The sequence below is a fragment of the Zea mays genome, chromosome 2, assembly GCF_902167145.1.
Source record: "Zea mays cultivar B73 chromosome 2, Zm-B73-REFERENCE-NAM-5.0, whole genome shotgun sequence".
Lineage (NCBI taxonomy): Eukaryota > Viridiplantae > Streptophyta > Magnoliopsida > Poales > Poaceae > Zea > Zea mays.
The window spans coordinates 4379169-4447999 of record NC_050097.1 but is presented as its reverse complement, the minus strand read 5'-3'; the positions used below and the strand labels follow the sequence as shown (position 1 = coordinate 4447999).

The 68831-nt window shown below is 44.9% G+C and overlaps 8 protein-coding genes, 1 long non-coding RNA gene and 1 other non-coding gene across 11 annotated transcripts; 3 read left to right on the top strand and 7 right to left on the bottom strand.

Annotated features, from left to right (window-relative positions):
• Positions 1 to 5330: 5330 nt before the first annotated feature.
• LOC100274427 (uncharacterized) lies at positions 5331 to 7941 on the bottom strand. Its single transcript, NM_001148786.1, has 4 exons — positions 7616 to 7941; positions 7331 to 7528; positions 6620 to 6785; positions 5331 to 5950 (listed from the first exon to the last, which is right to left on the bottom strand). The coding sequence occupies exons 1-4, from the start codon at positions 7841 to 7843 to the stop codon at positions 5544 to 5546; spliced, it is 999 nt and encodes a 332-aa protein (NP_001142258.1). The 5' UTR covers positions 7844 to 7941; the 3' UTR covers positions 5331 to 5543.
• A 3848-nt stretch (positions 7942 to 11789) lies between these two features.
• On the bottom strand, positions 11790 to 18454 carry LOC103648345 (probable phosphoribosylformylglycinamidine synthase, chloroplastic/mitochondrial). The gene is made up of 4 exons (XM_020548088.2): positions 18008 to 18454; positions 17614 to 17721; positions 13339 to 17534; positions 11790 to 12354 (listed from the first exon to the last, which is right to left on the bottom strand). The coding sequence occupies exons 2-3, from the start codon at positions 17677 to 17679 to the stop codon at positions 13344 to 13346; spliced, it is 4257 nt and encodes a 1418-aa protein (XP_020403677.1). The 5' UTR covers positions 17680 to 17721; positions 18008 to 18454; the 3' UTR covers positions 11790 to 12354; positions 13339 to 13343.
• A 5538-nt stretch (positions 18455 to 23992) lies between these two features.
• On the bottom strand, positions 23993 to 24083 carry LOC111591059 (small nucleolar RNA snoR1). The gene has a single exon (XR_004856822.1). It is a non-coding gene; the product is annotated as a small nucleolar RNA snoR1 (small nucleolar RNA).
• Positions 24084 to 28084: 4001 nt separating this feature from the next.
• On the top strand, positions 28085 to 28781 carry LOC100278025 (uncharacterized). Its single transcript, NM_001364311.1, has 2 exons — positions 28085 to 28279; positions 28420 to 28781. The coding sequence occupies exons 1-2, from the start codon at positions 28181 to 28183 to the stop codon at positions 28525 to 28527; spliced, it is 207 nt and encodes a 68-aa protein (NP_001351240.1). The 5' UTR covers positions 28085 to 28180; the 3' UTR covers positions 28528 to 28781.
• Positions 28782 to 31346: 2565 nt separating this feature from the next.
• lox6 (linoleate 9S-lipoxygenase6) lies at positions 31347 to 34937 on the bottom strand. Its single transcript, NM_001112506.1, has 8 exons — positions 34555 to 34937; positions 34148 to 34431; positions 33790 to 34039; positions 33430 to 33663; positions 33139 to 33332; positions 32640 to 32998; positions 32280 to 32573; positions 31347 to 32196 (listed from the first exon to the last, which is right to left on the bottom strand). The coding sequence occupies exons 1-8, from the start codon at positions 34874 to 34876 to the stop codon at positions 31455 to 31457; spliced, it is 2679 nt and encodes an 892-aa protein (NP_001105976.1). The 5' UTR covers positions 34877 to 34937; the 3' UTR covers positions 31347 to 31454.
• Positions 34938 to 41754: 6817 nt separating this feature from the next.
• LOC100280296 (Galactose mutarotase-like superfamily protein) lies at positions 41755 to 47381 on the top strand. 2 transcript variants are annotated; one of them, XM_008669639.2, is made up of 9 exons: positions 41755 to 43068; positions 44132 to 44206; positions 45215 to 45271; positions 45347 to 45507; positions 45649 to 45789; positions 45990 to 46092; positions 46175 to 46274; positions 46382 to 46640; positions 47081 to 47381. In XM_008669639.2, the coding sequence occupies exons 1-8, from the start codon at positions 42934 to 42936 to the stop codon at positions 46618 to 46620; spliced, it is 1011 nt and encodes a 336-aa protein (XP_008667861.1). In that variant the 5' UTR covers positions 41755 to 42933; the 3' UTR covers positions 46621 to 46640; positions 47081 to 47381. The 2 variants fall into 2 exon arrangements, with proteins under 2 accessions (XP_008667861.1, NP_001146695.1); NM_001153223.2 differs by having other exon boundaries at positions 42632 to 43068; positions 47103 to 47354.
• On the bottom strand, positions 47098 to 50674 carry LOC103645819 (uncharacterized). Its single transcript, XR_561825.4, has 3 exons — positions 50402 to 50674; positions 49424 to 50270; positions 47098 to 48124 (listed from the first exon to the last, which is right to left on the bottom strand). It is a non-coding gene; the product is annotated as an uncharacterized lncRNA (long non-coding RNA).
• A 323-nt stretch (positions 50675 to 50997) lies between these two features.
• LOC103645818 (uncharacterized) lies at positions 50998 to 53750 on the top strand. Its single transcript, XM_008670539.4, has one exon. The coding sequence runs from the start codon at positions 51773 to 51775 to the stop codon at positions 53036 to 53038; it is 1266 nt and encodes a 421-aa protein (XP_008668761.1). The 5' UTR covers positions 50998 to 51772; the 3' UTR covers positions 53039 to 53750.
• Positions 53751 to 54456: 706 nt separating this feature from the next.
• On the bottom strand, positions 54457 to 57663 carry LOC100275046 (uncharacterized). The gene is made up of 2 exons (NM_001159434.2): positions 57462 to 57663; positions 54457 to 54909 (listed from the first exon to the last, which is right to left on the bottom strand). Exons 1-2 carry the CDS (start codon positions 57550 to 57552, stop codon positions 54716 to 54718), a joined length of 285 nt encoding a protein of 94 aa, NP_001152906.1. The 5' UTR covers positions 57553 to 57663; the 3' UTR covers positions 54457 to 54715.
• Positions 57664 to 58462: 799 nt separating this feature from the next.
• Positions 58463 to 65060, bottom strand: LOC103645817 (ribulose bisphosphate carboxylase/oxygenase activase 2, chloroplastic). Its single transcript, NM_001364552.1, has 12 exons — positions 64656 to 65060; positions 64345 to 64430; positions 64227 to 64236; positions 63394 to 63459; positions 63197 to 63310; positions 62503 to 62564; positions 60786 to 60840; positions 60346 to 60547; positions 59980 to 60086; positions 59602 to 59657; positions 59001 to 59093; positions 58463 to 58764 (listed from the first exon to the last, which is right to left on the bottom strand). Exons 1-12 carry the CDS (start codon positions 64993 to 64995, stop codon positions 58660 to 58662), a joined length of 1296 nt encoding a protein of 431 aa, NP_001351481.1. The 5' UTR covers positions 64996 to 65060; the 3' UTR covers positions 58463 to 58659.
• Between the last annotated feature and the right edge of the window lie 3771 nt (positions 65061 to 68831).

Sequence of the window (68831 nt, the reverse complement as noted above, 5' to 3'; positions counted from 1 at the left end):
CTTGTAGTATCTCTTCTTTTCCCTCCTCTTTCCCTTCTTGTCGTCGCCCCTATCACTGTCACTTGATAATGGACATTTTGCAATAAAGTGACCGGGCTTACCACACTTGTAGCACACTTTCTTGGAGCGGGGTTTGTAGTCCTTCCCCCTCCTTTGCTTGAGGATTTGGCGGAAGCTATTGATGATGAGCGCCATCTCCCCATTGTCGAGCTTAGAGGCGTCGATGGGTTGTCTACTTGATGTAGACTCCTCCTTCTTCTCCTCCGTCGCCTTGAATGCGACTGGTTGTGCTTCGGGCGTGGAGGGGCCATCTTGCTCGATGATTTTCTTTGACCCTTTGATCATCAATTCAAAGCTCACAAATTTCCCTATTACTTCCTCGGGAGACATTAGTGTATATCTACGATCACCACGTATTAATTGAACTTGTGTAGGGTTAAGAAAAACGAGTGATCTAAAAATAACCTTGACCATTTCATGGTCATCCCATTTTTTGCTCCTGAGGTTGCGCACTTGGTTCACCAAGGTCTTGAGCCGGTTGTACATCTCTTGTGGCTCCTCCCCTTGGCGAAGCCGGAAGCGACCGAGCTCCCCCTCGATCGTCTCCCGCTTGGTGATCTTGGTCACCTCGTCTCCTTCGTGCGCGGTCTTGAGTACGTCCCAAATCTTCTTGGCATTCTTCAATCCTTGTACATTGTTATACTCCTCTCGACTTAGAGAGGTGAGGAGTATAGTGGTGGCTTGGGAGTTGAAGTGCATGATTTGGGCCACCTCGTCTTCATCATAATCTTCATCCCCTACGGATGGTACCTGTACACCAAACTCAACAACATCCCATATACTTTTGTGGAGTGAGGTTAGGTGATATCGCATCATATCACTCCACCTAGCATAATCGTCACCGTCAAACGTCGGTGGTTTGCCTAATGGGACAAAAAGTAATGGCGTATGTTTGGAAATGCGAGGGTAGCGTAGGGGGATCTTACCAAACTTCTTGCGCTCATGGCGCTTAGAAGTTACAGATGGCGTGTCGGAGCCGGAGGTGGATGGCGACGAAGAGTCGGTCTCGTAGTAGACCACCTTCTTCATCTTCTTCTTCTTGTCACCGCTCCGACGCGACTTGTTGTGTGAAGGGGATCCCTTCACCTTGTTGGCGGACTCCCCGGATGGAGCCTTCCCATGGCTTGTGGCGGGCTTCTCGCCGGTCCCGATCTCCCTCTTGGCGGATGCTCCCGACATCACTTCGAGCGGTTAGGCTCTAATGAAGCACCGAGCTCCGATACCAATTGAAAGTCGCCTAGAGGGGGGGGGTGAATAGGGCGAATCTGAAATTTATAAACTTAAGCACAACTACAAGCCTGGTTAGCGTTAGAAATATGAACGAGTCCGAGAGAGAGGGTGAAAAACAAATCGCGGGCAAATAAAGAGTGAGACACGATGATTTGTGTTATCGAGGTTCGGTTCTTGCAAACCTACTCCCCGTTGAGGTGGTCACAAAGACCGGGTCTCTTTCGACCCTTTAATTTCCCTCTTTCAAACGGTCACTTAGACCGAGTGAGCTTCTCTTCTCAATCAAACGGGACACAAAGTCCCCGCAAGGACCACCACACAATTGGTGTCTCTTGCCTCAGTTACAATTGAGCTTGATCACAAGAATAAAGAAAGAAAAGAAGCAATCCAAGCGCAAGAGCTCAAATGAACACAAATGTCGCTCTCTCTAGTCACTATTTTATTTGGAGTGATTCCGGACTTGGGAGAGGATTTGATCTCTTTGGTTGTGTCTAAAATTGAATGTTATAGCTCTTGTAAGGTGTTGAAGGTGGAAAACTTGGATGCAATGAATGGTGGGGTGGTTGGGATATTTATAGCCCCAACCACCAAAAGTGGTCGTTGGGAGGCTGTCTGTCGCATGGCGCACCGGACAGTCCGGTGCGCCACCGGACACTGTCCGGTGCGCCAGCCACGTTAGCCGGCCGTTGGGTTCTAACCGTTGGAGCTCTGACAGGTGGGGTCTCTGGGCTGTCCGGTGGTGCACCGGACAGGTCCTGTAGACTGTCCAGTGCGCCTTCTGCGCGTGCTCTGTCCTCTGCGCGCGCAGGCGCGCATTAAATGCGTTGCAGTCGACCGTTGCGTGCGAAGTAGCCGTTGCTCCGCTGGCACACCGGACAGTCCGGTGTGACACCGGACAGTCCGATGAATTATAGCGGAGCGGCTTCCCATTTTTCCGAAGGGGAGGAGTTCAGGGTCGAGTTGCCTGGTGCACCGGACACTGTCCGGTGGCACACCGTACAGTCCGGTGCGCCAGACCAGGGTGCCTTTGGGATGTCTTTAGCTCTCTTAGTTTGAACCCATCTTTGGTCTTTTTATTGGCTTGTTGTGAACCTTTGGCACCTGTAAAACTCATAATCTAGAGCAAACTATTTAGTCCAATTATTTGTGTTGGATAATTCAACCACCAAAATTAATTAGGAAAAAGGTGTAAGCCTAATTCCCTTTCAGGCTTCCACACCTTGTAATGGCCGGTTGGGGATGTATTTATAGCCCCAACACAAAACTAGCTGTTGGAGAAAAGATGTGCTCTCTGCAGCACACCGGACAGTCCGGTGGTGCACCGGACAGTGCACTATTCACTTTTCGGTGCGCCTAGCCGTTGGTCTGACACTGCAGGCGACCGTTGGCGCGCAGGCTTTTTACACCGGACACTCCGGACTTTGCACCAGACACTTCGGTGGTCTTCTCTCCATAGTGCCACTTGGAACTAGTCATTGGTGAAAGGAAAATTGGGTTAACTGTTTCCTATAATTAATTTTGGTGATTGATGACCAACGCAAACATGTGGACTAACTAGTTTGCTCTAGAAATCATGTATTAACAGGTGCATAAAGGTTCAACATAAACCAATAAAATATTCAAGTTAGGGACTAAATTGAACCGGAGCAAAGACTTGAGTGGGCTGTGGACTGGCGCACCGGACTGTCCGGTGCACCATATTCGTACGAAGATGAACCAGCCACTCTCGGGAAAACTGAGCCGCGCTCCGCTATAATTCATCGGACTGTCCGGTGTGCCACTGGACTGCCCGGTGAGTCAGCAGGCAACGACTTCCCAGCGCCAACGGTCGACTCTGCAAACTGCTACAGTGCGTGAACAGTGCGCGGCAGAAGTCAGAACAGAAAGTCAGAGGGGCATCGGACTGTCCGGTGCCGCAAGAAGACAAAGCTCCAATGGTCGACCGAGCTCCGAACCCTAACGGTTGGGTGACGTGGCGGCTCACCGGATAGTGAACATGACCTGTCTGGTGGCGCACCGGACTATCCGGTGCGCCCATCAACAGTAGCCTCCCCAATGGCTACTTTGGTGGTTGAGGGCTATAAATACCCCCAACCACCACAACTTCAACCATCCAAGCATTCTGAACATTGCATTCAATACAAGAGCAAAAGACTCAACTCGAAGACACAATCAAAGCGATCGATCCACTCAAAGTCCCTAAATCAACTCTAGTGCATTAGAACTTGTGAGAGGATCTCTTGTGTTCTTTTGTTGCTCTTGTTTGCTTGGCTTGGCCTTCTTTTTTCTTTTCAATTCTTACTCTCAAGTGTTTTGTAAGCAAGGCAAGAGACATCAATCGTGTGGTGGTCCTTGCGGGGTCTAAGTGACCCGTGAGATTAAGGAAGAAGGCTCACTCGGTCTAAGTGACCGTTTGAGAGAGGGAAAGGATTGGAATAGACCCGGTCTTTGTGACCTCCTCAATGGGGACTAGGTTCTTTGGAACGGAACCTCGGTAAAACAAATTACTGTGTTCACTCGCCTTATTTCTTGGTTGATTTGTTTTTCCCCCTCTCTCCCGGACTTGAATTTAATTCTAACGCTAACCCCGGCTTGTAGTGTGTGTTTAAGTTCATAAATTTCATGTTACGCCTATTCACCCCCCCCCCCCTCTAGGCGACTTTCAGTTAGGGCTACTGTTCCTGGTGCACCGGACAATCCGGCGTGTGGCACCGGACAGTCCGCAGGCAACACTTCCTTTATTTCTTGGACTTCACTTAATCTTCATAATGTCTTCTTTTGAGGTGTTGCTTTCCTGAATGTCTTGGTCCAAGTAACTTTAGCATCCTGTGAACTACAAACACTAGCAAACACATTAGTGCACAGGTTATGTTGATCATCAAACCCCAAAACCTATTGAGCCAAATGGTCCGGGTCCATTTTCCTTACATGGTCAAGTGAAGGATGGGTAGTGAGTTGTTTGGCATGGTCCATGCTCGACCCATGTCTAGTGTGGGTCTAGTGTCGAATCAGATCGACCTATTGGACGTGTCGTGTCGGATTTTTTTGGATTGGATCAGGGTTTTTTGGTTTTGGCGAGTTTTTTCGGATTGGGTCGAGTTTTGGATAAAAAACCATGGTCTGTGCCCGGCTCGTGAATTAATGAGGGTCAAAAACTATGGCCAACACTCGCTTGTTGCACGTGTCCGGTCGAACAAACCCTGCTCAGGTCTAGATGTTATAGGTCAAGACACCGAAATATCGCACTGTCGTTGACATAGAAGCTACGACGAACCTAACATGGTGTGACCTCAACGCTATAGATCTTGGCACCAAGGTCGAACCCCTATATTACTCATCGTCTTTCTCTTCTCTCTATGGTAGCCAATGCTGGCAAGTACTTTAGGAGTCGAAGCTAGAGCTAGAGTACGACCTCGAAGCCGCACGCACGAAACAGGGTTGAGTAATCCCTTTAGGTTTGATTTGGTGACAAGAGAATCACGGGAGGATTGGAGGGGGAAATAAACTAATTTCCCCCTCAATCCCCTCCAATCCTCCCGAGTCACCAAATCAGCCCTTAAGTTGTTAGAGTGGGCAACCACTCTAGCTAGTCCTAAGTTCATCAGAATCAAGGGACATAGCTCTTTCCTACTGTATCCAACCTTTTATCTTTCAACATGTGGAACATTAGAAATAAGATGGTGTTAGAAAAGAAGTTTCTGAAGTCACCTAATGAAGTATTCCACGAAATTTTCTTTCTTTTTTCAGAAATGATGAATTCTCTTGAAGGATGGGGGTGTTAGATTTTTTTGGATGACATGATTGAGAACATGGAAGTTGTTGCTGAAGGACTTTTGGAGACATACTGATGATATAGAGGTAGAGGAAGTTCGTGAGCTGCGTACGGTTGAAGCGCGCGTAACCGCGTGTCAATGGGAAACATCCATAAGGGCTTGTTTGGGACAAAGGGTAATGGAGGGGATTGAGGGGGCTATAATCCCTCACTATTCAAAATTAAGTAGTAGGGGATTCTAGTCCCCTCAATCCACTCCATTACCTTTGATCCCAAACAAGCCCTAAAGAATTAGAATCTACTAGAAGAACATCTGGATCAATCTATATCATCCAATCGGGGCAGGTCCGCTAGCTCAGAGCAAGGATGTCATCTCATGGCTACCAAAATCCATCCGACAAACGTACGTATATAAACAAGAGAAAGAAGAAGTGAAATAAGTGAAACCCACGCACGCAAGCAGCAAGCAGCCAATGCAGGCTTAGTTGACGGCGGTGCAGACGCGGCGTATCTCGCCGTCGGCGCCGGTCTTGAGGCCGATCCTGCCGAGCTTGGCCATGGCGGCGACGAATGCCTCGTAGAAGGCGGTGGCGTTGGCGGCGAAGAGGTTGACGGTGGGTCGGGAGCGGCGGTCGGTGAAGAGCACCTGGTCGGAGGCGAGCAGGCCCTTGTTGTAGCGGAGGTTGTTGAAGTAGGCGTTGTCGAAGACCCTGGGCGTGGTGACGTCCAGCATGGCGAACGCCGTGGGGCTGTAGCTGAGGGGGCACACCCGCCGCAGCGAGCGCAGGAAGTCCAGGTTCATCGGCGGGTTCCACGCCAGCCGCTGCTTGAACGTGTAGATCCGCCGCACGAACTTGTCGCAGTGCGTCACCCCGATCGTGTGCGCGCCTGCAAAGATTTGCGGTTGCTTGTTTAATTTGGGAATCTGAATCGAGAGGTTTATTTTTACTGCTGCTAAACACTACGTAGTAGGATCTGACAGGAACCAAGAACATTCAGACAAAGGTGCTCCCTCCTGTTCCCATGTACGTACTACAAACGTCGTTCTTTTATCATTCCCAACACCGAATCAAAGACAAAAACCAGAACCAAAACATGAGAGCCTAGCTAGGCAACAAACTAAAAAAACCCCTCGAAAAGTTCACCAGGAACCTTTTGTTAGTTGTTTATATGAATCAAATCAACGTCCTCAGAAAATGAACCACTTTGTCTGGCTCTTCTTTTTTTTTTTTGAAAACATCAGAGCGGGTGCAGGTGCAGCATAGAACAGCGAACCACTTTGTCTCGGTGCCGCAAAGGCAGAGGGGAGGATAAAGATAAAGTCACGTGAGCCACAGACAAAAGATGCTTTGTTTTTTTGTACTGCGATCGAGCTACCTACCTACCTTGTCACAGTGACCAAAGAGGAGAACAGTAACGAGAGCGAGGAGGCACGGTCGTTAATTTGACAGCCACAGCCTAGGCTGTCGCGTTTCATTCATCTCGACGAACTAGAGCTGACAGTGCTGTGGCCGAGAGGAGCGCAGAGTAGAGTAGAGTACAGGCAGTGAGGCTGACCTGAGAGCGCGATCATGTCCGTCTGCGTGAGGCCGTTCTGCGCGAAGAGGGCGTTGAGCTGGTCCAGGTTGAAGCCGGGGCCCGGGAGGACGTGCTTCACGATGGCCCTGTTGAACGTCTTGCCGTCCAGCCGCCCCAGCTCCACGCCGTAGCTCGGACCGCCCAGCTGCACACACCAAAAACAAAGCATGAAAATGATGCAAAAATCTCTTCTTTGCAATGCAAGACCGGGACACCGCGTCACGGGCAGGGCAGCCAACAACAACACCGTGCTCTCTCTCAATCCCTCATGTCATGTCACTGTCTCAACGAGACAACGACCCGTGCCGCGTAAAAAGCCAGCTTCTGCGCTGTCCGAAGCCAAAGCCGTTGCTGCCGAAGGGGCCCAAAACCTGTGACTCCGAGGGAAAAAAGTTCACTGGCACGCAGGCTTGGAACAGTACCGGCGCCCCAACCCAAATGGTGGGCCTCTCCATCTCCATTCTTTCTCTCTAGTCTCTACGGGAGGGTCAAGCACAGTACACGGGACGGTGAACTGGACCGAGCAGCACGACGCAGCCTAGGCGTGGGCCCGTGCGTGCCTGGCCGCTGACACTGACACCGGCGTGGCGTGCCCAGTGCCCCGCTGCGCTACGTGACGCGGTGAAACCGGTAGCAACAAGAGGCCAAAGAGATAGAGAGGCGCCGAAAGGAGGTTTTTTTCTTTTTTACCAGGGAGACGACGTCACGTGCGGCCATGGCGAGGATGTCCGCGCACGAGACCTTGCCGGCGCACCCGGGGAGCGCCTCCACGGCCGCCTTCGCCTTGTTGATGGCGTCCACGGCGTCCGGCGACAGCGTGGCGTCCGCGCCGCTGTGGCTCTCGTCGTCCCCGTTCGGCGCCATCAGCATCACCGACGCGTCGCATCCCTGCGTACTCCACAGATTAAAGCTCGGTCAAAGTACCTGAAACGGAAACGCCGGACTTGGTGCCTCAGCAGACAGCAGCTAGCTTACCCTGACGAAGCAGTCGTGGAAGAAGAGGCGGAGCGTGCCGGGCCCCACGGCGAAGCTCTGCTGGAGGCGCTGCGAGATGACGGAGCGCACCGTGGACTCCGCGCTGGGGCACGAGCTGCCGTAGTAGTTCTGCCGCAGCTGAGCCCTCGCCGCGCCCACGACGATGCCTAGCAGCACGACCACCAGCGCCGCGCCGCGGACCGGACCGCCGCCTCCAGCTCTCGCCATTGCCGTCCGCGCCCGCGCCCGCGCCCTTGGCCTCGCCGCTAGCTCTGGCCTCCCCTCGGTGCGCGCGGCTGCCCTGCGTGCCACTGACACTAGCGTGCGTGGCTCTGGCGCGAGGAGAAAAGGTGCCGGACCTTGGCGTGGATATATATAGGAGAGGACGGCCGCTGCTCTGAGCCTCTGCTTGCTGCTGGTTACAAACGACGCGCGCGCGCGCGCTGGCCATGGGGAAAGCGGGCAAACAAAAAAAAAAGCAGGGCAGGGGTGGCGCCGCGCTATGGGCTGCTGCGTCGGCACTGCCAGTGCCAGTGCGTCACGCCGGAGATGGAGTAGCTAGCTTACAGAAACACCAATCTCGGCGCGGATGGGACGGAATGCCCTTTTCCTTTTTCCGGTTATCGATGCCCATTTTTATAATATAGTGTTCTTTATTATTTACGCAGGGATCCATCAGATCACCTCATGCTCATGGTAACTCATAGGTTTTCTAGGAGAGTTTTGTTTGGCCTCACCTCACGCTTGTGTCGAACAGAACAGGACCAGCTAGATGCTTGCTTTGCTTGCAAGAACCTCAGCGCGTGGAACGGTGACATGGTGCGCATGCACCACACCATACCACGCACTGTGTCTGTGCGCAGAGCAGCGGCGTACTCTCCATGCTCCAGCTCCAGCCTCCAGCTAGCTAGCCCGCGTCCCCTCTGCGCAGAGCCCGGCACGCACAGGCACAGCCGCCCAGCAGCTAGCCTAGCTACCATCCAAAGCTCCTTCACATGGCCTCGTTGCGTCCAGCTCGTGGCCAGCGCCACCCATGGCCAACGCAGGCAGTCCCTCTACCCAAGGCCGCAACGCAGGGACAGAACAAGATTCACGGACATGGTGCAGAGGAACACCGAACACGGGGCGCTTTCCGGTGAGAGCCTGTCTGTCAGGGGTCCGGGCCATCGCCCATCGCTTCTGTGAGTGACCCAACCGAGGTGCCCACTGCAGGGCTGCGTGCCGTCCATGGTCCCTCTTCCTGTCCCTGTGCTTGACTGCCTTCCGATCGAGTGTTGTTGCTACGGTAAATTGGTTGCTAGCCCGTCCGTCAATCATTGTTAGTTTGAGAGAATGCATGAGATGAGACCCGGGTAAGCTGGGAGTTGGGACCAGGACCTGCAAATAAAGCACATCATTCAGGTATTCATTCATTCATCCATCAGGTAAGGACCACGGTCAACATCTATCATTTTCGTTTGATCCCACAGCCACGCTGTGACTGTGAGTGACTTCTTCACCCTCCTGCTCCCAGTCCCAGGCTGCAGCCTTCCTCCCTGGTCCGGCTGTTCTCTGTGCTACAGTAGACCTGTGTTAGTTATGAATTGGTTTGCTGCAGATCTGCGGCTGCTGATCTTATTCTAACAACGGAAGTACAGGGCAGTTACACTAACAAGTCGGTAACCCACTAGTGCATTTGCATAACTAAAACAAAGGCTACTACTACTTTTATCGCCGGCCATGCATCGGACGCAGCGCAGGAAACAACTCGATCTTCTCCCCTGCTCCGAGCCCGAGTGTTTCAGGCGACCAACATGCAGCGCTAGTGCCTTGTTTTCTTTCTCTGCAGGATCAGGACGGAGGCGACGCGCGCCTGCGTTGCATTGGCAAACAAACGGTAAACCATGGGAGCAACTTGACAGCGTAGATTAATCTCCTTGTTCCGGAGCAAGCCGCATAGGGCACGGTGTTTTTGTAATGTCCAGGGCAGCCGCATCTGCCTGCCGTTCTGATCTACCGTGACGAAAAAGCGAAAGAAACGCTTTTGTTTATTCCGGCCCGTCAGAATACGAGGGATCTTGGCCATTTCTGCCTCAACCCGTCTCGCGGCAGCTCGCAGCTGGTGTGGTGGTGGCGGCCATGCGCGCCATGCCCCCTGATTACTCTCCCCACCCCACCCCGGTGGTCAGTGCAATCCAGTACTACTATTCTACTGAAACTGTCGAATTTCTGTTGCTCTTCGTCTGAGGGAAATTTATACTGCAGGTGTGTGTCGATACCTGAAGCTAGCCCTGCTCAACAGGATTCTAATTTGTCTCACCAGTTTTAACCAGCCATGCAAATGCAACCCCTGATTTGTTACTGCTTGGTAGTTCCCCATTCCCTTGACAAGGAACCCGTATTGCATTGGCTTGCCCGATGCGGCCATGCGCCCATGCCACACTGCACTGGTAAACTGTGAACCGTACTCAGAACTCTGTGTGTGTGTGTGTCTCTGTCATGCAATGCAATGCAATGGTGCAGGATTCAGCAAAAAGGCAGGAGCGTTCTTTGAACAGCGCTTCCCGTATCAGTGCCTTGAAACCAGGCAAAGGTTGCCCCCCCCCCCCCCCCCCCCCCCCCCTTCAATCACGGAGAAAATGCAGCGCCTAGTTGCTCGTACGTTCTTGTGAGCTAGGAGAGAAGACAAGAAGTGACTTCATACAGAGACGTCGCTAGCAGCATAGACATTTCCAAAGACCTATAGTTTCTCTAATGAAAATCCTTTTTCCTTATTTCAGCTTCTCCGATTAGCAATAGATTTGATATAAATAGCTTTTCTTAGTTGTTAAAAACAGTGAGATAGCTATATAGCCGACTCAAGGGTAGTTCACCATGGCTGCCGAACTAAGACTCTTTTTGTTTGTTTCCTTCTCTTCCTTTATTCATTTTCTTATCTCTTTGGGGCGAAGGAGCACAGCAGTAGCGCTAGAACTTGTGTGGATGGCAAAGACACGGATGACGGAACAGCCAGAAAAATCCATCCATTTGGGGTGAGCGTTTGCCTTCATTCACGGAGTACAGGGATATACAGGCAGAGGTACAAGTGTACAACTCATGTGAACCTACCTACCCAACCATGGATATCTAGAGATGGCAATGGGTATCCGAAACCCAAAACTCGATGGGTTTTTACCCCATTAGGGTACGGGTTTGGGTCAATTTTCATATTCATGGGTTTGTTAATGGGCATAAATCTATACCCGACGGATTTATGGGTACGGGTCTGTTCCTATAGTACCCAAACCCATGAACCCGTGGGTTTTTTAAACCCGACCAAATCTAGTGCATATTGTCATTTTATTTTATAAACGGACAACAAACTTGTTATTCCTTATTTACTTCCTAATTTTTATCAACTGGTGAATGTATCAGTAGTCGGTGAGAGTGTTATTTGCTTGCTATTATAATTTTTACTAGCATTATATATATGTGGTGGATGAATAACTTAGTGCAAGGTCACTTAATTATACAACTTATTATTTGTATTTTATTCTCCCTACTAATAATTTTTATACAAAATCATGAACTCGTTGTTCATTACATAAATTTTGGAGTATGGTCTCATTAATCATTAAATACTTATTGATTATGAGAGGAACAAGTATATTGGAGATGAAACCCGTGGGTAACCCATGGGTACCCGCTAACCTGATGGGTACGGGTTTGGGCAAAATCTCAAACCCGTCATGGGTACGAGTTTTTAAATGAGCATAGATATTTTTCACGAGTTTGGGTTTGGGATGGCAAACCCAGCGGGTTTGTACCCGTTGCCATCTGTATAGATGTCTGTACAAGCTAGCATCTTTGAAATACCATGCCCCCCTTTTTCGTCGAGTAAATGCCCACCTGAGAGGCATGCATCGAGGCAGACGTATTTTGGGTTGCTCTATAGCATCAACATAACAGCGAGTCGGATTATAGAGATAGAGGGCAGAACAATCGCCTCATGGGAAGCAAAAACTATCTGGTTACTGTTTCGACTACATATGGAGAAACTACTGCAAGACACAAAGTCAGGAGCAGAGTATCTGAAACCAGCTGCTACTCCACCACTTTTTTTCTGCCACGGAACCCCAGCCACCAGATTTTTTTTCTCGCCATAAAACCCCAACCGCCAGTTCTTGTCTGTTGATAGGAGTGCTGGGTATATATATGCGGAAAATATGGGACTCTAAGAATTTGCCACATCACCAGATGAATTATCTCAAGCTATTACAATGACTTGTCTGGTTGCGACTGAATTCATACTAATGACTTGTCTGGTTGCGAATGAACTCATACTTACTCATCATCAGACAGACAGCACAAAAACGACCATTGCATAAGCATCAGATTTGAGTAACGCAGCAAGCATTCTCTACGTTGATTGGGAAATTCACTGAGGCTTTGTTTGGATAAAGAGGGATTGAAGTGGATTGAGGTGTATTTTAGAGATTTAAAGGGAAATTAGTTTATATTACACTTTAATATATCTTATACCACTTCAATCCACTCTAATCCAAGATTACCAAACAAGCCCTGATGGGGCTGACAGTTTACGCATCTTTGGCATAGGCTACGCAAAAAACCTGGCAGTTTTCTATGTATAAAACTTCAATTTTGACACGTTTGTTATCAGCTTGGATAACGCGCTGCGGGTCGAACACCTCTTTATTCCGCAAAAGGAAGGGGTCATCAGATGAAAACAACCATCCGCATCGCTACAGCTGGGCACTGCCCTGCAAAATCATATAGCCCAACTAGTAAGCACGATATGGCAAGCTGCACCAAACTGAGAACAGCTATTAGCATAATACAGCAAGCTGCGCCAAACTGAGCATGAAAAAAAGGCAAGCTCATAGTCTGGCTGCATCACAATTTCTATAGCGGGTACAGAGGATAAAGTGCTCAGCAACTTTATAGATCATACGCAAAAGTAGCAGATAAAGTTAAATCAAGAGTAAATGTTGCTTTGACAGACTCTGGAATTTTTTAAATCTATTAGGTCCCGTTTGTTTTCTTTCATTTTGAGGAATTGAAATCTTACTAATAGAATAAGCTATTTTTTAGAATGTGACATTCCACCACTTTCCAAAGTTATCATATAAGTCTATCTCAAATTCATGGGGTGAGATATGGAAATCGATTCTATAGATTTACATGCTATTTTTCCGATGTACAACTTATAGCACACTCTTATACTTGCTTCGCTATAACATAAATGTAGTATATAACTATCTCTCTCGTATGATTTAGGTTAATATACAAATATATTACAGATATAAATATATGAACTTAATTAGTTTTGTCTAAATTATAATTATTAAAATGGAATTCAATTCCAACGAAACAAACGGGGCCTTAGGTAATTTGGACTAATTGATTGGTGCTCTCGCTATTTTGTAACTGTTTGACAGCCAGGCTAACTGGTCATTAATCTATTTGAAGAGTTCCAACAGACCAACACAAACTACAATTCGTAACCAAAAGTTCAATCAACGTACTTTGTTAAAAAAAAGATAAGGTTCTTCTTTGACCAAAAAACCTTGCAGGAGAGAATAAGGATCTACTAAATGAAACTTAATAACATGTTAATAATATTTTCAATCCTAACCGTTGATTCTACGGAAATGTAACAGTGCGCAGGAAGTTAAAGGTTCTACTAGAATTGATTTCATAGTGCCACAAACAGAAGTAGAAGACATTTAATAAGACAAATTTACCTGCACTATGAACACCATTCCCTTGCATTCTGGAACATACGCAGCCAAGGGCTGGGGCCACTCTTCTCAACCTGCCATTCCTTGGGATACCATGGGAATTGCCACATCATGAAGCAACGCTCCGGATGTGGCATCATAGCAAGGTGTCTCCCATCAGGGGAGCAAAGGGCTCCAATACCTAGTGGAGAACCATTAGGATTGAAGGGGTAGGTCTCGGTTATGTTGTTAAAATCATCGCAATATCGCACAGGTGCCAGATTAGACTTCACTACAGTAGCTAGAACATTTTCATCTGGGAAGAAAGCTCTTCCCTCACCATGAGCACTCCAAACACCCAAGGTAGAACCTTCCATCCCTTTGAACATGATAGCAGGAGAAACCCCAATGGACACACTAGTAAACCGGCACTCGAAACGACCGGATTCATTGTGAATAAACCTGGGCTGGGTTATATCTCCACCTTTACTAAGAGAACCTCCAACATCAGATCCTGGCACCCAGCCAAGAAGAGCCATAAGTTGACAACCATTACATACTCCAAGGCTGAACGTGTCTGGCCTATGGTAGAATTCCTGAAATTGCTGAATGAGGGGTTTGTTAAACCTGATTGATGCAGCCCAACCTTTTGCTGAATCCAGCACATCTGCATAGCTGAAACCACCAACAAACGCAATCCCACGGAACACTGTTAGCGAAGACTTCCCCGCCAAGAGGTCTGACATTGTGATATCCCATGGTTCAAATCCAGCAGCGTGGAATGCAGCAGCCATTTCCCTGTCCCCATTGCTCCCTTCTTCACGAATGATAGCGACCTTTGGTTTCGAGGAAGCAATCAACAGTTTCTCATCTGTGAATTTGGGAGTAAAAGACAGAGACCACGATGGTGATGTTCTGCTTTTTAATCCTTCTTTCTCAAGTTTGACACAAGATTTCAGTCGTTGTAACTCCTCAAGCTGGAAGCTCGTTTCCTCCCAGAGATCCCTGATATCTGAAGTTTTTTCCTTGAGATGCAGATTGCCATCAACAAAAACTTCTATTTCTGGTGAGCAAGTAACTTCTCCAATTACATTAGCAGAAATGCCTGTTGCTTCAAGTTTTTGCTTCACGATATTGAGATATTTCGAGTGCACTTCAATAACAAGGCCAAGCTCCTCTGCAAAAAGTCCTTCAAGAAGGCTCCTATCTTCCAAGTCTATGTCAAGCTTAAAACCACAATTACCAGCAAATGCCATCTCAAGAACACTCACAATAAGGCCACCATCGCTTATGTCATGGCCTGCTGAAATAAGACGCTGACTGAGCAATTCCTGAATGGCCTCAAATACCTTCTTCAGGTACAGAACATCATCAATGTCTGGGCAATCATTTCCAATTTGATCAAATGCTTGTGCAAGAGCAGAACCACCAAGACGGCGATTTCCTTTAGCGAGGTCAATATGAAGAAGGATGCCATCATTACCAAGCTTCAAATCAGGGGTTACTGTCAATGTTATATCAGGACATGTCACGTAAGTACTGATGACCAGATTTCCAGGAGCCTTGACGACTTCACCATCACATTGGGCTGCCATGGAAAGACTGTCTTTTCCCCCATCTATTGCAATACCAAGTTCAATCATGCAGTCAGACAATGCAACAGCTGCATCATACATATCTGCACCTTCGCCATCAAGCTTTGCAGCGTACATCCAATTCCCACTTGCTTTGACATCAGCAAGTGATGTAACCTTAGCCCAAACAAGATTAGTCAAGGCCTCCCCAACAGCAAGTCTGGCCATAGCCTTAGGATTAAGCAAACCTTTTAGTGGTTGTTCTCCAATGCTGCAAGCACCACCTGTTAGGTCTGTGTATGTCTGTGCAATCACAGCCACATCAGCAAGTGGAAGTTGGAGAGGCCCAACTGTCTGCTGTTGTGCAACAAGACCTGTCACACACCTATCAACCTTTGTAGTCAAGAAACGCTTTGAACACACAGATGGAAGCCTTAATACTCGCTTCAGAGCTTCCAAAAGTGTTACCTCAGGTGCTATGTCTAAAGGCTCTGTGACACGAGAAACACGCTTGAACTCGAAGGTCTTCTGAGGCATGTCCCCTAGAACTTTTTCAAGCTCAAGTTCTTCAACAGGGGTTGGAGGAGGGAGGCCATTCAACTTGGCATGCTCCACAGCAGTGCTATCAATCAACACAATTTTTCCACAGCCATCAATTTTCCCAATAACAGCCATTGGAACTCTTTCCCTCTCACAAAGCAACTCTAACAGGCTTTTGTTCTCAGGTTTCACAAGTAGCGCATCCTGCTCCTGGTACTCAGCACCCCATATCTCCAAGACCGACAATGTATGATCACCAACAACGATTGAACGGATATCAATTTCAGCACCCTCTGGATATATTATTTCCTTAACAACATTACAGTTTCCTCCTGCACCCTGATCATGAATGCTGACGATAGGGTTATTCTCTCCCATTTCTGCACATGCCCTGACCACACGATACAATTTCTGTGCCATCTCAGCATCTCCACGCTGTACAGCATTGAAATCAAGCTCTGCATCGTTCTGTCCACTGACCATACTCGAGGCAGCACCACCACCCATACCAATTCTGTATGCTGGACCACCAATCTTCACAACTAGCATGCCAATTTCTGGATCGCCCTTTGATATGTGTGCATGGTCAATTTGCCCAATAGCTCCACTGAACATTATAGGCTTCAACCATTCACGCCGCTCCCCATTTAGCAACCTCATCCCAAATGTTCTGGTATATCCCTGAATTAGAGGCTCACCAAACTTGTTCCCATAGTCAGACGCACCATCGCTAGCATCGACAAGAATTTGCAATGGAGATGCCAGATTCACTGGGTAAGAAAATGAAGGGTCCTCCCAGGGTGCATTTGAATTGTCAATTCGAAGATTACCAACACAGTAACCAGCAGTGGAAGCAACAACAAAAGAACCCTTTCCAGTGGCATGCGTGTCTCTTATACGACCACCTGCACCTGTCTCGGCTCCCGGGTATGGTGCAACAGCACATGGAAAATTATGGGTTTCTGCTGTGAATAAAATATCAAGCTCACGTATCATGATGGATAATGGTGAAGTGGAACCTGGAATTGTTGGACGTAGATGGTTTACTGGGAATCCTTTTATCGCACTCGAGTTATCCTTGAATCCGATGACAGAGTTATTGGGGTTGGCTTTTAAGGGGCTCTTCACTAACTGAAACAAAGTGGCTGGCATAGTCTCTCCATCTATAACAAGTTTTCCATTGAAAAACCAATGCCTACTATGTTCGCTATTTGATTGTGCAATATCAAAAAGTTCCACTGTAGTTGGATTGCGTATAATATCATCTCTAAAGAGATGCGTATAGTATTCAATATCTTGTTTATCAAAAGCAAGCCCCATCTTCACATTTATTTCTTCCAATGCTTCTTCTCCTCTTTCAATAACTGGCACAACATGGACAGGTTCAGGAACTACATCTGACTGAAATGATGTGAGTTTTTTGGAATAAATGCACTCTGTCATTCTATCATGAACCAATGCAGCAAATTCTTTGAGCTCACTTCCATTAAGTGGGCCACTACCAGGCTCAAGGCGCAAAAGGTATCTTCTTGACCTCTCCAGTCGAGTCACTTCCACTAATGAGAGAGACTTACAAATTGAGACAGCATTGGTCGAGAATGCCGTCGAAAATGTCATCCGGGGACCGACCTCAACAATGACAGTGCAGGAACTTTTAGATACTTCCTCCTCCAGAAAGCTCCTACTTTGCAACTTCTCTGGTTCATAAGTTTCTGCTAAGAGCCAATGAAGCGCTGAAAGCTTCTCAGGGGTGAGTGGATTATCCAATTGAATGTTGAAGCACTGCTCGGTCAGTATATCAACAACATTAGCAGAAACCTTTGCCTTCACTTTCTTGAGCAGCTCCATGGTTTCACTTTCTTGAAGAAATGGTATGCGGTAAAAGTGAATAACTCCAACATCCAATGAAGTATCATGTTTCTCAACTAATGGGCTGTCAAACCCCTTGGATACCACAGCCCCAGGAGATGACAATGATCTGATATCACAAACCACACCTCTTTGTACATGTCGCCAACAAAGATGCTTTTGATGGAAGCAATGTTGAGTCATTCGCAACCTTCTTGATCCAAGACTTCTTGCACTAATTAAACCATATCTTTGCCCCTACATAGAGAAAAAAAACATAAGAATAAACTAATGCCAGCCACAAAAAGTGTTATTTCATAGATGATAGCTTGCATACCTTATTTCCCGAAAAGCCTTCTGTGCGTAATAGATTGCTTGCGCTCATTTGGACAGATGATGCCATCCCAAACCCAAGGATCTTTAGTTCAAAAAATGAATGGGAGATCTGCACCACATCAATCAAGAATCAGTATTCTGTTAAGTCTACAGTGAAACTACGTAAATGTTGTGATGGTATAATATAAATGTACAGAGAGATTGAACATAACGAAGCAAAAAAAAAAGATCAAACAGCAGTGATAGAAGAGCATTTCTTTTCAACATAACAACATTTCATCTGTTTTTATAATGATATTCCTGATTGATGTATTAATCGATCTATCAATTAGACAATTACAAAATCATCAGTTCGTCGCATTTAAATTGTTGAAAGTTTAAAGCAACGAAACTACCGGTAGTCTGCGCCTCTGCGGGTCAGTGGATGTGGATCGAACTTCAGACTTTGGAGTTGGACACGGGCGAGAGGCGGCGCTCGGACTTCTGGAAGGCGGGGCGCGAGCCCGGCGGACGGTGGGTGGTGATCCGCGGCGGCGGCGTCACGCGTGGTCGAGCAGGCGAGGCCCGATCGTCGAGGGCGAGGCCGCCAGGGACCGTCCGGCGGCGGTGGCGGGACGCAGCCGGCAGCGAGGGCGCGCCAGCGCCGGTCGCGTGGCTAGTGCTAGGAGGTGGCGGTTCCGGTTGCGGGCTTGCGGCGGCTGACTGTAGTAGGGCTAGGCGGCAGGCGCGCGAGAGGAGAAAGCAAGCAGCGAGCAGTGTCTCCGTTGCGAGAGGTTGCTCGGATTGGTGGGTTTACTGGGCTGCTGGACTCTGGTAATCTGGTGGACTGCATGGCTCAAGGCTTGTCAACAGTTTTTTTATTTTATTTTATATATATATATACTAGGTGAGTACCCGTGCGTTGCAACGGAACCGTATAATAACGCGATAACTTATGTACACATGAAACCAGTAGTACTTACACATTAGCTTTTTTAGATTTTGAATTTCCGCTTCTTTAGCTTTGATTTGAAGATCTTTCTTTGTTCTGTCCTTTTTCAGCGCAGTGCATTAATTTTTCTGCAAACAAGATTACAGAGAATCATCACCTGCTAATCATACTGAGTTATCTAAAAACAATCCCCACTAACCAGTAAAAGAAAGAGTTGGTCAGCAGCACCAGTTTTAGTAGTAGTAGATCAGACCTCATCTCAATTTAGATTCAAACAAGATTGGTAAAAATGTACAATTCTAAGGATCCACAGAAATACAGAATACTGCCACGAATGATAACACAAGGTACGCACCAACTCATTCCTTTCCTTGGAGACACGGTCCAGTTCTATCTGCGGCTGTGAAGACCAAGAGCATTAGGAACAAAAGGCAAAAAAACGCTCCACCCCGAACACGAAAAAATCCTGATGACCTTCGTAGACCATTTGGAAAATTTGGCCCTGTTAAAGACATATATCTAGCAAAGGATTACTACACTCGGTAAGGTACCTTGACTTAATTATTGAATGGGTGTTTGCCCGTGGACACCTATGTGCAACTTAGTGATCTCTCCCTGAACTTTATAGTACACTAAAGGTGAAAGGCTCTATGTGACTATCTTGTCGCTGTTATGCTGAACCATATATATTTCAGATTATTTTTGTTAGCACCCTCGTGTGTACTTAGGATATCTGAACGTGTACTATGTATTGGGTATTCCAAAATCTCTGATGAGTGAAGTGGGTTGCGAACCAATGAACCTTGATGTTGGACGTGCTGACCAGTGCGCAGGTGCCTATGTGGTGTGATAGTTGTTTCGTTCGGTTAGCAGAAACTGATAGGAGTTATAGCTCAGTTGGTTGTAGAAGTCTGGTAGTCTTGCTATTATCAAGATGATATCATATAATTGTCCATGTTTTACACAATGTTTAGAAGAACCCATAATAATGAGCAGATGACAGTTTCCCTATCCTTGATGTTTTGACTATAGGAACATATAGACAGATGACAGTTTCGTGAGAACGTGTGTCATACTAAGCCAGCTGCGAGCTCGAGTGAGAATACATGCATTGCTTAGGACCACTACGCTGAATTTCTATAGTCAAAACATATACATGCATTCTATATTAACAAAAATATAGTTAACCAATTAATGTTTTTGCATGTTAATGCATTTTTATCATATTGATTCCGTAGCAACGCACGGGCATATACCTAGTAAACTCATAGTTACACAACACCATGCAATAACCACCACATAATTAACTCACGACTGTCAAGTTTTGCAACGCCTTTCAACAAAAGTACGGACAAAGCTGAGATTCATTTCTCTTGTGTGCAATGTTTGCCGCAAGACTGTATTTTTTGATAAGAAAATGTAACACATAGTAGAGAAAAAACATAGATATATTATGTTTAAGTGTAATTAGTTCACACCTTGTAAATCACTTGTCGCACTACGAGTACGATTGAACTAAAAACCGTGTGGTCTAAAGTTTCCAAACGTCCTGGCCACACAAATGCAATGAAAAATATCATGTGAGTACACATTGCATAATTCTATCTCACAAATATATATAATTAGAAGTAGAGATTGGAACTGAAAATATCAGCGAAACAATGTTGCTTTATTAATAATTCAGATCCCTGGTTCCAACCAGGAACAGCTCCGAACATGCCAACCCCCACCCCACACAAATAGCCCAACAACTCTATTTCCACACCAGGAACACAACTTCAGATTTTAGAATCAAACACATAAGATTTATACGATAATATTAATGTGTTATTTTCCCAACCAGTAAGTGACCAGTATCAGGACACCTCAGTCCTGGGAGGAGGTGAAACAACTTCATTAACAGGTGGTACAGGAACAAGATCTTCAACCGGTGCCATTTCCTCTTCAAGAGGAGCAGGCTCAAGAATTTCCTCTGATTCTTCAGGTTTGTATGTAAGAAGCAGCCTCTCAGGAAGTTACTGTTGAAAAATGATAAATTGACTTTATTCCAGTACTTAGAAGAATATCTAATACAAGAAATAAACAACATAATCTCAAAGTGCTACAAGGTTGATTGTGAAATTAAGTTTAGTAATACAAGCAAATGAAAAATCAGTTTATGTGTACACCTATAATTGAAACAAGAGATTAAAGAAAACTGGTGAAGAAATTATGGAGGTTTCAGCTACAATAATGTGTGCTTCAAAAAAAAACAATGCCAGCAGCAAAGTCGGAGAGACCAACCCCTCCCAAGTAACTCCCCGAGACCAGAACCAGAAGCACGCAACAACTCAGCCTGCTTCACTATGTTCATCACAATAGTATTCCACAATTCAGCCTCCTTCACTGATTCCTTACAAAACAGTCAAAGAAAATCACAATGTCTTGTTCTGTTCCAACCTGAAATATTTAGGTAAAATAGCAGATTGATATTTCAGAACATGTATGAAGTGTTCAATTAGATTACTACTACATGTGGAGGAAAACAGTAAGAACAGTTCAGTTGCCATAGTAGTGTTTGTAATAACTGAATTCAACAGCACAAATTGATGCAAAACAGTAAAGACACATCTTCTTAAATGATATCGAGCTCAAATGTGCATGTGCTTATAAATGATTAATAAAAACATGACTATAAAGTAAAAACAATAGAGAATGACATGCCATAAAGATCATATTTAATCATTATATGGTTCAATGCATTTATTCCTTTCTGCATGAAAACAGTCCTCTCTGGAATCTCACCAAACAGCAGCCTCTCTATGATAACCCATTTGTTGCACTGGATCCGAAAACCATGGGCTGTTGTTGGTGCCTTACGAGCAACTTGCAGGAGGCTTTCTTTAGCATCAGTGTACTCCAACTGAATTGTCCTAATTTTGCCCAAGTAGAACAAGTATCGGTAGAACTGCAACCGCATGACTTCCAAAAGATCAAAGGCCAAAAACACTTGTTGCTACTGCTAACACATTTTCCCATTTCTAGCAGGCAGCATGGACAAACCCCACAATTCTGCAGTCTCTGCAACGCAACAAAGCATGGACAAGCATTGCTTGTATCAAATGAACCACAATTGTTATTCTCAATAAAGGCTTAAAGTTCAGAAATGTGAAAATGGTGTGTAAACAAATTACTTGTATTGTTGTTCAACTTTGTAGATATATGGAGCTAGTTCCCTGCAGACTTCACACCAGTTTGCATAAAACTCAACAATAGTGGGCTTGCCATTTGGAAGAGCCTGTAGATGAATTTATCAGGTTAAGTTTAAGCATTTATAGTGAAGAAAAACATCTACAAAACAATGTGATTCCAGCTTACCAGGGTTTTTGTCAAAACTAATTCAATATAGTGAACATAATGACAGGAGCTAGATTAATCAATATCAATAATGGACACATGTGCTACTATAAGTTTAAATAAAACAGAGCCAGTAAAAATAATGAGTTCCATGCAAGCAAACTGAAAATAATAGCTTTAGCAGGCCAACATATCAATTGGAGCAGTATATTAGAGCACAAAGATTACATAAAAACAAAACACATTATTTCAGACTGGGGTTAAAAAATCCCCTCGCCTGCCACCACACCAAAGCACGGGTCGAAGACCCAAACCATAGTCACAAGAAATGGGTACAGTGGTAGCGACCCTCGACCCGGGTACGCAAGGTCATTTTTGTTCCCACCATGTAAAAATCTCTCACAGGTAGCGTATGATGTTCCTCGACCCTATCGATCCACGAACTTTGTGACTATGACCAGGATCAGGTCGCGGTCGCTCACGCGGGCAAGGTTATTTTGGCATGTATGAGAGGTCTTCTCTATCACACAATGTCGGAGGTTGTCTTAGCCCCGCAAGTCAAGTTTTTATAAGTGTCCGATCATAATCAAATGTATTTTCATTTAATAATAAACATTCACGTAAGTGACAGTATCAATTTACTGTCTCTCTCTACCAAAGAAGCATGTTATGGATTCTGCTTGTTAGACGACCAGTCACGACAGACATCTTGTACGTGCTGGTGAGAAGAAGTGAAATTGGCATAAAACTGTCTTAACAAAGATGACAGCACTGTTGGGCAATAGGCAGCAGGTGAAGCTTTAGGCATATATAATCAGGTTCCGTATGAAATATTTACCTTCTTGCTTAAAATCACTCACAAAATGGAAGCTTGAACCCCCAGCGTGTTCTCGGAGTTTATAGATGCACACCTACAAAAAATGGTATAAAAACATATTCTAAAATGATACAAATGACCACCCGTCGTGATTTTAAATTTAAAGTGTGAGACAGGTAATGTCAGTTTTTTAATCAACACAATTCTGGAATAAGTGTACAACACGTTGAGCCTCCTAATTCTCTTCAGCAGCAGTACTAAAGAATTTATTACCATAGGAGCTTCCTGAACTGCATGCATCCACTTTTTGTACTCATGCATTCATGTAGTTGTAACCATAAAAACGCATGTACACTGACACTGGGACTTCGGAAAAAAATAAAAACGCATGTACACTCTGAAGTGTAAGGGGATCACAAACCTTTCTCGTTGGACAACGCCGTAAACTCCTTCCATATATCCTGTCAATAAGAACATAAAGACATAGCACATTAGCACTGATGGTTCAATATAAAAGCACAGAGTAGAGAAAATTAAAGGAACCCAATCAACACCGGACTTTAGAAATTGCAGTGGCGGTCTCTCATCCCGACCTTGTCGAGCTTCCCCTCGTGGAGCACCTTGAATAGGGCAAACCTCGTGGGGGATTAGAAGAGCACCAACATCTCCGCCTACAACCAGCCCCCAATTAACTCAGCTGAAACAACAGATACTCACCCCTTAACCTGCATCATACAAGAGGTGTCAAACGGATTCCTGACTTCGCACTTAATTTTAGGATATGTAGGAGATGCTCTTAAACAAGTTACAAGTTCACTACAAATTTAAGGAGTGACAAACGGATTCCTGACTTCGCACTTAATAAGGAGAATAAATTAAGAACATGTGCAACTGACGAAGGAAACAAAGCAGTACCGGAATAAGATGCAACAAAAAATAGAAATCAAACAATCACACTGACTCACTATGCAGGACGAGTAGGGGACTGGGGCCAGCCAAGAGAGAACACCAGCGTCCCTGCGAACTGTGGTGCTGACCGTAGGCCGGCTGGCACAGGAGCACTTGGTCAATGACGCAGCGACAAGCGGCAGCACAGAACAAGGCGGGACGCAGGTGGATCTGCACAGCACCGCCTAACCCGCTACCCAGCGCCTAGCAGGAGCTAGCCTTCACGCCGACATGGAGAACAGAGGTCGAAGGGCGTCGGGCGCGGTTGGGGATTCGGTGGACGGCGGCGCAGGAGCGTTTGCGCTTCTCTTGGCGGACCGCAGAAGCGCAGACGCGGGCGACTGCAAGAACTCAAGGAGTTGCTGAATCTGCTCAACGGAGGGAACGAAGTCCCTGCTCATACAAGAGGTGTCAGAAGAAAGCAGTGCTCATCACAGCTACTACCACCATATCGTAACCTGGCTCCGATGAATAAAAACAGAAGGCAGACTAATTCGCAGGCATTCTAGTTCTAGCTACTGCATGCAAATTCATGACAGAACGGGGTTCATGAGCGACAGTACGAAAGGTCGGAAGAACACTACTTATGTTTTGTGAAAGGGTTAAATGCAATATTTGTAATTCAATTAACATGAAAGATATTGGTCATGGTTTCGTAGATCATCTGTCAAGTTTCATGAAATTAAACAAAAAACTGATTCAACTAAGGGTGCTATGTATGGTTACCAAAACATATAGACTAAATCAAACTTAAACAAAAAACTGATTACCCAGACATAGCAATTAACCCGAGTGTTTAACCTTGCAATGTTTTTTTGCTTCAGTAGTAATGGGACGTCATCTATGTTGAGGCATGTAAAAAAAATTAACTTCTAACTACTGTCTAATAGAGCTGAAGTGAGCAACTATTTTGATTTAGTCTAAATTGCGGACTGGGGATGATTACTTTGCAAAATGAAAATGCATCCCAGCGACTGTTTTGATTTAGTCTAAATTGCGGACTGAGGATGATTACTTTGAAAAAAATACATGCCTCCCAACAAATGTTTTGCGGACTGGTAAAATGAACATGGGTCTGGGCATTACACTATAAAAAAGGGATAGATTGGAAGAAAATAAGTCACTGAAGCTATGCTAAACATCTAGCCAAAATCAAAATCAAAATTAAAGAATAAAACTGATTACCCAGACATAGCAATTGTATTGTAAGTAGGAAAGTACCCGGCTGCGATTGAAATTATGGATGTGTGCACAAACTGACTGAGTAGTCGATACTAACAGGTATGAGTAGTAACAGGTACATACTCAGGTATGAGTAGTAGAGAAGATGTAGCTGCTTCATTAATAACATGAATACTTGCAGTATCTGTTGATTTCCTTCGGGAAATCTAGACCCTTCAGCTGCTAGAGAGATGGGAAGAGTTGATTCTCTACATATTAAGATGATATCACAGAGAGTTTACCATACAACTTGGATAGTGTCGCAGAAATTTAATCGTCGGTTAGCGAAGGTGTTACATAAGGAAACAGGATATGCTGTTTGCCTACCAGAAGTTCTGCAGGCTACTGTTCTTCAAAAAGCCAAGGACTTGCCTATTCTCAAGCCAGTAAGAGTTCATTACTTCTCCACCAAAAGAAGGGCCCTGCTTGTTGGGTAGGAATGCAGAAGCAGTTCAAGTGTAGGATAGCAAGCTCTCCCGGTCAGATATGAAGAAAATAAGCAAATCTGTGTAAAAAATAAGAAGTTTAGAGATCTATTTGTTACCTGGAACCTAGCATTGATAGAAAACAAAGTTTCAAATCATGCTTCGAGAAGCTGCATAAAAGAAGTATATATTGTAAATGTAAATGGTCATCTTCTCAATAATTACAGATGTATGACATTCTAGCAATTGCTTATAGAAAATCTATCCTTACCTCCACATGGTTAAGGTAGTATGGAATATCAGATTGTTGCATATATCTAACACCTTCTGTAGCAGCACGCCAGCACGTCGACATCGTGCCTCGCCTAGCAGTGGATGTACAATGAGACTGAAGAATCCCCAGCACGGCAGTTCAGCCAGATCTCCATACAGGCACCCCGGATCCCTCTCGTCCATGGTCCACCGTATCCCAACCGGTAGCGCCTCGGGGCCAAAGCCGGTGCAGAGGTGCATCACCAGCGCACCGAACACTGGAATCAACTCTTGATCTGTACCGCTGCAACAGTTAACCAAAACAATCCAAGTGCCCAATCGTCACAGAAGATGCAAACTAAACAAGCCAAGAAAATACAAATTATCGTGCACACATAATTATCAAACTGGAAACCATGCTCAGAGAGATGTTAACCACAGGGACAATGAATTTACTACATTTGTTAGAGACAGTTAGTGTGTACAAACTAATGTCACAGAAGGTTAGTTAGGCAAAGGTCCAAATGATAGAAACCGCATCAAACAAGAGTTTCTCCTCCAATTTCAGGACGGGCTATTTAAGCCTAGCTGGTTAGCTCAACAACTAAAAAATACAAATCACTAAGCGCAACCATCATACTAATTCATTAACGGTCCAAACACTCTACTTTTGTTGTTGGCTTTAATGGAGCACCACAAGTCATTATTCAGTGAACATATTCTCTTATTGAGAAGGAGCAACGTAGAATAACACATTATTTATATATGACAAATACTTTTAAGGCAAAGGAAAACATTTGCTGGAAACACATTTCAAACTAAGACCCAGTGTCTTATTTGAAGTTGTGCGACATCGAGCACAGTTTTTGATTTCCTTTAAAATAAACTTACATCATTAGGAGCTCAAGAATTTAGTTCAACTAATGTAGATTTAATGTATGTGTCAATCTGCTGTCACTTGTTTACCATTGTCACAATTTAGTTCAACTAATGTAAACTGCAGATAGCAGTAGCAGAAGACAAAATAATAAAATAGGCACTGAGTAATTATAAACAGAATGTTTGTCTACCACAAGATTCTGATGATGTGCATTATTCTCTTAAAGACTACACACTCTCCAATGTAAATTCTTGCGACAAGTGTGGCATGTGCTTATTGGATAGGTAAAAAAATCTTTCCATCATACTACTATGCTGCTAAGATAATTTTAATAAAATTGCTAATATATGCTCCAAAATTTTCATGTTGAAGTCACCCTTATTCTTACCTAGGGGCATCTATGTAGGGGTTGTGCTAACTTTGATTTGCTTGTGTCCCTTTTACGAGCTTACCAATTTTCTCATATCTTGATTATATGTTTTCTTCTTTTGCGATGTAGTTTTCGTTACAGTTTGTCATAATATGCAAGTTCTAAACCTAAAAACACACAGGATTATATAGTAGAAGAGTACATCAAAGTTTTCTTCTACCTACGTATATCTATTTAGATGAAGGAATTACTCTTTTTGGTTTATTTGTGTTCTTTGTTGGTGCTTTGCAGGAAACATATATGTGAAATTCAGAGAAACCTTCAGTTCAGAGCCATACAATTGGTACATACCTGAAGAAATCTCTCCACAGCAGCTCAAACATTAACCAATTTGTCCCAGCATCAGGAATTGCTCTGAGAAGAAGAGAATCACTTAATTATAGACAAACAAATTAAGAGGAAAACAAGTAAAAGCCCAGAAACAATAAAGCATGGCTTAATTACTTACCCTAGAGTTGTCCTCGATTCGGTATCCTGAACCTAGCTTTTCACAGGTCAAGAGTTTGCTTCAACTATTTCTGCACTTGAGGATAGATTTCAACTGTTCACCTGTTACTCGCAGGGTTTAGGGTTTCCTTGAAGAACAGCCAAATGGGAAGAGGATGGGTGGGAGAGTCGACGAGAAGAGAAACCGAAGGGAGCGCCGAGTAGAAGAAGTCCTCCGTCTCCATGAGACGGGAAGGGAAGTTCTCCTCAGTCCTCACCTCCACCTCGGCCGCGCGACCCGCGATGGACGACGACGGAGGCAGCCAACACCCACGCGGAGGAGGCAATGATGGATGGCCCGCCCAGCCGCGGCCGCCCAACAGGACCCGGGAGCGAGTGGCGCGGCGGAGGCGATGACGTTGGGGGAGGGGCGGTGGAGGCAAAGGGAGGAGGGGAGGCGGAGAGAGGTCGCGTCGGCGGTGGAGGCAGGGGGCGGGCAACGCGGCAGAGAGTGCGGGGGGAGGTTAGGGATTGGGTGGTCACGCGGTGGAGAAGGATGGAGTGTGGGAGACGCAGACACACGATGCGATATCGACGGTCTAGATCCGTGGACGGCAGAACGGCAGAACGGCAGAACGAGAGAGGCAGACTACTCTTGCTCTCTTAATATGTAGTACAGATATATGCGACGTGTCCAGTTCCAGTGTCCTCCACTGCTGGCCTGGCGCTACCTGGGCTTCCGAAAGCCCATCACCTGCGAACGTGTGAGCCGGACTGCATGTCGTGGAAGGGGCGAGTGCAAAAACACACGAGCGAGATGTGTATCTGTGATTCTGGATAGGGGCGCTGGCACCGATTGGCTCCGGATATCGCAGCGTGGCGGTCGCTCAGTTCAGTCCGCCATGGAAGGTGCAGCCGGCCAAATGCTCGTCCCGATCCTCGGCATCGTTGCCGTGGCCGCCGTGACCTTCTACACCGTCAGCTTCATGGAGATGCGAGACGTACGCTTCGCTTTCCCCTTCCCCGTTCTCTTATCCCTTCCCCCCGTCCGCTAGCTGCTGGTTGGCATGGTTCCCCTTTCGTCCTGCACGCTACGAGTACGTTTGGGCATGACGTTCACCATGCGACTTGCGACACGCAGAAATCCTTCGAGGAGCTCGACGAGAAGTACTCGGACTTCGACGAGTCAGGCGGGCGGCAGCGGCGGTCTCGCCGCAGGGCCGAGCGCGACAGGAAGAAGTCCAAATGATTGGCCACGCCGCCATTTGTGTCCCTGCTGGTTTGAGAGGGGACTGACGGGGGATGAAGACGCAGCTGCTACTTACAAATTTTTGGGTTTCAAGTCATGGGTGAGTGTGAGTGTGTGTGGTTATGAACATCTGCCTATTTCCTAGCTATTAGCCACTGAAGCAGCTAAAACGATGGATTTATTTAAAAGATCGACTCCGTAATACATTATGTACCCTCTGTTGTGCTTTCAGTTCTGTCATCGGGACTTATAAAACAAATTTCCCATGGATTGCTTCTAGATTGCGTAGTCCAAACGCCAATTTCCCTCTGCATACAAGCTTCACGAACTGTTGTGAGTTTTTTTTTGGAAAAAAATAGTTTTTAAAATAGTTTTATGGGAAAAAAACTTTTCTGTTCTCTCCCTTTGAACATATTTGGTACAGTTTCCACAAGCTTCAGATTCATCGTTATGATGAAACCCCTCAGGATGATCCACCAAATTAGGGCGTGTTCGGTTCTACCCCGATTTATATGCATTGAAAGGGTTTTAATCTCTAATAAGTTAAGATCCACTCCAATCCATATCAATTTTCTTCAATCCGTATGAATTGAAAATAACCGAACAAGTCTTTAAGGGGTGTGTTTGGTTCCTATCTCTTAAACTTTAGGAGATTAAAATAGGTATTTCAAATATGATTTCTAAATACTAAAGTTTAGCTCTTAAAGTTTAAAAAAGTGACTAAATTAAAGGAATCAAACACCGCTTAAATTTGATGTAGATAGATAAAACTATATGACATATCATCGATTACACATTGTTTGTGTTTCTTTCACTCGATGCCTCTTCTTCATTGGTTCTTCTTTCCTGACCGTTACCACAAGTTATACCATTCCTATAGTCGGCCGACTCCCTGTCCCTAGCTGCGCTCCCCTAGCTCGAGCATGGTCGGGCTCACCCCAACCTCACCCCATATGTTGTACCCGCCACAATCGTCGTCTCGGCAAGCCTAACCTGTTAGAATTGATCTTCACCGGGCTAACCGGGCCTTTGATCTCGTGTGTTTGATCAGGGCGTCTAGCCTAGGACAAGTCTAGTGCTCCCAGCTGTGCAGCCCTATAAAAGGAGGTGGGGACAAGCGAGTCAAGAAAATGATGTTCGCAACAGCAACCGTTTATTGTTCCCCACCCGAAATCCTAGATCGATCTACAACGAGGTTTTCACCAACGGGAAGTTCACCGCCAGTCTTCATCGTCACCAACGTCGCTTCTCCCAACATTGTTGCCATAGCGTAGAGCTTAATCGACGAACGTGATGCCGATCAGATCTAACGATGGTATGATCTACTTTGTGGTTTTAATCTAGTAGCTAGGGTTATTAGGAAAGATCTGGTCTAATATAGCCACGCTCCACTAGGCACTAACCCTAACCTTGTCTCTAGTTGTGCACCATGGTCATGCGTCGTGGTTGCGTCCAACCACCTACGTGCATTTTTTGGTCATGGCTATGCCCGGCCTTGGATGGGCTGTATGTTATTCTACTATAGAAAATGGATATAAACTTTGAAGTTTCAAATTTGCTCTATCGGCCGACTTGGTCATACTTATTCCAAATCATGGAATTGGAAGGTCTGTGTGTGCCCAAAGTTGGCTGGCGAACTATTCTCACCTTGCTAGGCATTCTCTAAACTGTTTGACACATATTTATTTGAAATATTGTTGTTCATATACGGATTGTCCGTGAGTTTGCTGCGGACTATTTTTTAGTGCATAGATTCGTAAAAAAAAGTCCAATAATTACTAGTTGGCCTCTCTACTCAGCAATAGAGGAATGGTTGGCCATTTGGAGGGAGGTATGTGTTGGCCTTGGCCAAGTGTTATGTTTAGGTTTAGCTTTGGGTCTCTACTCAGAAATTATTATTGAAATGTGTGAGAGCAGTTTCTATTCCAAGACAGTAGTAGTGCTTATTACTCTTGCTACGCGAGGAAAGGAGGGTGTAGAAGAAGGGGAAAATAGGGTTAAAATAGGTAATGGACGCCGGACCAAGCGAGTAGAGATGGCAATGGGTACAAACCCGCTGGGTTTTGCTATCCCAAACTCGTACCTATCAAAAATTATCTATACTCATTAAAAAACTCGTACTCATGAAGTGTTTAAATTTATTGCCCAAACCCGTACCCATCGGGTTAACGGGTACCCACGGTTACCCGTGGGTTTCATCTCCAATATGTCTGTTCTTCTCATAATCAATAAGTATCGTAATGATTGATGAGATCATGGTCTAAAATTTAAGTGATGAACAACGATTTCAGGATTTGGTATAAAAATTATTAGTATAGAGAATAAAATACAAATAATAAGTTGTATAATCAAGTGATCTTGCACTAAGTTATTCATCCGCCACATATATAACGCTAGTAAAAACTATAATAGCAAGCAAGCAAAACTCTCACCAACTACTTATACATTTATATTTGATAAAAAACAGGAAGTAAATAAGGAGATAACAAGTTTATTGTCCGTTTATAAAATAAAATGACAATATACACTAAGTTTGGTCGGGTTTAAAAACCCACGGTTCACATAATAAACTTATACTCATGAACTCGTCGGGTATAAATTTATGCTCATTAACAAATCTATAGGTATGAAAATTGACTCAACCTCGTATCCTAATGGAGTAAAAACCTATTAGGTTTCGTGTACACATTCTATCTCCGGTAGCGAGATCACCCGGACCGACGTGGCTTGCTGATCACCAGATCGAGGCAAAAAAAAAAAAAACAGAAAACCGAAACTGGGGCCAGGCTTACGGGCTGCGGCCCTGCATGTCCATATAATTCAAAAAAAAACATTTTCACGTTTATGTGGTGGAGATAGCGCCAAACACGACCACCTTATTATTCTGTACTGTACACAGCTGACAGCTGCCGACGGCGCTCTGCTGCTCAAACGGTGATGCTGTTGGGTATGCCACGGAGCACCAGTCCGGGCTGTGCCGTCGGCTTGAGCAGCGTATAGGGCACCTCCACCTGCCCCGTCCGGTTCTTCAGCGCAGGGTCCGCGTTCCGCCTGTCGATGTTGCCCGCGACCTCCTCCAACCTCGCCCGGAACTCCGCCAGCGCCTCGGCCGCCCTCCGCTCGCGCGTCCACTGCTCCGTGTCCGGGCGCTGCCCCAGGTACACCTCCGTGCCCTTGAGCCCCATCGGCCCCGAGGCGATGGACATGAAGCCGAGCGCCTCGGTGACCGGCGTGACGCTCGCCAGGAAGTCCGACTCCGTGACCTCCGCCCCGGCGTCCGGGCCCGGCACCGGCCGCGTGGTGATGGAGGGCCCGTTCGGGACGAAGCCCAGGTAGTCGTACTGCCCGAAGCTGATGGACGCGTGGTACGCCGAGCTCAGCCAGACGACGGTGGCGCAGGTCTCCACGAGGTCGGCGACGCAGTCCATCGCCGGCCACCACGGCGCGTCCGCCAGGTCGCCGTGCCCCACGTTCCTGACCTCGCTCCACCACCCCTGCAGCTCGCTGTCCCTCGCCACCGCGCCGTCGTCGGCGTAGTAGATGGCGCAGTAGTCAGCCACCCACTTCTTGATCGCCGCCCACATGTCGAGCCCGTCCACCGCGTACGGGTAGTCCTTTATCGCCAGCTCCACCGTCTCTGGCTTCTTTGGATCTCCTTTTGCCAGACCTCTGTTCGTCATGTATAGCATGCTGTTGCTATGGTATGTGAACGAATACATGTCATTTCGTTTCGTATCTAGTACTGGTATTACCTCTTGATGAGATCGTTGGGAAGAGCAAGGTCCGTGAAGTTCCAGGCTTTGTACGCCTTGGAGGACATCTCCATGTTGTACTTGCTGGGGAAGTACGTGACCTCGTCTATGCCACGGAAGACGCTGCCGTCCTTCCTCTGGTCACCCGAGCCGACGATGATCTGGCGTGCGACGGCGTTGATGTGGAGCGTCTTCCGGAAGTGCGGCTTGAGGAGCCTGTGGATTGGGTGCAGCACGCTCAGCTGCCGGTTCGCCGCGATCACGATCGGCTCCATGGATGCGTGCGTGTTGAGCCTACACACACAGAGACACACATTGACCTCGTCTTGTCTCTACGTACGAACGAGTGTACGTACATACCAGTGAGTGACGAAGTTGTTCTCGGCTGCGTCGTTGGCAGAGGCGTAAACCTTTGCCAGTTCCCAGGTTGAGAACCTCCCGGCCGTGATGCCGTCGTCCCCGCTGTCCGGTGGAGTGTACACCGTGCTGACCGCGCCGAGCTGCTCCTTCTCCGGGTGCGGCGAGCTGAGCTCGATCGCCAGCGGTCTGAGCATCGACGAGTCCTCGCCGTCCAGGAACAGGAGCGTTCTGGCGGCGTACACCTTCCTCTGCGACACCTCCGCCTTCTCCTCGCTCGCAGGGAGCTCGTTGATGCGCTTCAGGTATGGCATCACCCAGTCGTGGTGGTCCACGACGTACAGCCTCCCCTCCTCTACGGCCTGCGTGCATCGATCCATGGTCGAGTCGAGTTCAGACAGAAAAAAGAGAAAGAACTGCATATTTCCCAACAAGCGTCATTTTGCCTGAAAGATCGCCTAGGGACTAGAAGCTTAAAAAAAGTGCCCGTCGTACGGCACACCTGCTGCACCGTCATGCCGCCCATGTTCTTCTCGACATGGTCCTTGGTTATCTTGCTGTCCTGGTCGCCGAACACCCCGCGGTCAAGCTCGCTCGCCAGCGGGAACTTGGTGACGCGCTTGATGCACACCGGGTTCGCCCCGGCGATCATCTGCCGCGCGAACTCTTCGTCCTTCCGCCAATGTGTCGGGTTCACTGCACCAGACAGACAGAAAGATAGAGACATACAGTTCTTTTTTTTTTCCTTTCCTTTCCCTTGAGCACATCACACCATGCATTATTGCTGTCGCACCTGAAATGACCTGAGGCACGACGGGGAACGGCGCGCCGCTGTTGATGACCGCCTTGGCCTCCGGGAGCCGGCCGAGGTCGTCGAGGCCGAAGAGGCGGTAGACATCGGCGAGGGACCTGAAGTGCCCGCCCAGCGGCGGAAGCGTCGGCGCGGGGATGCTGGCGAAGCCGACGCGCTCGTCGCAGGGGACGTAGATCTCTTCGTCCAGCGGCGCTCTGCTCTCCGACCGAGGATCTGATGACGCACGACGAGGCAGCAAGTGAGAGAGCTAGCGAGCGAGCGAGCGAGATCCTCCCCTGCTGTGGCGGCTCGCTGGAACGGAACGTTTTTGGGAAACGGAGATCGTGAACGGGCACGGGCCTGTTTTGGCGGCTGGTCGGCCGGTCTTGGTACGCCGAGGGTACGGGTACTCCTGGGATCCTCCCAGCACGGGGCGCGCCAGGTCCTGGCGCAGGTCTGGGTTCCCCAGGTCGTTGTACAGCGCGTAGTCGTACACGCGGTCCCACGGCTGGAACGGTCGCTCCGTCGTCTCGCCGTCTCCCCGGAGCGCGCCGAGCTCGTCCTCCCGGTACTTGAGCAGGGCGCTCGGCGTTTCTTCCTTGACACACGCCTGCAGAGGAAGGGAACAGCGTACGGACGTGATGCAAGTTTCGAGCCTTGTGGTGTGCTAGGGTCGTCGGTCAGCGTGCAGTGGTTAGCTAGCTGCGCACGCACGCACGTCGTTGGTGAAGAAGAGGCGGTACGGGTGCTTGTCGACGGGGTACACCCATCCGTTGCAGGCGAAGTGGACGGCGGCGGCCTCGTCGTCGGCGCCGCCGACGCCGGCCGGCACGCTCAGCAGCCTCAGGTACACGGGGAAGTCGGAGTGGTTCTTCACCACCACCGCGCCGGGCGCGCCCAGCGCCTCGTCCCAGATCAGGTCCACGTCGAGCTCGCTGTCCCCGCTGCCCACGACGGCGTCCAGCACCGACGCCTCCGCCTTCACCCCGCGCCCGTCGGGATCTGCACGCGTACGTAAGAAAAAATGTAGGACTAGCTAGGCACAATGTGCGCGTGGCGCCGATCGAGTTGTGGCGTGGCGTGCCGCGTGCGTGCATATGCATATGGCCGAGTTCGCGCGCGTACCGGCCACGGTGGCGCTGACAAGCTGGATGGAGAGCTTGAGCCGCTGCTGGCTGTCGGCGGCGAAGTTCTGCAGCAGCAGCTTGCCTCCGACATGCACGCTCGTAGGCGATGCTCCCAGCGCCGAGTCGGCAACGGCACGGGGACGGGGCTGTCCTCTCGCCGCGGCTGGGGCTACATGGCCGAGGCCGAGGCAGACGCTCGGTTGCAGTTTTCCGGCGGGCCGCGAACGGGATGCTGCTGCGCCGAGGGCGAGCATAGGCCGTGCCGCCCGCAGGCCGCAGAGGCACGGGCTCGGCTGGCTGTGACGGAGCTGCTGCATCATGGTCGTGGATCGACAGGGGAGATGTCGTCCAGCACGAGCTTTTGTCTTGCTTCCGTGGGTTAGAGAGGATGGGGGTGGTCACGGTAGATTGATCGCTGTTATATACACGGCCGTAGTAGCATGTAACACGAGGTCAGGTCGCATACGTGCCTGATGGCGGCGTGTGTGGCTGAGAGCTTGAGTTGAGACCGACCGGGGTGGGTGATGGACGGAGAGGAAACAATAATATGTCCACCACGCTGCTAGGGACAATATGTCCTCCATGAGTTGGATTTTAACAGCCATTCATTCACTAGGACAAAATATATACTAGTTTATTCCTGTTGCTTCAAAACTACCCTTCGCGGACAACGTGAACAAGTAAATTAAGGAGGGTGTTTGTTTGCATCTGTCCAGATTATATAATATTGTTGAATCATATAATACGGAAAACACACCCTAAATCCTAAACTTGAGCAAGTACTCTTTACTTTTTCTTCGCGGTGACAACGTGCTACATTTATGTATGGAAAATTTCGGCACGTTCCATATATCTACTCGGGGCTGTTCTAAAGGTGCCTTAAGTGAATCATATAAAATAGGGGACGTGATACTGTAGATGACGCTATTTTGACACTGTTTTTAGAGTGGAGTTTTAAATATGAGATAAGATATGTGAACTACTGGAGCCTGGAGACAACCTAACGTGAAAATGATTATACTTTAAAAAGGAATGGTCCGTCGGAGCATTCGACGTCTAAAATGTAAGTGTGTGCATCGGCCTATTAGGGTTGGTTTAGTGATAAAGTGATTAGGGAATTAATGGAAGGAAATCTCTTGCTATTTAATTTTGTCAATAAAACATCTATTACTAGACACGTCTAGAGGGTGGGATGACCCTTATTTGACTTTTATTTAGTAGCTGATACTTATTTTATGGTTTCAATTTTGCTTTAGATCAACGTGTCATTGAGAAATCATTATTATCGGTTGTGAAACCCTAAATTCAAATGATTAATCATCTATCTGCAATTTATCTTGTTCTTGTTTAGGTTCTTCGATTTACAACGATGATTAACCTTCTTAACAAGGCCAAACGAATTGTAACATGGTTGATAACTAGATGAGACATGTTGCTAAGGTTGAAAGATTCGAGTCTCTGTGATCTGAAACGGACATGCAAGATATTTATAATAACTCAAAATAACATAAACTAACTAACAATAAACTAATCTAACTAACTAAATTTACTACTCTAACTAACTCACTAACAGAGGGCTACTTTACAAAGGTACAATACTATGTACCTACAATAACTTGCCTACCTGAAAATACTAAATATAATCTAGATTTATATTATTGACCGATGTGACAAAACGGATTAATTTTAAAAATAAATTACTCTGGTGTTATCTTTAGAATCAGTACTAAAAAGGTAAAGACGAAAAAAAAAATCACGGGGCAGCTCCTTTTGTTTCTGAATCCACGTTACTCTCGGCTTGGTACTGTCTCGCTATAGTTTGATTCGCGTCTAGACCCGATTTCACTCACATTCGACACTCATACACTCGTCATGATTCGGTAGCCACGCTGTGGCCGGTTCGATTTTGCGCACCGGTTAGGGATGAAAACGGGACGGGAATTTCCAGCTGTCCCGTTTCGAATATTGTTTTTCCCGATCGTTTTCAAATTGTTTAGGAACCGATTAGTAATGGTATGAAAACGATTTAGCTGGTTTTCGACCGTTTTCGTATTTTTCTTTTCCGAGTCGTGTTAATACCGTTTTTCTACCGTTTTATATAATATGAGATAGATCTAGCATATAATTTATTTAAGTTATAGACTTTTGTTGTGTTCAAGTGAATGAATAAGCGAAAAGCAAATGTTATAATTAATCTAACTAATATGAATGATGAAAAAGAGTTGTTTGTGTATTTCTAAATCTTAAAAATTAGGCAATACATCACTTTATTATTTTTTTGATAAAGCTATAAAATAATTATCTTTCCGACTATAGTTTATCGTTTTCGATCGTTTTTGAATAACCGACAATTCTGATACCGTATTTCGACCGTTAGTTTTTGTTTTCGTTTTCGTCCCGACCAAAAAATATGAAAACAAAAACAATTTAACTGTTTTTCGATCGTTTTCGACCGTTTTCATCCCTAGCACCGGTCCACTCAGTGAGCGATAAGCAAATCTACAGAGAAGATCTTTAGTGCATGTTTGGAAACAAGAGTATTGGAGGGGATTGAGGGGGCTATAATCCCTTGTTATTTAATTTTGAATAGCAAGAGATTATAACCCTTTGGATCCTCTCCAATACTCTTTCTTCCAAACAAGCCCTTAAGGTTTAATTAATCGCCGTGACACTGTTTGTTACAGTTTTTTTAGCCCGCTCCTATAATAATCGTTTTAGTTAAATCATTAAAATCAACGTAAACATAGAATTGATCGAGTTATTGTGATAGTAGAAAACCGTTGTTTTCTATATTCTAAACTATATAGACTCTTTTATCCTTCTTCGTATGTAATCTCTACAATAATTAGATTATTCTCTGCATCCAAATTGTTTCTATAACCAGATTGTCAGAAATAAGCTGGGTGGGTGGGTGATAGACCGAACCGGTTTAGTTATGCACGTGTAGGGATGAAAACGGACGGAAAAACCCCTCTATCATTTCCGTATCCGCATTTTATCATCGGAAAAGGGATCGGGTCCGAAATAGTCGGGAACGGAAACGGGAGCGGGATAAATGGAATTGCGAAACGAAAGGAAACGGAAATATTAACGGAAACTCATAATTTAATACAAATAGAAATGTTATTGATGTTTGACTAGTGATTGATTAACAGAACAATAACATAAAACAAATAGATATAGAGAGGCAACATTATATTGTTGTTTGGTTGCTAAATGTGTACATTTAGCTACATCCAATGTTGTTTAAGACTTTAGATCACTTGACATTTAAAAAGATTTTGTGGTTACAATGACCAATTGTGTTATAATTTGTCACCTAAATACACGAGAATTTAGTTTATATACTAATGCATATTAGGCTCGTTCCATATTTGTCAAATACAGAATAAATACGAGTTCAATCCGGGGAAAAACGGAATCCCGCAAAAAACGGACGAAATAAGCCTTCTACCGTTTCCGTCCCGTTTCCATATTTTTTCGTAAATACGAAAACTGTTCGATAAAATGTAGAAAACAGTACGGATCAAAACGAGATTTTTTCGGTCCATTTTCAACCCTATACACGTGAACATGCACCGCTAGATCCTAACCGAATGCGGCTAAGACGTCGCGTTTCTAGCTAGCAAGATTATTAAATGCCACATCGAGGAATGGATGGACGGGACGTGAAACGGTTTTGTTTTAAACCCTGGAGCAGATATACCTCTTCGTATATACGTTGTCCTATCCTATCCCAGTTTGGAACAAAAATCTCATATAATTCGGAAACATAAAAAAAATTGAACGACAAATTAATTTCTTTTCCCCCTATTGTCTTTGTTTTTTTTTTCTACCGATCGAGCGCCCACACCGGCATGGCGACACCCACGCGGCGCCACAGGACAGGAACACGCAGAATACAGCATGGGAGGACGACGTCCGTGTCCGTCCCTGTCCTGTGGGCTGTGGCTTGGGCGATTATTGGCTGCTAACCGACGAGACGGAGCTGACGTCTATCGTTCGGTACGTCCTTCCGCACTCTTTTTCTCCTTCCATTTGTTATGAACGTGAAACACGGCATGTGTATGTCCAAGCGCTCGTGAACGACCAAGGGATCCAATAACGATAATATTATTTGTCCTCACTCCATATCGTTTTCGCGTTCTTGCTTTCTCTCACTTATCAGTGCAGGCCCCATAGCGCTCGTGGAGGACCAAGGGATCCTATAATAATAATAATAATAATAATAATAATAATAATAATAATAACAATAATAATAATAATAATAATAATAATAATAATAATAATAATAATAATAATAATAATAATAATAATAATAATAATAATAATAATAATAATAATAATAATAATAATAATATCCACCAGTTCATCGATATGGTCACATAAAATATTGTTTTATACTGTTCACATAATATAATTTAAATATAAGTATAAAGATGAGTAAGCTGCTGGAGATCGCTTATGCAACTATGCAAGAGTCCACGCTCACCGTACTCTCCTCAGTGGTCATTTATGAAAACGAAAAAATAAATCTCGCCGGTTCGGCCAGAAGTACTGTACACACGCCGAGATATCGATTCATGAGCTGCTTCGATGTGCATACTACATTGCTACTATCCAGTACCAGCCTTGTCGCACTACAGTTCAAAACACGCCACGAACACACACACTAGACACTACACACGCAACGCAAGATAAAAAAAAAGATCCTGTCCAAGCCTTCAGTCCAGTGGGCCTCAAACTTGTTTGGCGTGTGCGTACGAGTACCGTAGGCTTGGGCCCTCCATTGCCCAGCCCAGCCTTGTCGCATTCATGACTCATCATCACACCACGCTGCTATGCAGTCCCTAGTCCGTGTGCGTGAGAGCAGGAAGATTTTTTTAAACAAAAAACGTCAGGCAACGGAGCTACAGAAAAACCAGCTCTGCCTGGTCCACGTCTGGAATGCCGTCTGCGTCAAGAGAGGTTTTGGGAATCTAGATAAACACAAAATCCATCAGTCTTATTAAAAATCTAAGCTCCTCGGACCTTGTCGTATTTCACTTATGATCTGTGTTTATCAGGACAAACTATAGTCTATACGTTCCATCGCAACACGCATCAACTCCCATGCAACGTCATTTTCGTCCTACGCTTGGCGGGTGGCGCGTTTTTCTTTCTTTGTTAGGGTGTATTTGGTTAGCGGGTGAACGGGTTCCACCCACAGCAACTCGTGTTTGGTTCAAAAGAATCGTGGGTTAGATTGGCTCTGGATCGAAATACTTATTGAAAATGTGGGTTCTATTGATTCATAAAAAACAAGCGAACCATTTCGACCCACTTCCTCTCCATCATCTCGTCACCCATACCTTATCCACTCGAGACCAGCACACGAGCGTGCCGACATTGCCGGTCTGCTGGGACGAGGGACCCCTGTCGGTCTACCCTCCGACGTTAATCCTTGATCTGCCTCCCGTCGTCAGTCCCCCGCTGGCCTACCCTCCGATGCCGGCGTGTTCTTTAGTAGGCACAACCCACGAGCCTTGTTAGTGCCGTCGTCGAACAGGTAAAGGTCAGTGTTCGTCACCGCCTAGACAAAGCCTGCTAGTGATAGCAAATGCTAACATGTTTGTGGGATGTTCCTTTAATTATGACTAAAATGTAACAGTGATATATCGTCACTAAAAAGTTACGACTTAGTCAATGATGGCTTTAATTAATTTATATCTTATGCTTATGGATTTCTCAAAAATTAAAATAGTGTCAGTTTCATTTATTTTAAATGATGTCATCTTATTGAATTGAAGATATCATCCTGAATGTGATAATATGACCAGAAATGTGACCATATTCAGTTTATCCTTTATCACGAAACAAACAAGAGATGATGCAGCTCTAACCCACTTTAACCTTGTAATCAAACAAAAAACTAGGTTTAACCTATCACTAAAGCCAAACAAGAAACGGGTTCAACACAACCCAGAAAAAATGAGTCAGCTCCTACCTGACCCACGTAGTTCCGAAATCAAACACATGCTTAAGAGACAAGGCGGGGTGGCACGATTAAGGTTGATTGCTCCGTTATTAGTTCAGGATCCACAAACACTGAAACACACTATAAAAAGTTATCTAAACATTTTAACTCCACCAAAATAAAAAAAAAGAACCCTAGTGCACACTCTATCAAACATAAAGAAAGTTTTACAATTCGAAAAGGAACGTATGGCAAATTTAAGATAGTTATTTTTTTTATTTTACAATGATACCTGTGCACCAGCGGGGAAAAATCTAACGTGTCTTCGCCCCTGTTCGCTGCTAACCCCGCCAGTTGTGGGCAACGAGCATCGCCCCAGCCCCCAACCATATGGAATGATGGAAATGAGGTGTTGCGCACAAAGTTGACTGTGACAACACCCAACCGTGGCCAGAGAGACCCCCGCATGTGCCGGCCATGGCGGCCAAGGAGCTTACCACGACCGTGGCATCCGACTTCCTCGGCCATGAACAAGAATCATTGTCCATGCGCTCCTCAGCGTCAACCCCATCAGCCATGGCCAAGTGAAAGCTCCATGAGTGATTTTGGCGTAGTTTCTAGCACGCACTGGACGTGTGCCAGCGGTGCACCGAATACAAGGGAGATCGACTTACACGCGCGACACAGTTTTCAGCTAAGCACAGAAGAATCCAGTGTGCATCGAATAGGTCTTACTAGACATGTCCAGTGCAGCGCCGGATGATGCACCTGATATGGGACTGAAAGCGTGTGTAAAACTAGTGGCTCTAAAACAGTCTTTCCTCGACGTCCCATCATGATAGCGGGAAACCACCGTGCCTCAACATCACGTTTAACTTAAATGGAGTACACAAATAAAGTACAAGTGTTACGAGTCCATCACGTTTATACTTGCATAAAAAATATGTTAATAGATTTGAAACATGAAGAACACATTACATACAAATAAATGGGTTGCAGTTGGCAGTATGCAGGCGGCCCAAACAACTGCAGATTGTTTCGCTAGAACCCGAACTAGGCTGGCTTTTTAAAATTTAAGCCTGGCCCGTGTAACTAAATACACCCAATGTTACGAGTGGTGACCGAGAGAATCGGAGCTTGGTCAACATCGCCGCGCCGCACATATTTTTTTTGTTCTCCGTTTCGATCACGTCACGTAGGCTTCACGCTCGTACAAAGGTGGGCGATGGCGGATGGGGAAGAGGCATCGGCGGGACCGAGAGCGAGACCGATCCAATTCCCACGGCTCTCTCTGCCCGCGCGACAATCCATTCCAGTCTCGAGGGCGAGTGGGGGTGGGCCGGTGGGGTCGGCGTCGCGCCGATTGACCGCATCGGATCCGGGCACCAGATAGTCCGAGGGCTACGTACGCCAGCGCACACCTTGGCCTGGATCCTGTGATGGGACTCCAGATCTCAAGCTCCCATCTCTATCCAATTTTTTATTATTACTGTCCCGCTGCTCGATCGACTGGTTTCGCAACTGGGAAAAAATTATACTTCAAGTAGTAACGATCAGCAGTTCAGCACAAGCCATGAAGCCAGCTTCCTCAGGATCATCGTAGTATACTGATTCGCTGGAGCAAGTTGACAGATTTTTTTGTTGTTGTTGCTGTTGTTGATCATACAGGTTGTCGACAGTTTCCTCAGGATCATCGTCAAATCGTCATCGGTGGAGCATATGGCGGCGCACGCACACTTGCTAGGTCAAAGCTAGCGAGCTAGCGGCCTATTCATTCAATCTCTTTACGTATTCGTTTATTTATTTATTATTACAAAAGCAAGAAAGGAAAAAACCCCAAAAGCTAGCGGCGCGCGCACATGCTGTTCTTTTTTCTTTTTTGTTGACCAACGAGGTGATAGAATAGAAGCAGTGTTTCCATGCCCAATCTCAGCCTCTCACTGTTGTGTCTCCACGTATTATTCATATGTAAGTAGTCGCTTGCATACCGTGCAAAAAACAAAAAAAAAAAACAAAGGTGTACAAACACCGAAGCGAGTGGAACGTGCCTTTTGGTTTTGGAATTTGGATGGAGCGCAACGACGACGACCTTTCTTTCTTATCGGGTGATGAAAGCGAGCGTACCAGCAAAGAAAGGCATATCCATGGGGAGCTGCTGATCCAGCGATCCGCCCGAGCTCAAAAGCCTGAAGCTGAAGCAAAGCAAAAGCAACGAGGAGTGGAGAAAAAAAAAAAAGAGGCGCCGCAGCGAGGTCGAGGTGATTATTATTTAGGCACAAGGGGCGCTGTCCGGAAATTCCCCAAATCGACCTGGGCTGGACCCAGCCGCGCCCCGTCTGCCTCCTGCTTCTCTCTCCGCTTCCGCTTCCTGCGCCTCCAGGCTCCACTTCTCCGCTCGGCAGTCGGCACTGGAAGGACAGCATGTCGGTCTCGGCGTCGTCACCGGCGGCGGCGGCGGGCGATGAGAAGCAGGAGGCGGCGCCCGTCAGGCGCTGCAAGGGCGTCAACGACCTCGACAAGGTCGTTCTCCGCGAGGTCCGGGGCAGCTCCGCAGAGGTTCGTATAGTACCCGCCTGCCGCTCCCGCTCCCGCTCAGTTGCCGCGAGGTCGTGTTCCGCCTGCCGGATCCCCGCGCAGATCCGTGGCGCTTGCCATGGCGCTGGATTTATCGGTTGCCTGCCGCTTCCTGTCGCGTATAGTAGTCGGCAGCAGTTTGGTGCTAGCGGACTAGTGGCGGTTGCGCTCCGTCCGTCAGCGGATTTTCCACGCTAGATCAGATTGGCTTCGTCGTAGACTCGTAGCGAAGCTGCCTCTGCGGCTTCCTGTGAGTGACAGGGTGCGCCAGGCCAGTGTGCTGATGCTGTGGTCCAGATCTGTCCCATGGATTCAGTTTCGACCCATTTTGTCTCCCCGCAAACAGTTGCTGAGCAATGACGATCCTAGATTCACACGATAAGCAGAGTTTCATCTGTTACGGTGTTTCCGCCAGGGACTTGAATTACAGAGAGCCAGGGAGTGTTCTCCGCTCGGGCTAAGCCACTCTGACCAGCGACCATCATTATTACCCGGGACTTGTTTCCATACAAATATACTAGTACATACAAGTACCAACAAGGCATCACAACCTGAGATATTTTTCTGTTGCTCTTGCTTTTACTTGCACCATCTGGTTGACTATATTAACTTACAAGCACAGCCATTCTATATTTGGCGAGTCGAAACTTCTAATGAATAACATAAAGGTATATGAGGCTAAGTAACCACACACTTAAAATGCCATTGCATAAGGTTTTTTTTTATGAGAAACCGATTGTAATAACCTGATATATTCCCTCAGAATTTTGATACAGATTGTATCATACTCATATTTGAACTTGGACTATCAAAAAAGTTGTTACTGTGGGCTCTATTATTTGTCTAAACAATTAGCAACATGGTTTCCATACATAGACATGGGAAAGGACAGCAATGAAACACGATTATACAAAGTTCACATGAAATTATCTGTTGTTTTGTATCCTGTATATGCACTTCTGATCTCTTTTTATGTTTTGTCTTCTTCTTGAAACCTACTACAAACATTTGATCTTTCAATAACAATATATTTCATTGCTTGTAGGTGTACTTGTATGGTGGGCATGTGACATCATGGAAAGATGAGCATGGAGATGAATTACTTTTTGTTAGCAATAAGGTGCTACTATTTTTTTGCTTTCATAATCTTCCAGTAGTATATCAATTATATGGAACGTTTTTTTTGGGGGTTGGGGGGGGGGGGGGGGGGAGTGAGGAGTTGATTCACTGAACTGTTAGAATTAAAGTCTCATCTCTGCGTGACTCTATATCTCTACTGCTATAAAACGCCAATCTCTATCCAAACCTCATTTACACACATGTCTTTGTGTTTTATACTCTATACTCGAACATAAATCGAAACCGTAGCAACGTACGAGCACCTAACTAGTATGTCATTCTCTGCTACTATAAAACATCAATTTCCACCATCATCGTGTGTCACCCCTTTCCTTCACCTCTCCCTTCTCCCACATTTAAATGGTAAAAAAGCTAAAATTATGCATAAATGTGGATTCGAACCATGGTTGTTGGCTCTAAACCCCACATTCACACACCTAGCCAATAGAACACACATGTCTTTGTGTTTTATATTCTATACATACTCAAGCATAAATCAAAAACCGTAGCAACGTACGAGCACTGAACTTGTATGTCCTTTATTTGCTTGATTTGATCTAATCTACAGTTTGCCCTTTGCCTGAAATTCTTGCTTCGCTGCTGTTCTGTCCATCGAAAAGCAGCACAGTATCTTTCCTGTAATGATTTTTAGGATTTTTGCATGCATGCTAACAAAAACATCGCCATTGTGAAATGTAGTATACTACTTGTTTAGTTCATTTGTAGGGAAATAATTTCTGTAGCCATCAAGTTATTCCTTGAGTTACAGTTGATCATTTACTTCAGTAAGCAAAATAATATCTACACTAACCTTCACTGTCAGTGTTTCGCGTGCACCTTTCTCTCTTTATCAGTAGGTGTTGTCAAAATAATGTGAATGTTACTGGTGCTCTTTTGTGCTTCTTTAAATTCAATAATATTTGAATTGGGGGGGAGGATTCGCTCGAGTTTGAGTTGCATTTTGTCTTGGCCGCTTGACTTTTGAGTGCTACTATTGCTATTATATCAGGCTATTTTCAAGCCTCCAAAAGCTATACGTGGAGGAATACCAATATGCTTTCCGCAGGTATGCCATTGTCGTTCCAATAGCCTTGGCTTCTCTGTATCTTCTTTTGCAGGAATCTTAATTCCACTTATGTAGTTCTCCAACTTTGGGAATCTGGAACCACATGGATTTGCAAGGAATAGGACATGGAGTGTTGATGATGATCCTCCACCATTTCCAGTGCCAACCTCCAATAGCGCTTATATTGACTTGATCCTCAAACCTACTGAAGATGATTTGAAGATCTGGCCTCATAGGTGAGCTTATTGTCACTTGTATTGATTTAATGCTACTGTAGGACACCTGAAAGACTTATCTTTGTTATATTTCTTAGTATGTTTGTTGCATTAGAAGGCAAGCGTGGCTATCTGTATGTTTACAGATATATTGTATTGCAGTTTTGAATACCGCCTGAGGGTTGCACTTAGTCCTGGTGGTGATTTGATGCTAACTTCACGTATAAGAAACACTAATGCAGACGGGAAGCCATTCTCTTTCACTTTTGCATACCACACATACTTCAAGATTTCTGATATCAGGTATGTTGTTTCAAGTTATGGTCATCATCTTTGAAATATTCAATTTGCCAGCATAGTTTTTGAAGTAATCTTGTGGCAGCATGTTTATCCCCAGTCCCAATTCGTTTGACCAAACTCTGGTATTAAACCATAATTATCTTTGATTTTGTAATTAGCGTTCTTAAGTACAGAATTGTTTACGTGATTCCATGCTAATACAGTGAGGTGCGAGTAGAAGGATTGGAAACTCTGGATTACCTAGACAACTTACAAGATAGAGCTCGTTCCACTGAACAAGGCGATGCAATTGTTTTTGAATCCGAAGTGCGTCGACAAAGCATTTTATTTATCATTTGTCCACTTTCTTTCTCATTATTACTCAACAAAACGTTTGCACTTTTTACAGCTGGACAGAATATATCTGGGCACACCATCGAAAATTGCCATTATTGATCATGAGAAGAAAAGAACATTTGTTGTGAGGAAAGGAGGCCTTCCTGATGCTGGTCTTGTGAATGCTCATCTTTCCTTTTGCTTGCTACTGAAATAGATTATTATCATTGAAATAATTCAAGAATGAAGTTCACGAGGTTTCATATATTCTTCGTTACAGTTGTTTGGAACCCCTGGGATAAAAAAGCAAAGGCTATGTCAGATTTTGGGGATGATGAATATAAACGAATGGTATGCGTGGAGGCGGCTGCTATTGAAAAGACTGTCACTCTGAAGCCTGGTGAAGAGTGGACTGGAAAGTTGGAACTTTCTGCTGTGCCATCTAGCTATTACAGTGGTCAGCTAGACCCTGACCGTGTGATTCAGGATTCCACTGTCCCGGAGGACTCCATCAGCTAGTCCTTATTCTATTTTTGCAGGTAATATTTCTAGAACTAGTGTATGCGCTATATAAAGTCTGTGAATTGAATCAAGTAAAAATCAACCGTTGTGCTAACATCACATTCTATTGTAGTATTAAACTATGATAGACCAAATACATTTCTTGTACATGTACCGTGTCAGTACTCAGTACATGTATGAGCAAACACAAATATGATCATTGTATCAGTCAGTTCCTAATAATCAAGGAAACCAAGTTTTGTTGATCAACACATGAAGTACATTGCCAAGAGTTATAGCAGACAACGAGGTCATGGCATAAGGACACTTGCCATCATACAGGATAACCGTAAAAGTGGCAACCACATTGAGGAAGAATAGCTAATGCTCAAATTGTTTTGTTTGTTTGCAACCATCAATATCAAATATTATGAACGACATTTGTTGTAAATTATTAATTCCTGCATTTGATTCATAGGTTTATGTTTCCAACGATGCAGGTAGAGCATTGTATCATTATGCATAAGAGATGCTGGCAACAAGGGCTGTCCACATGTTTCTTCCATTCTGTTCAAATCTTCGGTGTTTTTTTATTCCGAATGCATATCCGAACCAAGGAATGTGAAATTGGTTTCCGCTTTTTGAGGATCTATGTAGCATAATGGATAAGTCGGTGTTTCGTACCCTATTTAGGGATGCTTGAAGCAAGAAACATCTTCATGGGTTGTAAAATAAAAGAAAAATTATCTTTATATTTGATCAATTCTTTTGCCTTAAAACGTATAATAAGTTCTATACTGGAGAAAAGAAAAAAAAAATATGGTGTAGAAATGGACACGCGGTGTGAACGTTCCGCGCTGTGTGATTTCTATACCGGAGTATCTAAATGCTTGCTCGTTGTTAATGTAACATATCATTAGATCACATGCTCATTTACTTCTCTGTGATTATCAAGTAAAGTTCGAAGTTTTGCTCGTTATTAATGAAACAAGTTCAGAGGCTGCTTGTTATTTACGAAACATATTAGATTAGATTCTGGTGTTCCATGACCGTTTTGTGTACCTGACTGGTGATCACGTGTCAGGCATCCGTTTTGCAATGCCGATTCCAAGGAAGTTCAAAATCAGAAAATTTGTATTATTTTGATCCAACATTTTTTTTCTAAGGAACCGAATCGGAGCCTAGCTTCGCTGAAGTGGCCGAATTTGAAAAATCACACACTCGTCCTCACTAAGTTCTCAAGTACTTCTCACTATGATCACGTTCGCCTTAGCGAAGCGTCGTCGAGTCTATACGCCTTCTCCAAATTCTTTGAGATAAGAGTATCTTGGAAAGAAGGTTTGCATTTAAAGGCATTTTTTCTCATGGTAGCCAAAGATACCTATTCAACATCCTACCCACCTTGTCATTTTTTTCTCAACCACGAGTATTTTGTGATGGGACCAATACTTCAGCCAATCGTCATTGCCATTTGTTCTTTATCACAGAAGCAATTTGTTTGGCATTACGGCATGGCTTGAAGCTGCAAAAAAAAAAAACCCTTCACTCCGTCAATAATTCTTGAACTGTCGATGCATCTCATGCAAAACGCAAAAAGAAACAATATTAGAAGTAAGAGAGTGTTTATTTTCTAGGGACTAATATTTAGTTCATCTATTTTATTTCTTAAATTTTTAGATACGGAAACTAAAACTATATTTCAATTCCTGTATTTAGTAATTTAGAAACTAAAATAAAATAAAATGGATGACTAAAAATTACTCTCTAAAAACCAAATACCACCTAAGTTATATCAGAGTTTATATCTAGTTTAAAATATAACAAAAAAAGTTATATCTAGTTAAAAATCTAACAAAATAGGTTAAATTTATGGTTTATATGTTGTTTTGTACTCCTCTGTCCAAAATTAATTTTTATTTTAGAAATATACAATACTAGATGTATGTTTTTACATATATGTCTAGATTCATTATCATACATTTCAATATAGACATCAGAACCAAATGTTATATCAGAGTTTGCTAGCAAGTATTATAGGTGTACATTTGGGCCGAGCCTGATGGGCTGGCCCCAAGCACGGCCCATACACGGCACGGCCCGAAATATTTTAGTGTCGGACCGGCACAGTCCGTTATTTCGGGCCGGGTTTGGGCCGAGGTCACGGTCCATGTGCGGGCACGAGCACGACCCGTTTAAGGCAGACACGAAATGGCCCATATAGAGGCACGAAAAGGCTCATATATTTATTAAAACCACACTTTATTCCACACTTTCATATACTTGATAAAGAACGCAAAGCTAGAGATAATGCTAGTTAGATGTTTTTTGTAGCTTTGAATTAGAGTATGTGATGTAATTTTACTTTTGTTATGAACATTAGACAATAAAATGAGCTTACGAACTTTGTATACAGTTGATTATACTCTTTTTCCTTCTAACAAAATAATTTGTAAATGAGGTAGTCATTGCATAGCTGTGGTAACTTTAATACAAATATTAAGTTTGCTTTTGTTCAAATTTATTTGTTTTATTATTTTTTGAATTTAGGGCTCTGATGTGAATTTTGGGCCAAAATTGAATTTCGAGCCCTAATGTGAATTTCGGGCCAAAAATTGAATTTCGGGCCGACCGAAATGAGCCCAGGGCCGGTCCTAGCAATTTGGAGGCCCTGGGCGAAAACTAGTATAGAGGCCCCCTTATATACAGAGAGAGACTTATAAACACATAATTAAAGAAATCAATATTTGATAAAAAAACATTAAACGTAATAAAATTCATGTTTATAAAATAATGAATATAAATTGCAGTCATAAACACTTACTTGTACTTGATATCAAGTTGACAAGTTTCTTCTAACATTTTGCGATACAAAGTCATCAATAATAGTGTTGATATCAATCTCATCTAATAATTTCTTCTCGATGCATAAAGTCGCCAAATGATTCAACCTTTCTTGAGTCATTGTTGATCTCAAATAGTTTTTCAACAATTTCAGCTTTGAAAAGCTTCTTTCGGCAGATGCAACAGTCACATGCACAGTAAATAAGATTCGATATGCAATGGAGACATTAGGATAGCAATTCACCTCTATGACATGCTCAAAAATCTCTTTAGCAGACAATACTCCATCTGGCAAAGTGAATTTCATAATCTTCAATTCAGAAATAAGATCATGTACCTCAACATTAGATGAACCATCATGGGAGAAAGTCTTAGCAAATTTAATGCAACACTCTTCAAGTTCATTATCATTTAACAACTTCAGGGTGTTTGAGCTCAGTAAAAATCCAAATATATCTTTAAATATCATGAGTTCTTCAAATCTGGTCTTCAAAGAAGTGATCGCCATGTCAACCATAACCAAAAAATATTTCACTTCAAAAGCCCTCTCAGCTTCAAGAATTTCCTCTTGACAATTACTTTCATCAAATTCTTTCTTTCTTATTGCACGACGCTTTACAGGAAATGAAGCCTCCACACCCATTTTATCTCCAATACCTTTGGCAATGATCAAGCTAGACGAAAACCCCTCAGTTCTATATGTCTCAAAGTATTGCATTATATCTTCTATTTGTTTCAAAGTAGAGTCAATTTCATAATTATTTGGTCCCGGAGTAAGATAGTTTGGGAAAATTCAGACTTAAAATATATCAAGATCAACCGTTAGTCTGCAAGATTAAAAAAATATATAAACATCAAGGCATTCAAGTATAGTAAACTAATAGCAATCCACCGGACTTGTGTTTGTGTAATAAACTAATAATAATTCAAGATGATCTCTGGAAAGCGGTAAACTCACATTGGAATTTGGAACACAGCCTGTCCAGTTCAGGCGTCCAGCAGCAGGCTAGCAGTAGCAGCGATTCAGGAACAGAACTGTGTGCCGTCGTGGCGATCAGTGAGATAGCGATCTGGCGATTCAGGCAGAGAGGAAAGACCGAACGAGCTGGCGCCTGGCGAATGCGTCCAGCCGTCTGCCCGTCCACGGCGGCGGCGGCACGCACGCAGGATTGGGCGAAAGAAGGCGATCGCATCCCACGCGGCTGCGGCGATTCGTTTCCCCTATACGTCGCTGACTCACTGAGTCACTGTGTATCATATACGGCATATTACTTGTACATTTATACTTGGGGTGGGGCCCCATAGTTTTTGGGGGCCCAGGGCGGTGGCCCACCTTGCCCCCCCCCCCTAGGGCCGGCCCTGAATGAGCCCGGCACGTTTAAGCAATTACGGACCGGGCCGTTGGCCGAGGGTTAGCCCATGGGTCAGCCCAGCACGGCCCGAAATTCAAATAATACGGGCATTTTCGGGCTTGAGCCGGGTCGAGTCTGGCGGTCCAAATGTACACCTATAGCAAGTATACTGCAGTAGCAATAAAATGAGGGAACAGACAGTCCGAGCCTCGTCCTCCGCCCTGCTGGCGCCTCTTTTCTCTCCTGCGCACTCCTGCGCGATCAAATCCGATTCAACGGCCGAGAAAAAAACCCTGAAAGAGGAAAACAAAAAAAGGAAGAAGAAAAAAACAGGGAGAACCCAAAACTGAGACGAACACGAAGAAGCAAGGAGCAAAGCACACACGAGCGAGCCCATCCCAACCCACGAAGCAGCAGCAGCAGCAGCAGGCAGCCGCCTCGCCACGCGCCCGAGCAACGCCGCCGAGAGAGCAACCCGCCCGCCCGCCGGTGGGCAGTGAGGGCAATTCGTCTTCGGCTGGTCCCCGTCCCGCTCCCGCCCGCCAACCCCAATTGCTCCCCTCCCGAGGTCAGCTCAATTCCTGCTGTTTCTCGGATTCGATTCGGTTCCGCCGGGCGCGCCATCTCCCTCGCCGGAGATCCAGCAGTTACGAGCTCGCCGGGGCCCGGGATCATGCCTCCATTGCTCTAGGGTTTGGGCGGGTAATCCAATTGGCTCGCCTGGCCCGCGGCTTCCATGCTCGATTCAGGCCTGCCGCGCCGCTCCCTGGGCGGCTCCTTGATCCCGCGGCGGTTGGTGTGGCGCCAGCGGAGATGAGATCCCCTCCATGGCCGGCGAGCTGGGAATTCGGGTACGGCCTCGCGCTCTGCAGGAAGCGGCGCAAGCCCTAATGGTTTGATCCTACGGCGTGCTATCCCCAATTCGTTGGTTTCTCTACTCCGGGTCTGATATCGGGGTTTGCTGCGGTGGTAATTGCATGGACACAGTAAGGGAGGAGGCATGGCCAATGGCTGCACCACAGCAGCGGAGGCGGCAGCCGTCAGCTCCACAACAGCAACATCAGAATGGCCGTATTGATCTCAGGGATCTCAAGGCTCAGATGTTGAAGCGGCTTGGTCCGGATCGCTCGCGGAGATATTTTGGCTACTTGAATGGCTACTTATCGGAGAGGCTCAGCAGGCAAGACTTTGAAAAGCTGTGCCTGCAGACCCTGGGGCAGGAGAACCTCCAGCTGCACAACCGGCTAATCCGTGCAATTCTCTACAATGCCTACCAGGGAAAGTGCCCGCCTCCTCCATTGGATGCAGGGAGACCTGTAGGGTCATCAGTAAAGAAGGCTTCTCAGGCTGCTGAAGTGTTGAATACTTGCAATAGTGATGCCAAGTTGTTACAGGTTCAGGGATTGAGATCTGTGGCCACAGCACAGGATCATACTTTGAAAGATAGTATGAATAACATGGGTCCAAAGTGTAGGGTGGCTGCTGTAAATCACAACCAAGTTACTCACGGTGCTTCTGGATCTCTGGAGAATGGTACTATAAATCCAATTGAGTTAAAGAGATTGCATTTTCAACAATGTGAACCTGTAGAGCCACCGGCAAAGCATCCACGTGTGGAACAGTTGCCCCCCAATAATATGCTTTTGCAGAGAAGCATGAGTAGCACTGCAGAACGTTCTGCAGAAATATTAAGAAGTCCTGTACGAGCTCCACTAGGAATTCCATTTTGTTCAGCAAGTGTGGGCGGTGCAAGGAAATTTCCACCTCCACCAATTGTTACAGGTGAGGATCACTTCAACAGCTGTTTTGAGGATGGTGGGCTGTTCAGCACCGAGCTGCTGCATAGACGTATGGAGAAAACAGCAGAAACACTGGGTTTAGCTGGTGTCACTATGCATAGTGCTGAGCTTCTAAATATTGCTCTGGATGAGTACATGAAAAACTTGATTAGGTCATCTGTTGAGTTAGTAGGAGGTAGTGTTCAGAGGGATGCAAGGAAAGGGACACTACCACACAAGAACCAAGTTTATGGAAATCGGATTAATGGTGTCTGGCTGCCAAACCATGTTCATATGCAATCAGGCAGTGGTTCATCAGGAACTACGAATGAGATTGGAAGTAACCAATTGATCTCCGTAAGTGATTTTAAGGTAGCCATGCAGCTAAACCCTCAACATCTTGGGGAGAACTGGCCAGTCCTTCTGGAGAAGATATGTCTATGTTCTTCAGAGGAAAATGACTGACAGATGGCGCCTTTTTACTTCACATTGAAGTTCTGTACCAATGTGCTTCTTGGTGCCCATCCGATGTACATTTGAGCTGGAAGTGGCAAGATTGCAGGCACAACACAGAATATGCACATATGGGGTCAAAGCAGAATTCTGATTCCACGTTCAGCCGTCGGAGTTGTAGTAGTGAAAGAAAGACATTCTTTTTTTCCTGATAAATCATGCCCAAATAAAGGAAAACGTCTTCCGGCCAAGCCATGCAGCTTAGGCCTCATTAGCACTTACAAGGTGGATAGTGTTACATCTAAAAGTCCCAACTTCTATGTAACATCTGGCATAAGGGACTGGGGGCAGCAAAATGCAAGTGTTGCCTTGTAACTTATAGGAAAATGTTCTGTAAGTTTCTAGGTCAGGATGTACATTATTGATTGCAAAATTTTTCTAGGTATCTTCAGTACTAATTTCAGGGATCTCGAATGTTAATTTCATTTAATTCTTTTGTAACTGTGCTATGAGGGTTATATGTTAGATCCCTACCTTTCTACCTTGACGTGCGTGAGTGTCTTTGGGATTAGGTTGGTGCCCCCATACACTTTTTTGGTGTTTATTATACTAAAAAAAGCGAGATGATGCATCGTTGATCACACTGTTCAGAGATGCCCCCCATACACCGTGTTCTTTGATGTCAACATGTCTGAAACAGAGATCCCCGTTCAAAATTTTGTCACTTTCGGTTCTTTCTGTTGTCCAACTTTTTATTTTCCATTCTGTACAATTTCAGTAATATCAGTATTATGTTTCAGAGATAAGAAAAGATATCTGGTCTCTGGTGTCATTTTAAGGCTGTCAAAAGCATTTTCAACTATCGTTATACTGTCCTGTACCGCAAGTATGTTGTATCTGAACTAGTGCTCTTATTGGTGTTGGAGAGGATCAGAGAACCTTGGATGCTGACTGTTTGAATCCCCAATGTTCTCTGGCCGTGTGTGTTCACTTTTGGTTGTCAGTCTGGCATCCAGGCTATCGGCCCAATTGTCCAAGTTTGAACTAAAATTCAGATCTGCCTTTCTAGTGATAACAAGGACTTGTGTTTGTCAGTCAGGCACCCAGCCTATCAGTCCACCTGTCCAAGTTTGAACCAAAATTCAGACCGTCTGCTGCCAGTGGTAACACCTTGTTCATCCATAAATTTCCTTGCTGTCTCATTAACGGTCGCTAAGGTGTATATATACCAGTCTTGTGAACATATATTGATCACGAAAGTTTTGCTTGTGCTTTGCAGACTGAGTGGCAGGTTTATGTATGAAAGATGAGGTGGGTTGCCCTGCTGCTTGGACATGAGAACCCTCGCCCAATACCTTCAGAAATGGAACTGTATCCCGCGAGGTGATTGATTGGCTGCGGCGGCACCGAGCAAAGTACAGAGCCGGTACTGTGGTCTCTCTATCTCTCTTCTCTTCCTTAGAAAGATGAAACTGTGAATATTTACATCCGGGCGAAGGAAACGAAAGGCGCAGCAGCAGGGCTGTACTGTACCCTGTATGTAGCATGTAATATGTACACACAGCCGCAGATGAGCGGCTCTCGCATCACAGGGCAAGGCTGCACAGGGTGGCACGGCAGCTGGCAAGCAAAGCCGAAGGGGCAGCAGGAGGAAGGAAAAGCATCAGGGTGTCGTCGTCGTCCTCCTCCTCAGCAGCGCCGGCGCGGGTCCATCTTGTGGTGGCGGCGCAGCCAGACGAGCGCGCGCGCGCCCTTTGGCGAGGGCTCGCGCGCCAGCCTCTCCGTCTCGGCCCGCTGCAGCATCTCCCACATCACCTGCACGTCCTCGTACGCGCACGTCTGGACGTCGTCGTGGAGCTTCACCAGGACGCCGTGGCCGCCGTCTGCATGCACACACAGGCAAGCACGTAACGTATGATCAGCTTCAGCTAGCTGTTTGTTTTCTTCCGAAAAGGAAAAAAAAAGTAAAGGTGTATTACGTTACGTATTTATTTATAAGAAAAAAATATATGTAATTCCTTGCACACAGCTGGAGCTATGTTGTACACCTCTCTTTCGTGTGAGCGTGACAGGGGAACGGAAAGATGCGATGCTTCTGGCAGTGGCAGGCAGGCAGCGCATGCGTTCCTGCGACCGCCTGAGAGATGGATGCCTGCCATGCATGGCCCATGGTTGCCTCCCGCTGTTCACTTGAGCCACTGCTCGCAGTCACAGCATGAGCAGCGTCAGCAACAGCCAGCCTTCGATGGGAGTCATCAGGGACAGGACTGGTCACTAGTCACGGGGGACAAGAAGGGTTCAGAGTACTCCTACAGGTCAGATTCTCTCTCTGTTTCCGCTCCAGAGCTGTTGCTGCTCGCTCCTTGTAAACAGTAGTAGAAGTAGAACCCAATGTCTCCATCGATATTACAATACACCTGAATGTGTACATTAATTGATTATTTGGCGTACGCGCCACGCAGCTCCACATGAGAAAGTGACCCACGTAGTGATTAAACTATGCATGGCACGGGTGCGACGTTGATGCCAACTGGTCGTTTGGAGATTAATCAGTTGGGCATGCATGGTTAAGTCAGTGAGTCAAATAAAGATGCTAGTGTGTTGCTACAGCATGCCACGGCGGCATCGCTTCTTCGTCACTGCATGCAGGCCCAGGAGCAGCCGGTTGTCACCTGGCAAATGATGGCCATGCATGTGTCTGTGTGTTTTTGCTAATTTCCTATAGTTTTCCTACTGTAGATGATGCATGCACGGCTCTATATTTACTTGAGTTCCTAGATGTCGATATCTACCAAGAGTGACGTGTGGCGATATATGTAGACCTGGTATAGGTTCCGGCTGGCTGCGCGCGGACACAACGAGCATTATTATGGCTTTCAATTCCGCTATATATACTACTACCATATGTGATGACTGATGAGGGCAGTTACCAACTTAGGCCTTGTTTGGATACTATTAATTGTATTCACATCAATACACGTGTATTGGATTGAAGTGTAAGCTTAAACTAATTTATTTATGTTATAATCCACTTAGATTAAAATGAATCCGAGTATCCAAACAAGTCTTTATGGATTAAAATGAATACACTTAGTCTTTGTTCGGTTATTCTTGTACCATATAGTTTGAATAAGATTAGAAAAAAATAAAAAAGATTTTTTTTGCCTTACTCAAGATTTAAACCTACTCAATCCCAGGTATCCATATGGATTGAGATCAAACCAAACATGTCCTTACCATGCGACGTATAGTTTCTATGTCTAATAATTCTAAAAACCATGTTATAATTAAAAACAATATTTTCAATGAATAGTCTTTCCGGAGTACATCTCATTTAAAGTATCATTATTTCCATTGGATATATAGATGTGTGTGTATGCGCGTATAGTAATTTCTATAATACGTAAATGATAATAGTAGGTGTATGTATATATGGATATAGCTGTGTGTGCATGCGGCTTGCGTGCGTGTAATAAAATACAAGTAAAAACTCCCTCAAAGTTTGACTCTAGCAAGGGTACAAACAATTAAAACATGCATGCATCCTGCACGCACGCACTCGCCGACAGACCAGCCGAGTTGGAGACACCGCAACCGCATGCACCTCACATCCAGCCACGTGCCGCACGATCGAAACAAAAAAACATCCTATCCTACTACTGCAATAGTAGTACGTACGGAGTACTCTGTACTCCTCCTACTTGGTGCACGCGGAAACAAGAAGAAAAAAAAAGCAAAGCTGCAAACTTCCATGCATGCGTTGTGCGGTGTCCAAGCCACACTGACCGCTGCTCACGCCATGAGAGCTCGCGCTGCTTTGTCCTCTTGCACGGGAGCAAAACGACACGGCCACGCATGACTCATCGATGTGCATGCATGTGAGTGCGGTGCGCGCGCGCATGATGATCGCCGTCAGCTCGTCACCCCGCTAATACAATACAAACCGCACGCGCGACACGTGTTTGGTCTGACGACGGCCAGAGAAGAAGCAAACTAGCTTGGTGGCGACCTGGCTAGAACTGAACAGATAACCGATCACAATGTTTTCATTTACACATTGATTGCAACAAGGTTAGTCTAGATTAAGTACTGAAACGATGCGTTCAGCGGCTCTAATCTAAAACGAGGCTAGAGACCGATCGGACGGGATCTATACATATATTCATATTGTGAGGAATTGTTCAGGATCACGGACTGATGACTGACTGTTCGCCATGCAGACAAAAGAAATCGATCAGTATAAACCAATCAAGGCAGGCAGGCAGGCAGGCATGCAGTTGGAGAGACTACAACATTCACAGTTTCACACACACAAGAACAACAAGAAGAAGCAGCAGCTTTAATTATTTGGATGCTGGTGTTTTGATGAATGAATGAGTGAGTGAGGAATGGACGGATAATAGTACAAACAGCGGCGGCGATCATGATATATTACCTTCTTTCTTATGTCGCGTCGTCAGCCGGGCGGCGGCGGCGATCCACGCGCGCTTCACCGGCACCACCACCGCCTTCTGCCACCACTCCATCGACACCGCCGCGGCCGTCAGTGCCCTTTGCCAGACAGACAGACAGAGAGAGAGAGAGAAGAGAGACAGGAGAGATGGAAGAAAGAAGGAGCAGGAGAGAATCAATCACATGGACTGTGAACAGAAGCGGCGAGCTTAAGTAGTAGTAGTACAACAAAGAAAGGAAGGAAGAAAGGGGGAGGAGACGCCGCCGCCGCCTGCTGCCAGTGCCACCTAACCCCTGTTGGATACCCTACACGTTGCCTCGGGCCCTGCGCCAGGCGCCCATTCCTAATACGCTCCCCCCTCCCTCGGCCATGCATGCATGCTCACCGTCTCTGCCACGCAAATAAATCATCAAAAAAGCTAATTAAGCAAGCAATCCCGCGTGGAGGATAAACTAGCTAGCCGTCGTGTATCTGTTGGATTGGTTTCCCACAAGCAAAGCAAAGCGAAGCAAAGCTTTATTAACTGGTATCAAGGTCTCTCTCACGCATATCACCTTCTCTTCTCACCAGATTATTTACTAGTACTAGTTTAGTTTCCATGTGTAGTACGTCTGATCTGGGTCGAATAGATGAAAGGGTAGTGTACCACCAGATCCTTTCATGCCATTGCCAAGGAGAGCTGAGAATCCCCTAGATCACGCATCCCCGGCCCAGATGTGGCAACAAATTAAGTCAGGTATAGGATTTCTGCAGATTTCTTGTTCCAGTACTATTGACTATCGCGATGTGAACCTGCACAAGCGCAAGGCCGTGGCAGCATGGCATGTCGAGAAATAATCAGCGATCTTGCAGGTATAAACTGTGTGTCAGAAGGAGGACTGATGAGGCTCTTTGGACGCTTCCGCTCGCTCCACATACATACATACATGGGCCACTCCGTGGCACAGCTCACAAGTCTTTCGAGTCAACCCAAAGACTTTTTGGCAATGCACGATGAGAGTAATTAAGGACAATGACGATATGCGTTCCTTTCAGCAGTTCATATCTGAACCCACCACGATTTCTGGGACAATCGAAGCATCGATTCGACTCCGGTGGTTGGATGTTGGAACAAATTGGATGGTGTATTATTGCTCCAAATAAACTGAAAACAAGAAGTTACCCCTTCTCGTGTATCAAACTATTCTAAGTTCTTCATATACTCTTTTGAAAGCTTGGAGCTCATTATTAGTTCCTGCTCCTTCACCAGCGAGTACCCTGACTCAATCAATGCTTCCAGTGTTGGCTGGTCGAGGGAGAAACATGACATCAAGACGGGCGAAGGAATTAGCAGCAGTCTAATCTGTGCAACTCATCTACTCCCTCCAGTCAGAAGAGCACGACCGATTCAGACGCGAGACATGCTGCTGGCCAGCTTGTTTCCTGAATGTCTGTCTGAACGTCTTGCTGTCCTCACTGGAGGTAGTAGGCGGCTAGTCTATATGCAGAGACCGACGACTGTGTTGCTTTAGTATCGAATACCTTTGGGGGTATAAACGTTGGAAGCTCCTCGCCTTTCTTTCGCTTAAGAAGCTTCTCATTTAGCTGTTCATGCCCACCGATTTCTTCGACCCACTGCAGTGCAAGGGAAACGGTGATATGTGACGTAGGCTATCTCTGAATATGAACGGCATTTTTGGAAGTTGCAGTGGGCAAAAAAGCACCCCCTCCCTTTCCATACTAAATACCCTGACACAGGCCCACCACCCACATCTATATTTTCAGGATTTATTTAGCTCTAGTCATGTATGTAGTCATTACATGCCAAACATGACCCAGATGCTATATATGCTTCCACGGCAAACAATTTACCTGACAAACCAAAAAAAAAAAATGCACAAGCATATATGTTACGCATTTGCTGAAACTAAAAGGGACTAAAATAGAGATAATCCCTCTTTCAGTTCATGTGTTTGACAATTTAGGGACTAAAATAGATGAACTAAAAATTAGTCCCTAGAAACCAAACACCCCCTAACAGACATAGAATCCTAGATTGTTGCACAAGCACAGCCTAAAGCTACTTTTTCCAAAACCAACCATATGAATTTTAAATAATATCTTTATAAAATAGAAAAAATACCTCCAAGATAGCCTGATCATATGTCCTGGATCTCAAAGCTCCATAGAAGTCCAGAGCTGCAGAATGCTCATTTAGTTCTTGCATAAGATTTTTTCGAACAATGAAGTGGACTGCTTATGAGCTTTGCTATTATTTCTCTGCCCAGCAGTACCAATATTCTATCGGGCTTGTAGATAACTAGATTATTTTTTAACAGAAACAAAGCATTTGCTGATCAATAGACACTAATTTCACTCAAATGTAAAACTGAACCTATAGTCGATGTGAACACCAACTGATAAGAAATGCTAAACAACATCCTTACAACGATGGATTCTATTCTAACAGCGTGATACACAAGTGAAAAAATGGAACTCCAATTATGGTGGCAAAAGGTACCTTGGTTTGGAAATGCGTCTACAATTCTTGATACTTCTTCAACAGATAATCCATCCTTTATATACATGCCATGAACAATACTAATTATATCTTCACGGTTGGGCTGCCTGTTCAAAGCACAAAATGGTGGTTACTACGTTGCAAGCAAGAAATACCAAATTGTAGAATATTAAAGGAATAGAGAAAATGCCTCACAAAATCAGTTACTATCTTCAGACTATCACATTTTGTACGGTATAAAATACCAATGCCAAGAAGACAAGCAAACACCTAATTATACACAAGGCTAAAGCAAAATACTCCAGTCCAAAAGTTTCAGTTGGTGCTACATCATTGTACAGAACTGCTCCAGATAGGACAACATACCAGTAGAATTTTTCCATTCTCCCATCACGAATTAAGGGTGCATATAGAGTTGAAAAATCATTTCCAGTAACTATTATTGGCACCCTGTGTGTAACATCAGATTCTCTCCATTTCTGGCCGATGCTCACCCTAGTAGGATTATCTGCCAAATTCATCAAAGTTCCAACAGCTATTTGATTATTGACCGTCATCTGCGTGTTTCCTGGCAACAAAAGAACCACCACATAACACTAAGTTTCTTTCTAATAACTATAACCTTGAACAACAAACTCAAAGAAGATTCAGAAACTGCATACATTATATTCCTGACCCAAAAGAAAAAAATATTCATAAACATACAGAAGAGAGGTTTCATCCTTGCAAATAAAGCTTGCCAAATAGCATGTAACTGGTAAAATGGACAGTCCCTAAAAAATAATCATGTACAAAAGATAACCCACCAAATCTTCCAACACCAGCATCTAGATCGTTGATCATCAAGCAACTCATTTTCCCCTGTATCACCCAAAATCTTATGAAAATCAAGTGGTTTCTTGTGAAAAAAGTAAATCAACAAAATTCACAGCATGTTTAGTCTGGTACATCTCCAGGGAGCAAAACAATTATGAACTAGCAACAGCACCAAATTTTGGTATTTCAGGAACACTTTCACCATGTCAACATTTTATTAGCAATTGACAGAATCAGAAAAGGTTTTCTTTGGCGTGGTCGAAAAGATGCTAGAGGAAGACATTGTCTCGTGGCCTAGGGAAGAGTGTGTAGACCCCTTGAGCTCGAAGGACTGGGTATCTTCAGAGCTAGGATGGGCACTCAAGATGCGGTGGGGTTGGCTGCAAAAAATTGAGCCAAACCGCCCCTAGTCTTCTCTACCTCTTCATGTTCCAAAACAAATTCGAGATTTCTTAAAAATGGCCATGCAATCTAAGGTCGGAAATGGGGCCTCCATTCTCTTTTGGGGTGATCATTGGATTGGAGAGCAGCGAGTAGCTGATATTGCCCCTCGCCTTATGGAGACAATTCCTAGCAGAATGATTAACAGGACGACAGTTTAGGAGGCGGTCAGAGATAAGCTATGGATTAATGATATCTTGGGGGCGGGGGGGGGGGGGACTGTCAGTTGGTGCTGTTGCAGACTTCCTTTGTCTTTGGGATATTGTTGCACAGGTTGAGCTTCAGCTGAACAAAGAAGACCATATCTTTCGGTTGTCTGTAATGGCAAATACTTGGCTAAAGCTGCCTATGAGGGGCTTTTTCTTGGATCTGTGCAATTTGAACATTATGAGAGGATTTGAAAAACTTAGGCACCGCCAAACTGTCGTTTCTTCATGCGGTTGGCTACCCTTAAGAAGTGTTGGACAGCTGATAGGCTTGAAAAGCGTGGGCTTGATCACCCAGAAAGATGTCTTTTCTGTGACCAGGAAGGGGAGTCAATTGATCATCTACTTGTGGCTTGTGTCTTCTCTAGACAATGTTGGTTCCTCATGCTTAGACAATTTAGGCTTCAAGGTTGAGCACCACAACCAAACAATCAAAGTTTCATGGATTGGTGGAAAGATGTCAGTGAAACTGTTGCTGGTCCTATCTGAGATGGTCTCAATTCCCTGATTATTTTGGGAGCATGGGTGTTGTGGAATCATAGAAATAGATGTGTTTTTGACGGCCAATCTCCTGGTATAAACTCAGTTTTATCTCATGTTGGAGAGGAGCGTCGGGTGTGGGAATGTTCTGGAGCCAAGGGGCTGAGCTTTCTTGCAGCTGCCCCTGCCCCTGCCACGCCCTAAGGTGGTTTATAGTACTAGTTTGATAGATGGATCAATTTATGTATGTTAGATCTTGGCCGCCATGAGGCGGTTCTCTGTATCTCGGTCTATGTAAGGCATGTACTTTGTTACTCTTATTAATATAATGATACACAAGTCTCCCGCGTGTTCGAGAAAAAAACATTTTATTAGCAATCCATATGAAAGTAAATGATAAACTAACATAATGAAGCAGATTAGACAACTATACCCCCATGTATGCAGATGATTGACTTCTGTGATTAAACTTCGCAAGTTTGCAAAACAGAAATACTCTTTCACGCTCACTATTTAGAAAGAGGAACTTAAACATAAAATGCTCAAATCTAAGACCGAGTAGCTGCAAACACCTTCTTACTTGGTTTTGGATTACTTGGGAGGCAGTTCTGTATCTATCACGTATTAGCCTCCCGGGTTCACCTGCAAACAGAGCACAAAAATACCTGAGCAACCAACATGCAGCTACACTCTCAGCCATTCAACAGATAGAAAAGGGCAGACCCTGTGTCAGAGACTCCCACATGAGTGGTGTCTTGGGAAGGGATAAACCGAGGCAAGCATCCCCCGTAAATACAGAGAAGCTGCTTCAAACTTGTGACTCAGTAAGACAAGACCTCTCTCACCACTGCAGCAGGTCCTCCTATGCAACAGATAGAAAAATGTGGGGGGCGTGGGATCCCAACCAATTCCTACTATTTCTGCACATTTAGATCCAGTTAAACATACTGGGAGCTGATTTTCCTTCATAACTAATATGGAGAGACCCTTCTCCCTCATATTCCTAAAATTGGTAGTTCTGAACAAGTTTTATCCACTTGAAGCTGGCCGACTAACAGAAACACCAAGAACCAAATTTGACGGTTCACACTTCCCAACTAATAAAATACTCAAAGAAAGTATATACAAAGGAAAGGAAGTGAAACAACTTTTTCAATGTTTGGAGAAGTTCACATTAGTATGAAAAATAACGAAGTGAGAAACACTTGAACAGCAGGGTAAAGTATGGCACAATGATAAACACAAAGGGATATATAGTTCAAGTGATTCTTGACCTGCTTTTTCAGATTCTAGTTCGCCTGCAGACATAATTACTGGCTCCACACCCATTGCTCTAAATATAAGTTCAGTCTGGAATGTTTTCCCTTGGCCTTTTCCGCCCCAGATCCCTGCAGAGTGCAGTCAATCAGGGTCAATTACATTAACTGATATCAAGAATAGACTACAGAAACAAATAACTGGGTCACTCTACCAAGTATTAGGGGAACCTTGATATTATTAAGAAGATGCGCAATGTAGTTCTTTACAATGTGGCATGCTGCAAACAACAAATAGTCCTTTAGATTTTAGTATTTGTACCTGGGAAGAAGAACAAGAAATATGTTAAGCATACTAGAAATGTCCATGTTCCTGAAGAATTAAGTTGTTTGTATGTACTGTACAGCAACAGCTCACTCGCAAAACTCAGAATCAATTATTAAAGATGAGTTTAGCAGAAAAATCATTCATTTATATATGCATGATAGTTACTAACAATTCATCTGCAGTCTGACCTCAGGTTATCTACGTATTTGACTAAAACATATCCAGTCTAATGATTTGGTTGGCTTATATTTATTTTCTTTATAAAAAGAAGGTCGTCTCATGCTAACCACTCCCATTTAATCCATTAATTGTCACGCCAAGTCCAATAGCAAAAGTAAAAACTGAGAATTGACAAATGCAAATCGAAAGAAGCACTTATATACTCCCTCCGTACTGAAATACAGTGTATTTTCATTTCTCCTAAAGTCCTAAGTCAAACCACCTCATGTTTCACTAAAATTATAGGAAAATATGTTAATTTCTACCACATCAAAAAGATAAGTTATAAAAATACATTCCATAATGTTTCCAATGGAGCTTATATGGTGTCAAAAATATCATGGTTTTTTCTATGAATTTGGTCTAACTTAAGATGGGTTGAGTTAGCACAAATGAAACCACAATTTCAGGATGGAGGGAGTCGAAAGTTATTGACTGTTCAATTTTATACCTTAATATACAGGAATATTTGCCAGGTTCCTTTTATGTTAATTAGCTTACCAACTTTATCCTGCAACCAAATGAATCAGCAGCGTCAAATCTTCGCCAATCGGATATCAGAAAAAAACCAAATAAAAGCAGGATAATCGCATGTGATCCAATACCAAAAGTAACTCACGAGGAAGGCAGGTGCGATGTAGTAATCCCCCTGCAGGTACTCGAACGTTCTAGTTGCCTTCTGCCGGTAGTCGAACACGATATCCGCTGCAACCACGTTGCACCCCAAGCTATCAAAATCTTTTAACTCGTCCCTTTGATTTTGTTTCCAAGCATATCAATATGTTTAAACAGTACACTGAACTAAGCTGAGCAAACATTGTTCTTTATTCTTATCAAATGCAGGTATGTCGATTTAGTATTTTTGCGATTCACGGCGCTTCATGGAATCAGTGGACTGTAGGAGAGCCGATCTGGTTTCAGAGCACGTACAGTCTTTCCCGAGGAAGTTTCCGACGAAGAGTTCGTCGACGATGCCGGACCGTGCGCCAACGGTGATGTTCAAGTTGTCAGCCTCCTTCCCGAGGCGGTAGAGGTAGTCGTCCCCCTCCACATCTCTGTCCTCCCACGACGACTGCTTCGACAGCCGCCGGCGCCCCGACTCTCCCTCCTCGCCGCCGGTTGCCGGCGGTTGCGACGACGAGGCGGACGAGCATCGGATGGGCAGGAGGCAGCCCCGGATCGAGGTTCTGGAGGTGGCGCTGGAGTTCCGCCGGCGGGGGCGGGACAGATGGGGATGGGGAGAGGAGGCGGCGACGGAGGTGGTGGCCATGGCGGGGAGTAGCCGCGCCACGCTGCAGTGTGCGTGTGACGGTGTGACCTGTGTCTGTGTGGGAGAGATCGGCGGTCGTTGGGAAGCTCGTACGGCATTTCTGGCCTTATCTATAACGGTCGTTCAGGAACACACAAGAACCAAAAAAGACATCGCTTTAACAATTCATAATCTTAGGATATTTGAAAGTACATTCATCCCTTTTGTGAGTTTTGGTGATTTGGATAACAACACATTTAAAGGTCTAACGAGTTTGCTAAGTGTTGAACAGGAAATTCAGTATGATGAACATACTTGAATAGTGTATAATGATCAGTGAACAAAGGTTCAACACGAGGTTAAATAACCAATGAGACAATGCAAATGGATATAATATGATCTCTATATTGGTTTGAATATATGGACAAGATCTGAGAAATCATTACATACATATGACCAGAATAGAGGACAAAGTGATTTAGAGGATTGGTCAAGCCAAAGAGAATAAGATATGAGGAATCGTGAATTGGCTTGACCATATTTCTGTCAGTCCATATATGCTTCTATGAGAATCAAACTAGAGCTTGATTGATCTTGATAGTTATATCTAGAAGACATTCAAGCAAGGTTCACAATATTGAAGAAATGATTCTCTCAATGGATGCTCAATATGATGTAACTCAAGAATGGCTTGATAGGGTGAAGATAGCAAGGAAAGGGCTTCGAGGAACTAAGCGAAGGGGAAGGCCAAGCGACGGCTTGTAGACCAAGGTACCATGGCTAAGGTGAAGAAGAGAGTACTTGCACTAAGTCGATGAACTAATCAGCTATGAAGAGTTACAACATGTTGATGCATCAGTAAGATGACTTGAAGCCATGATTTGAACTCATATAAGGTGATATGGTACAAGTCACAGGGTTTGATTTGAGTTTGCTTCAAAAGGTGAGACAAAGATGTTTGTGATCCTTATGAAGCAATGCCATGGAGCAATCACACATGAGACACCAATGACTCAAGGAGTTTACTTCAATTTATTTTATTTAACTTGAGTATAGGAATCGTCGTACTATAAAGGGGGATCCAAAAAGAAGGTTGGTGTTTGCCAAAGCTCAAACCTCTCTATTCAAAAGCTATTTTTGAAAAGCAAAAATCTCTTTAACATTCTATGGTTGACCGTGGTTAGGGTTGAGAAACCTAGAGTGTTCTTGCTGAAAAGCAGCTGAACTTCTTCAACTGCAACTGAGCTTTCCAGCTGAACTTGACTTCAGCTGAGTTGAGCTTCTTCAGCTGCAGCTGAGCTTTTCAGCTGAGCTGAACTTCAGCTGAGTTGAGCTTTCTCAACTTCAGCTGAACTCAACTTCAGCTGTGAACCTCTTTGACCATACACCAGCTGAACTTGCCTCCGGGCAGTTGAGCTGGGGTTTTCTCTCCTAAACTCTCTGGTCAAGACCAGTTGAACTGGTCCTAAGGGGCAGTTCAGCTGGTCTCTGACCCCTCTGACCTCTGACCAACAGTCTGCAAGTCAGACTGGCAAACAGGTCGCCAGAGGTGTCAGGGGAGGTTCAACCGCCCTAGGGGGAGGTTCAACCAGTCTGGTCAACCCTGACCAGTCTGCAGGTCAGTCTGCGCGTCAGTCTGCCAGTCAGACTGGCAGACAGGCTGCCAGGCCTGCCAGGGGAGGTTCAACCGCCCTAGGGGGAGGTTCAACCGGTCTCAGGCAGAAAAATCTGCCCAACGGCTAGTTTTGAGCTCCACCTATATATACTACCTCCTACCTCTCTCCCCAAAGTAGTGAGCACGATTTGAACTCCATTTCTAACCCAAGAAACACCTCCCTCTCTCTCACACACATCTCTTGCCTCTCCCATTTCAAATCTTTGGAGAGAAATCTTTGAGTGAGCTTGAGAGCTGCGGTTTTGTGCTTCATCTCTAAATCTCTCTTGCTCTTCTTCTTCATTCGAGCTTTGGTACTACATCGAGTTCTTTGTGGATTCATTACTCTTGGAGCTTCTAGCTCCTAGACGACTAGGTGTCTCTTGTGAGTCTCCAAATCTTGTGGAAGACCACAAGAAAGTTTGTATTACCCGCTCGTTTGAGCAAAGATTATTGTGTGGGCTTGACCTTTGTGGTCGGCAAAGGGAGGATTAGGGTTGAAAGAGACCCGGCTCTTTGTGGGCGCCTCAACGAGGAAGTAGGGCACCTTTTGTGGTGTGACCGAACCTCGGGATAAATCTTGTGTCTCTTGCGTTCTTGCTCATTGTGTTTGTTCATGTTCTTCGTTCTCTCACCATTCCGTGGAAGATTGTTTATATCTTTTTGGTGTGTGGATTTTGAGAAGTGCCCTTCTCAGATCTACTACTTTGAACCCTGTGGATCATTTAGAACATCTCATTTCCAAAGTTAACTGGGTGAATTTTGAGATCAATTCAGTTTTACCCAGTTTGCTTCTAGTTTTTGTTGAAACAGTTTTAACTTGCCTATTCACCCCCCCCCTCTAGGCAACTTTCAATTGGTATCAGAGCCTAATCCTCGTTCTAACGTTTAACCGCGTGAGGAAAGATCATGTCGGGGGGACTAAGAAACGAAAGTGCTTCTAAGCTTGAAAAAGCTGAGGTTGCCTCGACTTCATCTTTTGGTGCAGATATTGATCCTAGGGCAATAGACCTTGCCATGAGAATCGCCGAAAGGATGTTCCTCAAAATGAAGGAAGATGAGGCGAAGAACATTATTGAAGAAGAAGAAAATGATCGATGGAGACCAAACGACGAATCCACCTCTTCACAAGGTTCGTCTTTCAAATCCACTTCTCATATGTGCTTTGTTGCTAATGAGAGTGACAGTGAAAGCGAAAGTGAGGATGAGGAGGAGCATGAAAGTGATAGTGAAGATGAGGATGATCTTCAAAAATTCTTCGCTCAACTAAGTAAGAAGAACCGAATGAGCTTGCTCAAACTCATGAAAAGAGCGGAAGAACAAAAGGAAATGCTTCATAAGCAAGAAGATATCCTCATCGAAAAAATCAAAGACTTGGAGAAGTTGACCAAAGAGCATGAGAAGCTAAAGTGCTCTCATGATGATTTGGTCCAAAGGTATGAAGACATTTCAATTGAGCAAATTAAAGCTATTAATCATTCATCATATATTGCTCAATTAGAAAATAAAAATGCTATGCTCAAGAACACGGTAGAAAAGCTAAACATTGAAAATATAGCTTTACAAGAAAAACATGATATGCTTGTATGCTCTCATAATAAATTTATGGATTCACATATCATGTTAGAAATGGCTCATGAGGTTGTGTTAACTAATTTGAAATCATACCAACCTCACATGTGCACATGTGTTGAAATTGAAACTATATTACCATGTGCTAACAATTGTTGTTATCAAGCAAGCCAATCTTCAATTGAGCTAGAAATTTCAGGAATTAGTGATATTTCTATCACACAAGAAAATAAAGAGCTCAAGGAAGAAGTTGGAATGCTAAGAAGGAGCTTAACTCGTTTGAAGGGAAAGTGTCATGCTCAACCTTCTCAAGATAACCGTGATAATATGGTGAAAAAGCTTGAGAAGGAGACAACCGTAGCATGCACAAAACCCCTTCAAAAGAATACCAAGCTTTCCAAGAAGGGCATGAGCAAAATCCATGGTGAGAAAATTAATGCTCATATGATTTGCTCTAACAATGTACCTATGTGCTTCAACAAAGAAAGATCAAAAAGAAGCGATAGGAGGTGCTATGGATGCAAGGAGAAGGGCCATGAAATTGATTCATGCCCCCACATGAAGAATCAAGACCTTGCACGATCAAGAAAGATGACCATCAAAAAGGATGAAAGCAAAAGGCAAATGCATT

Bases quoted from the DNA above. Each gene is read 5' to 3' on its own strand.
- LOC100274427 (NM_001148786.1), bottom strand. From the start codon at position 7,843: ATGGCGAGAGCTGGAGGCGGCGGTCCGGTCCGCGGCGCGGCGCTGGTG. The intron at 6,786-7,330 runs GTAAAAAAGAAA...TGGTGTGTGCAG, and splicing joins CACGTGACGTCGTCTCCCTG to CTGGGCGGTCCGAGCTACGG. The intron at 5,951-6,619 runs GTCAGCCTCACT...AAATCTTTGCAG, and splicing joins GGACATGATCGCGCTCTCAG to GCGCGCACACGATCGGGGTG.
- LOC100280296 (XM_008669639.2), top strand. From the start codon at position 42,934: ATGTCGGTCTCGGCGTCGTCACCGGCGGCGGCGGCGGGCGATGAGAAG. The intron at 45,508-45,648 runs GTGAGCTTATTG...ATTGTATTGCAG, and splicing joins TTGAAGATCTGGCCTCATAG to TTTTGAATACCGCCTGAGGG. The intron at 45,790-45,989 runs GTATGTTGTTTC...ATGCTAATACAG, and splicing joins TTCAAGATTTCTGATATCAG to TGAGGTGCGAGTAGAAGGAT.
- LOC103648345 (XM_020548088.2), bottom strand. From the start codon at position 17,679: ATGGCATCATCTGTCCAAATGAGCGCAAGCAATCTATTACGCACAGAA. The intron at 17,535-17,613 runs GTATGCAAGCTA...TTCTCTATGTAG, and splicing joins AAGGCTTTTCGGGAAATAAG to GGGCAAAGATATGGTTTAAT.
- LOC103645817 (NM_001364552.1), bottom strand. From the start codon at position 64,995: ATGGCCACCACCTCCGTCGCCGCCTCCTCTCCCCATCCCCATCTGTCC. The intron at 60,841-62,502 runs GTAAGAAGGTGT...TGGGTGATACAG, and splicing joins CCCAAGTAATCCAAAACCAA to GGGAAAATGAGTTGCTTGAT. The intron at 60,087-60,345 runs GTATGTTGTCCT...TGCTTTGAACAG, and splicing joins AGAATGGAAAAATTCTACTG to GCAGCCCAACCGTGAAGATA.
- lox6 (NM_001112506.1), bottom strand. From the start codon at position 34,876: ATGATGCAGCAGCTCCGTCACAGCCAGCCGAGCCCGTGCCTCTGCGGC. The intron at 33,664-33,789 runs GCCCGTGCCCGT...GTGCGTCATCAG, and splicing joins CCGACCAGCCGCCAAAACAG to ATCCTCGGTCGGAGAGCAGA. The intron at 32,574-32,639 runs GTATGTACGTAC...CTGTGTGTGTAG, and splicing joins AACAACTTCGTCACTCACTG to GCTCAACACGCACGCATCCA.
- LOC103645818 (XM_008670539.4), top strand. From the start codon at position 51,773: ATGGACACAGTAAGGGAGGAGGCATGGCCAATGGCTGCACCACAGCAG.
- LOC100278025 (NM_001364311.1), top strand. From the start codon at position 28,181: ATGGAAGGTGCAGCCGGCCAAATGCTCGTCCCGATCCTCGGCATCGTT. The intron at 28,280-28,419 runs GTACGCTTCGCT...TGCGACACGCAG, and splicing joins GCTTCATGGAGATGCGAGAC to AAATCCTTCGAGGAGCTCGA.
- LOC100275046 (NM_001159434.2), bottom strand. From the start codon at position 57,552: ATGGAGTGGTGGCAGAAGGCGGTGGTGGTGCCGGTGAAGCGCGCGTGG. The intron at 54,910-57,461 runs GTAATATATCAT...GTGTGCATGCAG, and splicing joins GACGCGACATAAGAAAGAAG to ACGGCGGCCACGGCGTCCTG.